Raw genomic sequence first — 66,852 nt, 5'->3', positions numbered from 1 at the left:
TTAGATTCTGTTCTCATATAGGTTATCACAGAATATTGGATAAGAATATTCCCTGTGCTATACAGTAGGCTCTTGTTAGTTGTCTTATCTTATATGTAGTTGAGTGTGGATGTTCATTCCAAGCACCTGACTTACCTCTCCCAATGTTTCTCCTTTGGTAACCATACATTGTTTCCAAAATCTGAAAGTCTGTTTCTGTTTTGTAAATGAGTTCACTTGTACCATTTTAAAAAAAAAATTAGATTCCACATATGAGAGATATTATATGATGTTTGTCTTTCTCTGTCTGATTTCACTTAGTATGACAATCTCCACATTCATATTGCTGCAAACGGCATTATTTCATTCTTTTCGATGGCTAACATTTCACTTACCACATCTTCTTTATCCATTCCTCTGTTTTTTGACATTTGTGTTGCTTCTGTGTATTGGCTATTGTAAATACTGCAAATAAGCATTTGAGTGCATGTATCCTTTCGAATTATGGTTTTTTCTGGATATGTGTCCAGGAGTGCGATTGCTGGATGACACGTTAGCTCTATTTTTAGCTTTTTAAGGAATCACCATACTGTTGTCCACAGTGGTTGTACCAACTTACATTCCCACTAACAGTGTAGGAGGGTACCCTTTACTCCACAACCTCTCCAGCATTTTTTGGTGTTTTTTCTGACGATGGCCTTTCTGACCTCTATGAGGTGATACCTCATTGTAGGCTTGATTTGCATTTCTCTGATAATTAGTGATGCTGAGCATCTTTCCATGTGCTCTTTAGCTATCTGTATGCCTTCTTTGGAGAAATGTCTATTTAGATCTTCTGCCCATTTTTTATTTATTTATTTTTAATTTTACATAGAGTATGTGAGCTGTTTATATGTTTTGGAGATTAAACCTTTGTTGGTCACTTTATTTGCAAATATTTTCTCCCATTCTGTGTTTGTCTTTTCACTTTGTTGATGGTTTCCTTTGCTGTGCCGAAGCTTTTCAGTTTAATTAGATCCCACTTGTCTATTTTTGTTTTTATTTTCATTACTCTAGGAGGTGGATCCAAAAAGATATTGCTGCAATTTAGGCCAGAGAGTGTTCTGCTATGTTTTCCGCTAAGAGCTGTATAGTGTCTGGCCTTACACTTAGATCTTTGACCCATTTTGAGTTTTCCTGTATAATGTTAGAGAATACTCTAATTTTTTTCTTTTACATGTGGTTGTTCAGTTTTCTCAGCACCACTTATTGAAGAGACTGTCTTTTCTCCATTATATATTCTTGCCTCCTTTGCGGTAAATGACTTGACCATAGGTGCGTGGGTTTGTTTCTGGATTTTCTATCCTGTCCCATTGATCTATATTTCTGTTTTTGTGCCAGTACCTTGTTGTTTTGATTACTGTAGCTTTGTAGTTAAAATTCTTACACTATTCAGTTCTGTGGTCCTAAGATACCAGAAATCTGTACTTGTCAAAGTCTTTTTCATGAATCTCCCTGCAGACGACTCGATTTTGCAGAAATACTCTTGCAAAGCATCAGAGTAAAATTACAACTCTCTGAAAGTGACATAAGATATAAAGATCTGATGAGAGTTCATTGAATAAGGGAAGAAGGAAGGCAATCTGCTTATTTCTGTGAAATTTCAAGATAATAACTAGAATTATGACTGATAGCATTATTCTAGGACATATCAGATTTTCAGGAATTTTACACAATTTTTCTGGAACACATACAATCTATATCAAATACAAGCAACATAGAGAAGGCTTAGCATTACTTTTTATTTAACAATTCTTTCCATGTAATTTAAGATGTCAAGTAAGCCTAATTAGTTTAACATCTCCCTTTTTATTAGAAGAGAAACAAGTATTTTGAGATGTTCTGGGGACCCTCTGGAAAATCTCAGTTAATTCAAAGTTGAATTCATTTAGAATTTGATTTTTGGAAAGTTTGTTAAAAAAAATGTCAAAAGTTTTTTTTAAAACACTTGGTCAAATAAGATCATAAGTCATTGTGAAATAATACTTAATTATCCATTTAACCACAGTGACAATTAAACACTTTGCCAGATAAATAGAAAAAGTTAAATAGTTGTTTTTTTAAAAAAAGATCTTAGCTTTTTTAATAGAGAAGATTGGGTGTGTTTAAGTAAGCAAAGACCTGGTAAAGACAATGCATAAAATTATTTTTGCCAAAACACAGAATCTTTGTTTCCTAGGCAGATTATTTTAAAAGATAAAGAATCTTTCACAATTTCTTACACAGAAGAAAATGTATTTTATATTTTTTAGGAACATATACGTTCTCATAGCAAATTTTTCAATGTGGCACAAAATATATTTACTACTAGACTCAAATATATTTAGTTTCTCTGTAAAATTAAAACCCAAATGGATAAACCTATGTTCAATAATTAATGTTTCAGTATTTTACCTTACTTGGAAATCATCTAGATATTTAATAACTATCTGTCATTTAATTTAACTAAGAGAAACTTTAAGGATTCAGGTTACCAAAAAGATTTGTGAACTATTTGCAAAGTTCACATAAGAACTTCTTATCCTACTTACATATATTTAATTTACTTATTCTTTTTTTTTCTTATTAATTTACTTATTCTTAACAATTATATTAGACTACCCACAAAAGAGGCCTCCCCGGTGGCTCAGTGGTAAAGAATCTGCCTGCAGTGCAGGAGACGTGGGAGACTCAGGTTCAGTCCTTGGGTAGAGAAGATCCCTTGGAGGAGGGCATGGCAACCTACTCCAGTATTCTTGCCTGGAGAATCTCATGGACAGAGGCACCTGGTGGGTTGCAGTCCATGGGGCTGCAAAGAGTCGGACATGACTGAGGCTACTGAACACAGCACACAGCACCCGAAAAGACTCCATGTGACACGAGGCAAAGTCAGCCATTATTTCAAGCCATTTTTCTGACTGACAAATTTTGCAAGTAAGGACTTTGGTTTCCTAAGGCCAGAAGATTGTAAAACTTGCAAGCCTTTTGAGATACATGAGGAAAGTTTTTGAGTTGGTAAAAATAGGTGAACTTTGATGCCTCTAGAGTTGCATTTCTAGTTTTGTGAAGATTTGTAAGATAAAACAGTTGCTCTTAATTCCTCAAAGAATTGGATTGCAGCTTAAATGACAACATAGGTTGACCCATGCATACAACAACATTATCTTTAATTTGCATTTTTTATATTACAGAAAAGATTTCTAGATAAGATGGAAATCAAAAGATTTCTATAGTCTGGATTTAGAAACTATTTGCCTTCGGAATGTTTTAGTAAACCCTTTTGTAAAGGCTTTAAAAGGTTTTTTTTTTCCTCTCTCTCTCTGGGAATGTATTTCATTTAAGCTGAAGAGAGGAAAGAAAAAAATAATTTCTATCAGGCTCTGAATATTAGCTGCCGATTTCTGACCAAATTCTGACCATGGAGCTGCTTGAAAAAAAAAAAAACAACAAAATTTTAAAATATCTCGTCAGGTTTCAGCTGGCATACATAGTAAGTATTCCTAGCAGTATTAAACGACTCCATGTGAAACAGGAGAGAATAGGATAGGGCGCAAACTTTAAAAATGAATGACATAGCCCAAGGACACAGCATAAACTGATTGAGTCAGTTCAGTCGCTCATTTGTGTCCAACTCTTTGTGACCCCATGGACTGCAGCGTACCAGGATTCCCTGTCCATCACCAACTCCCGGAGCCTACCCAAACTCATGTCCATCACATCCTTGATATCCAGACATCTCATCCTCTGTCATCCCCTTCTCTTCCCGCCTTCAATCTTTCCCAGGATCAGGGTCTTCTCTAGCGTGTCAGTTCTTCACATCAGGTGGCCAAAGTATTAGAGTTTCAGCTTCAGCATCAGTCCTTCCAATGAATATCAGGACTGATTTCCTTTAGGATTGACTGGTTGAATCTTCTTGCAGTCCAAAGGACTCTCAAAGGTTTTCTCCAACACCACAGTTCAAAAGCATCAATTCGTCAGCACTCAGCTTTCTTTAGAGTCCAACTCTCGCATCGGTACATGACTACTGGAAAAACCATAGCTTTGACTAGAAGGACCTTTGTTGGCAAAGTAATGTCTCTGCTTTTTAATATGCTGTCTAGGTTGGTCATAGCTTTTCTTCCAAGGAGCAAGCGTCTTTGAATTTCATGGCTGCAGTCACCATCTGTAGTGATTTTGGAGCCCCCCAAAACAAAGTATCTTACTGCTTCCATTGTTTCCCTTTCTATTTGTCATGAAGTGATGGGACTGGATGCCATGATCTTCGTTTTCTGAATGTTGAGCTTTAAGCCAACATTTTCACTCTCCTCTTTCACTTTCATCAAGAGGCTCTTTAGTTCTTCTTCACTTTCTGCCATAAGTGTGGTATCTTCTGCATATCTGAGGTTATTGACATTTATCCTTGCCATCTTGATTCCAGCTTGTGCTTCGTCCAGCCTGGCATTTTGCATGATGTACTCTGCATGTAAGTTAAATAAGCAGGGTGACAATATACAACCTTGACGTACTCCTTTCCCAGTTTGGAACCAGTCTGTTGTTCCATGTCCAGTTCTAACTGTTGCTTCTTGACCTACATATAGATTTCTCAGGAGGCAGGTCAGGTGGTCTGGTATTCACATCTCTTGGAGAATTTTCCAGAGTTTGTTGTGACATAGTCAAAGGCTTTGGCATAGCCAATAAAGCAGAAATAGATGTTTCTCTGGAACTCTTTTGCTTTTCTGATGATCCAACGGATGTTGGCAATTTGATCTCTGGTTCCTCTGCCTTTTCTAAATCCAGCTTGAACATCTGGAAGTTCACAGTTCACATACTGTTGAAGCCTGGCTTGGAGAATTTTGAGCATTACTTTGCTAGCATGTGAGATGAATGCACTTTTGTGGTAGTTTGAGCATTCTTTGGCATTGTCTTTCTTTGGGATTGGAATGAAAACTGACCTTTTCCAATCCTGTGGCCATTGCTGAGTTTTCCAAATTTGCTGGCATATTGAGTGCAGCACTTTCACAGCATCATCATTTAGGATCTGAAACAGCTCCACTGGAATTCCATCACCTCCACTAACTTTGTTCATAGTGATGCTTTCTAAGGCCCACTTGACTTCACATTCCAGGATGTCTGGCTCTAGGTGAGTGATCACATCATTGTGATTATCTGGGTCATGAATATCTTTTTTGTATAGTTCTTCTGTGTATTCTTGCCACTTCTTAGTATCTTCTGCTTCTATTAGGTCCATACCATTTCTGTCTTTATTGTGCCCATCTTTGCATGAAATGTTACCTTGGTATCTCTAATTTTCTTGAAGAGATCTCTAACCTTTTCCATTCTATTGTTTTCCTCTATGTCTTTGCATTGATCACTGAGGAAGGCTTTCTCATCTCTCCTTGCTATTCTTTGGAACTCTGCATTCAGATGGGTATATCTTTCCTTTTCTCCCTTGCCTTTAGCTTCTCTTCTTTTCTCAGCTTTTGTAAGGCCTTGTCAGACAAACATTTTGCCTTTTTGCATTTCTTTATCTTAGGAATGGTCTTGAACACTGCCTCCTGTACAATGTCAGGAACCTCCATCCATAGTTCTTCAGGCACTCTCTCTATCAGATCTAATCCCCTGAATCTATTTGTCACTTCTACTAATTAGAACCAGTTCAATCCAAGATGGCAAACAAGCTGAAATCCACTATACTCTGAGCCTCAATATACATTCATTGCAACACTTCAGCAAGCTACATAACACACCCACCAGTGCCATGAAAGTTCTGAGGTCAGTCCTCAAAGGGTAAACAGTGGTCAGTGGCCCAATTCCTGGAATTCTCCACTCCTTCCCTGGAATAGTTAGAATAATCCTCCCGCTCATTAACCACACCATATTTCAATGCCACTCTCTCCTTCTGAAATGGCCCACGCTCCATCTGTAGAGTGTTGCTCTCTAAATGAATCCAATTCTTACCTATCACTTTGTCTCTCAGAGAATCCTTTCTGCCATGAGACATCAGGACCCTGAGCTTCATTAAGTCCTGAAAATGAGTGTATGACCTCAGCTAAAAGACCATGGGTTCAAGAACCAAACTGGATTTTAGCTAGGTTTGAGTCCCACGTGTATGGGTTTACATCCCAGTCAGAGGTACATGGTTTCCTTTGGACTCTAGAGACATCCCCAAAGAGGATGGATGCAAAAGATATTTCATTTTCTTCTTTCTATTCGGTACTATATATTTAGGAGAGCTGACTTTAGTAATAATTCTCACTGTTAGTTTCTGCCTATTTTCCTGGGTCCACATCTACAGCTTTGGTATCTACCAGAAATTGGCAACATTTTCCTTTCATTTTAATGTTTGTTTTTTCTTGTCTCTTTAGGAGAATAACATTGAATCATAAAATTGAAAGTCTGAAATGTAAAATCCTACATTGAAATATGAAGTCAAATTGGGGGTGGGGCATCTATATGGGACCTTTCCCTTAAGAGTAGATATGGAGATGTCTCTAAGGTCATTAATTTGGTAGGCTTTTGTTTATAGTCATGCAAAGGCAATTCAGCAACTAACCACCATGACTACCAAAGGCAATTCAGACATATTACTAGAATGAATACTCAAATAAATGAGGATAGACGGAAGCAGTCGGAGTTACATCAGGCTTATTTGTTTAGGTACCTCTTATATCATTAATTTTTCATTAACCTTGGTAATGAATCTTTTAATGAAGCTCTTTTGGAATTCTGAAAACTTTTGGAGTCTTATGCATACCAATTAAAATAGGTATCCTACTCTGCTTGCTTAATCTGAGAACCTTAACTTTCAAGTGCACTTCCTAAATGATCTTATCTAATTGAAACATTCCTCATAATGGCCATGGTTATTTCCCTGAGGGCTGACAACAGTTTGGGAGGACTCTTAACTGCAAATGGAGTTTAACCCATGTCTCTGTCCAGCCATATCTAACACAAATAGGATGTAACCCCTTATTTCTATCTCAGTATTTTGGGAGGCCCCCAAACTGATTACCAAGCTGGTTACCAAGCTATGTTCTCATGACACAAAATAATGACCTTGTCTGATTCTAGGCTGTTTTTAGTAATATTTTGCCATTTTGTAGATATTTATTGCTTCTAGGGCTCTAACTCTTAGACATAAGATAAGCAAGTATTCTGGAAGGTGGCATGCTTACCTCTTTAGAATTTAAGGATTCTATCTTTTCGTTAAACCTTTGGGTCTCTTGGAGCCAAACTAACATCTGAAAGGGATGTGCCACTGGTTTGGGAATTGTGCATGATTTCACACACAGTATCTTGTACAGAAATTTTCTTGAGGTTGGCAGATGCCTTAGAGTCAATTTAATTCATTCCATAATCAACTTACTCTAACATGGTGGGGGTCTTAGAGTGAGTGGGCAAGTACTCTAACAGCTTTGAAATGCTCAACCAAGGTTCACCAGTTCTGCACCCCGCACCCCGCCCCCCCCGCTCTTTTTTCAGCTTCTGAGATTCCCATTAGCAGTGGCTCTTACTGGACCCACTTCAGCTCAAGTCAAACTTAGTCTGATCTCAGTTTAGTTCTGGACCCAAACTATTTTTTAAGATAGACCCAGTCCAGTGTTTAAATCAGATCCAGTCTGACTCTGGCCAGTTACTACCAACAGATTTCAATGTGGAATCTTGGGATTGAGATAAGAACTGAACCAGCAGACCCCAAAGGATGAGAACTGTGGGCTGATTCCAAAAAAAGGAGGGACTACAGCTGCCACTGGTAGTTCCCCCTGTGGAATCAGAGACAGAACCAAGGGCTTGGGTTCCCAAGAAATGGGGAACTGTGAAAAGCTAGTTAGACTGGGAGCTAGATGCAGACAGCTAAGCTCAGAACTGAGAGGAACTTAACACCCGGGCCTCAGAAGGCAGAACTCAGAAGGGTTCATGGCTACTATGCCAGTGTTTCTCATTGTCCCAAGGCTGGTGTAGTCTCCTTTGATCCCACTGCTGCCAGCAAATCTGTTAAAAAAGTCAACTCAGTACATTTGAAGATCTCATTGGCTTTATTCAGTGATTCAAGAATCAGGAAATATCCTATATGGATATCCTGAGGACTGCACAAAATGGAAGACTTTTATAGGCAGAAGGGGGAAAAGTATGGATTGTTTCAGATAAGGTCATCTTCCTTTACAGGATGAAAAAAGTCTATCAGGGAATTGCCTCCTTAGTGCTGACTAGGAAATTCTAGACTGGCTGATTAAGATTATACTCCTGAGGGAGGTTGAGTCTACAGTTAGGTTAGGTATTAAATGTTGATTTGGTGACATGGGTTTAGCACCTGTGACTCCATTTTGGGCCTGTTGTCTCTTTCTTAACAGAAAAAAATGCATAAAACTTGAGTGAAAGATAACATTCTAAGGTTGTTTAAAATAAGCAAGTAGATAAACTTGCCTTTGGGTGATTTAATTTAAAATTCAAAATGTTCAGAGAGGTAATGAAACAAATATAGGTAAAATGTAAAATGCAGAGAAAGTGTTAACAGTTGTGTAAAGATACATGAGAGTTGGACCATAAAGAAAGCTGAGTGCCAAAGAATTGTTGCTTTTGAACTGTGGTGTTAGAGAAGACTCTTGAGAGTCCCTTGGACTGCAAGGAGATCCAATCAGTCCATCCTAAAGGAAATCAACCTTGAATATTCATTGGAAGGACTGATGCTGAAGCTGAAGCTCCAGCATCAGCATATTTGGCCACCTGATAGGAAGAGCTGACTAACTGGAAAAGACCCTGATCCTGGGCAAGATTGAGGGCAGGAGGAGAAGGGGACGACAGAGGATGAGGAGGTTGGATGGCATCACCGACTCCATGGACATGAGTTTGAGCAAGCTCCAGGAGTTGGTGACGGACAGGGATCACCTGTTGGTGATGGTGTGCTGCAGTCCATGGGGTTGCAAAGAGTTGGACATGACTGAGTGAACTGAACTGAAGGATAGACTGAGGCATTAACCTTTTTGGGAGTTTATTTGAATAAAATTTGATTCAAATTGGGCTGCACCAGAATGGTAATGGTTGAGAGTGCTCCTCCAGTAGGAGCCAGGAGAAAGACTTTGTGTATAGAGAAGGTGTGGAAGCTTGGAAAGGGAATTATTTGGCTGCATGTGTGTGTGGTCAGTTGTGTCCAGCTCTTTGTAACCCCTTGAACTGTAGCCCACCAGGCTCCTCTGTCCATGGGATTATCCTGACAAGAATGCTAGAGTGGGTTGTCATTTCTTTCTCCAGGGGATCTTCCCAACCAGGAACCGAACTTGAGTCTCCTGCACTGGCAGGTGGATTCTCTACTGCTGGGCCACCAGGGAAACCATGGCTTAAAAATTAGTTGGCTGCTTGTGATTGGTTGTCCTTTGGTTTCAATCTCTTAACATTGAGGCACTTATAGGCTTATGTTTTAGTTTGCTTACATTGGCCACCACTTCAGTCTAATGTCCTCCTTGTGTAATTAATTTGATGTACTGAACACTACAAAACAGACCATAAAATTAAATTTAAAGAATGTTTGTAAAGATGACTCATCAAATGGCATAATTTTCAATATTTAAATGGACAAAACACAACATTTTAAAATAAATTATTCAAGAGTTTCAGGGGCTTGCCTGGTGGCTCAGTGGTAAAGATCCACCTGACAATATACAATGGGGCAAAGACAGCCTCTTCCATAAGTGGTGCTGGGAAAACTGGACAGCTACATGTAAAAGAAGGAAATTAGAACACTTCCTAACACCATACACAAAGATAAACTCAAAATGGATCAAAGACCTAAATGTAAGACCAGAAACTATAAAACTCTTAGAGGAAAACATAGGCAGAACACTCGATGACATAAATCAAAGCAGGATCCTCTATGACCCACCTCCCAGAATAATGGAAATAAAAACAAAAATAAACAAGTGGGACTGGGTTAAACTAAAAAGCTTTTGCACAGCAAAGGAAACTATAAGCAAGGTGAAAAGACAGCCCTCAGAATGGGAGAAAATAATAGCAAATGAAACAACTGACAAAGGATTAATTTCCAAAATATAGAAGCAGCTCGTTCAACTCAATACCAGAAAAACAAACAACCCAACCAAAAAGTGGGAAAAAGACCTAAACAGATATTTCTCCAAAGAAGACATACAGATGGCTAAAAAACACATGAAAAAATGCTCAATATCACTCATTATTAGAGAGATGAAAATCAAAATGGCAATGAGATTTCACCTCACACCAGTTCAGAATGGCCATCATCAAAAAGTCTACAAACAGTAAATGCTGGAGAGGGTGTGGAGAAAAGGGAATGCTCTTGCACTGTTGGTGGGAATGTAAATTGATACAGCCACTAGGGAAGATGGTAGGTGATTCCTTAAAAAACTAGCAATAAAACCACCATATGACCTAGTAATCCCAATCCTAGGTATTCACCCTGAGGAAACCAAAACTGAAAGATACACATGTACCCCAATGTTCATTTGCAATAATTAGAACCTAGATGTCCATCGACAGATGAATGGATAAAGAAATTGTGGTACATATATATAATGGAATATTACTCAGACATAAAAAGGAATGCCTTTGAGTCAGTTCTAATAAGGTGGATGAACCTAGAGCCTACTATACAGAGTGAAGTAAGCCAGAAAGAAAAAGATAAATATTGTATACTAATGCATATATACACAATCTAGAAAGATGGTACAAGAATTTATGTGCAGGACAGCAATGGAGAAACAGACATAGAGAACAGACTTATGGACATGGGGAGAGTGAGGAGAGGGTGAGAGGTATGGAAAGAGTAACATGGAAACTTACATTACCGTATGTAAAATAGATGGCCAATGGGAATTTGCTGTATGTCTCAGGGAACTCAAACAGGGGCTCTGTATCAACTTCAGTTCAGTTCAGTTCAGTCGCTCAGTCATGTCCGACTCTTTGCGACCCCATGAATCACAGCATGCCAGGCCTCCCTGTCCATCACCATCACCTGGAGTTCACTCAGACTCACGTCCATCGAGTCTGTGATGCCATCCAGCCATCTCATCCTCTGTCATCCCCTTCTCCTCCTGCCCCCAATCCCTCCCAACATCAGAGCCTTTTCCGATGAGTCAACTCTTCGCATGAGGTGGCCAAAGTACTGGAGCTTCAGCTTTAGCATCATTCCTTCCAAAGAAATCCCAGGGCTGATCTCTTTGCAGTCCAAGGGACTCTCAAGAGTCTTCTCCAACACCGCACTTCAAAAGCATCAATTCTTCGGCCCTCAGCCTTCTTCACAGTCCAACTCTCACATCCATACATGATCACAGGAAAAACCATAGCCTTGACTAGACGGACCTTAGTCAGCAAAGTAATGTCTCTGCTTTTGAATATACTATCTAGGTTGGTCATAACTTTTCTTCCAAGGAGTAACCTTAATTTCATGGCTGCAATCACCATCTGCAGTGATTTTGGAGCCCAAAAAAATAAAGTCTGACACTGTTTCCACTGTTTCCCATCTATTTCCCATGAAGTGATGGGACCGGATGCCATGATCTTCGTTTTCTGAATGTTGAGCTTTAAGCCAACTTTTTTGCTCTCCTCTTTCACTTTCATCAAGAGGCTTTTTAGCTTCTCTTCACTTTCTGCCATAAGGGTGGTGTCATCTGCATATCTGAGGTTATTGATATTTCTCCTGGCAATCTTGATTCCAGCTTGTATTTCTTACAGTCCAGCATTTCTCATGATGTACTCTGCATATAAGTTAAATAAGCAGGGTGACAATATACTGCCTTGACATACTCCTTTTCCTATTTGAAACCAGTCTGTTGTTCCAGGTCCAGTTCGAACTGTTGCTTCCTGACCTGCATACAGATTTCTCAAGAGGCAGGTCAGGTGGTCTGGTATTCCCATCTCTTTCAGAATTTTCCACAGTTTATTGTGATCCACACAGTCAAACTATCCACTATGCTTTGGCATAGTCAATAAAGCAGAAATAGATGTTTTTCTGGAACTCTTTTGCTTTTTCCATGATCCAGCAGATGTTGGCAATTTGATCTCTGGTTCCTCTGCCTTTGCTAAAACCAGCTTGAACATCAGGGAGTTCACGGTTCACGTATTGCTGAAGCCTGGTTTGGAGAATTTTGAGCATTACTTTACTAGCATGTGAGATGAGTGCAATTGTGCGATAGTTTGAGCATTCTTTGGCATTGCGTTTCTTTGGGATTGGAATGAAAACTGACCTTTTCCAGTCCTGTGGCCGCTGCTGAGTTTTCCAAATTTGCTGGCATATTGAGTGCAGGACTTTCACGGCATCATCTTTCAGGATTTGAAACAGCTCCACTGGAATTCCATCACCTCCACTAGCTTTGTTCGTAGTGATGCTTTCTAAGGCCCACTTGACTTCACATTCCAAGATGTCTGGCTCTAGATTAGTGATCACATCATCATGATTATCTGGGTCGTGAAGATTTTTTTTGTACAGTTCTTCCGTGTATTCTTGCCACCTCTTCTTAATATCTTCTGCTTCTGTTAGGTCCATACCATATCTGTCCTTTATCGAGCCCATCTTTGCATGAAATGTTCCCTTGGTATCTCTAATTTTCTTAAAGAGATCTCTAGTCTTTCCCATTCTGTTGTTTTCCTCCATTTCTTTGCATTGATTGCTGAGGAAGGCTTTCTTATCTCTTCTTGCTATTCTTTGGAACTCTGCATTCAGATGCTTATATCTTTCCTTTCCTCCTTTGCTTTTCACTTCTCTTCTTTTCATAGCTATTTGTAAGGCCTCCCCAGGCAGCCATTTTGCTTTTTTGCATTTGTTTTCCAGGGGATAGTCTTGATCCCTGTCTCCTGTACAATGTCATGAACCTCATTCCATAGTTCATCAGGCACTCTATCTATTAGATCTGGGCCTTTAAATCTGTTTCTCACTTCCACTGTATAATCATAAGGGATTTGATTTAGGTCATACCTGAATGGTCTAGCGGTTTTCCCTATTTTCTTCAATCTGAGTCTGAATTTGGTAATAAGGAGTTCATGATCTGAGCCACAGTCAGCTCCTGGTCTTGTTTTTGTTGACTGTATAGAGATTCTCCATCTTTTGCTGCAAAGAATATAATCAATCTGATTTTGGTGTTGACCATCTGGTGATGTCCACGTGTAGAGTCTTCTCTTGTGTTGTTGGAAGAGGGTGTTTGCTATGACCAGTGCATTTTCTTGGCAAAACTCTATTAGTCTTTGCCCTGCTTCATTCCGCATTCCAAGGCCAAATTTGCCTGTTACTCCAGGTGTTTCTTGACTTCCTACTTTTGCATGTATCAACTTAGAGGGGTGGAATGGAGAGGGAGATGGGAGGGAGGCTCAAGAGGGAGGGGACATATGTATACTTATGGCTGATTCATGTTGAAATTTGATAGAAAACAACAAAATTCTGTAAAGCATTTATCCTTCAATTAAAAAATTTTAAAAATTAAAAAAAATGAAAGAATCCACCTGCTAATGCAGGACATATGGGTACAATCTCTGGGTTAGGAATATTCTCTGAAGAAGAAAATGACAACCCACTCCAGTATTCTTGCCTGGGAAATCCCATGGACAGAGGAGCCTGGCAGGCTGTAGTCCATGGGTTGCAAAAGAATCAGACACGACTTAGTGACTAAACAACATATAATCAGGGATAATTATGAAAAGGGATAGAGCACTGAACTCCCTGGGAAGAGAGAATTATCACCTTGGTAGGAATTATTTTTAGAGTGAACACACCTAGTGTGGCCCACCTCTGTGCAGCTCTGAGACCTGGGAAGGCCAAATTCCCACCAGTGACAGAGGCTGTTATTACTTTGGATGATTCTTTTCATTGTTGCTGATTTAAAATGTTGGCAATCTTGTTCAAACAATGCTTGAAGAGTAATGAATTGACATGCTTTGTGTGTATTTTCTAATTCTTTCAAGCAGATCTCCAAATATTAGGATAGTAGGGGGAAATGTGTGTTACAGTGGGTAACTACGCATTGTCCATAGCACATCCTTCCAGGTTATCTGACAGTGATTTTGTGGGGAATATTTCACAATTCCAACATTTGTAGATAACGATACAACAAAAAATGATTCTTGTCTGTAGACGTACAAGCTCCATTCTGTGCTCAGTTGCTCAGTCATGTCCACCTTTTTGCAATCCCATGGGCTACATAGCCTGCCAGTCTCCTCTGTCCATTAGATTTCTCAGGTGAGCATATTGCCGTGGGTTACCATTTCCTTCTCCAAACTCTGCCCTATAGAAATTCAATTCACTTTCTTCCTTTCATTGAGGAACTAAGCTAGTTTTGCTTCTTTTTCCGCATTCATTTCAACATGCCTTATCTATAAATGTGTCTGTTCTTTGAATTCTCCTTTGAACAGATTATAGAATTTTACCCATTAATGAGTTAGGAAAAGCTTTAATATGTGCTCACTTTCAGATCTGTATGAGTTACAATTTACTGTTTTTTTTTTAATTGATCTTTAACGTTACTTAAGAAACAAGCTTCCATTTATAGCCAATTAGTTGAAATGAGTGATCAGAACTTCTATTTCAGAGGCATGCTATATCTGCCCATACCAATTAAACATATTCTCTGCTTAGTGAATATAGTAAAGAACTTTTTGCATTAATTAGCTTCTCACTAATCAATCATTTTCAGTCTGATTGGCTTCTGTGCAAGGGAAGCAGGAAAGGATGGCTTGCCCAAGTTTAATCTCTGTAACTACCAGTTCTTTCTGCATCTTTCTATATAACAGTTCTTTCAGACTGTTTTTTCTTTCTTATAAGGCTGGTACTATTGTGAAGTACAGAACTGAATTTGCTGTTGATCTCAAAACTGTGGACTGTTCAATTACACTTTATGCAGAATTATTGTTGTTTAGTTGCTAAATCCCGTCCCACTCTTTGTGACCCTATGAGCTGTAGCCTGCCAGGCTCCTCTGTGCATGTAATTCTCCAGACAAGAATACTGGAGTGGGTTGCCATTTCCATATCCAGGGGATTTTCCCAACTCAGAGATCAAACCTGAGTCTCCTGCTTGGCATATAGATGCTTTACCACTGAGCCACCTGGGCTTCCCTGTGTAGAACTGTGAAAGTCCTAAAATAAAACCTTTTGTCTTCTCTTCTCTCACAATACTTCTGACACCAAATGTGTGTGGGATTTACCCGCACCAACTCTTTCTCCAATTCTCTGAAGACACCAACTGGGTGTCCTACAGTTTAATGAATTTCTGACACCTGCTGCCTGTCCTTAGTGCAGACCCCACAGGTTAAAGACTCAGTATCATGAAACTGCCTCCCCCGACTTCAGACATCAATTCCAAGTCCAGGTTGTCACATGTGCTTCTCATTGACTCTAAATCAGAAATTCCTATGACCTTCCCCTCAGATCTGATAAATAAACGTGACTCACAGAATTCAGGGAAATAGTTTACTCACTAGATTACTGGTTTATTACAAAGGATACAACTTAGGAACAGCTGCAATGAAGAGATGTGCAGGGCAAGGTCTTGGGGAAGGTGCACAGAGCTCTCTCGGAGCATACCACCCTCTTAGCAACCTGAAACTCTGAATTTCTTTGTCTAATGTTTCTATAATGATTCCTTTACTTAAGCATAATTAATTAAATCATTGGCCATTCATGATTAAGTCAATCTCCAGACCCTGTTCCCTCCCCAGGGCTCAGGTGGTGAGGCTGAAAGTTCCAACTCTCAAATCACTAGGTTGGATTCCTGGCAACCAGTACTGCCAATTCGTAGAGGTTTTTCCAAAAGTCACTTCATTAACAAAAACTCAGGTGTGGTTGAAAGGGGACTTGTTATGAATAATAAAAGACCCTCCTTTCACCTTTCTGTGCCCATAGGACAGAAAGCCACATTCCAACAGTGGGTATCTGCTGCAAAGTAAGAGTTTATTTCGGTACACCAAGCAAGAACAGGCAGCTCGAGCTCAAAAGACCTAAACTCGCTTTCAGGTGAGGGTTTTTAAAGACAACGCTAGGGGAGAGGATTGCAGGATGGTGGTCAGCTGGTAGACTTTCTTCAGATTGGTTGGTGGTGAAGTAACAGGGTGATGTTTAGGGAATCTCAATCATCAACCTTCCGGATTCAGCCAGTCTGGGATCAGCATATGGTCACCATCCTCTACCGGAGTGGGTGTTAGTTTCTGCAGAACAGCTCAGAGATATCCATCAATTGTTTCTATATCCATTCAGGAGAAACCAGGAGTGCGTTCCTGTGTGTGTGCTGAGTCTCTTCAGTCAGGTCTGACTCTCTGCTAAGCCTGTAGCTAATGAGGTAGTGGAGTAAATGCTCAAAATGGCTCCTCTGTCCATGGCATTCTCCAGGCAAGAGTACTAGAGCGGGTTGCCGTGCCCTCCCCCAGGGGATCTTCTTGAACCAGAGATTGAACTCATATCTTGTGTCTCCTGCATTGGCAGGCGGGTTCTTTACCACTAGCACCAACTGGGAAGCCCCAGGAGTCCTGTGACTCTTGTCCTAATCATTAACTGTTTGAGCTTACTCTCTGGGACTTGGAGAAAGCCGATGGGCTTTTGTAAACCTGCAAGTCCCCCCGCCCCACCCCCCACCCGAGGTCCTGCTTGGATTCAGAGGGATAGGACAGTAAGTAATCCTGGGTAATTTATATGAATTCTTTCTCTTTTTTTCCTACATCTCTCTAGAAGGTAACATAAACATATTTCTTTTTCTGTTAGAATTTTGTATCTAATTTAAAGATACACTCAATAAGCATGGAAATCTTAACTAAGATGTAAATTTTTCTTTAAAGGGGCATAAAAAAAGTCCATTACTTAGAATTCTTTACCCAATTACTTTCTATCATAGTTTCTGAGGATGCCAGCTGTGTTTTCCTTGTGGTAAAGACAGGCAATTTGAGTAAATTAAAGAATGTTTGCAATTGATGTGTACAGAGCTGTCCTTGGAAGTGTACATGGTATTTTCAAGATGAAAGACTCTAATAAGTGTTTCGTCTTTTCAGTGTTAAGACTGGTAAGATGCTGTCCTTTTTCTTTCTCAATTATGATTATAAAACCAACATGACCCGAAATTTTATATAATAATATCTGTATGAGTTTCCTAGGGCTGCTCCTGCAAAATACCACTGCCTGGTGGCTTAAAATGGCAGCAATTTATCGTGTCATAGTTCTGAAAGTAGAGATCGGAGATAAGATGTTGGCAGGGTTAGTTCTTCTTAATAACTATGAAGAAGGATCTATTTCATGTCTTTCTCTCATCTGGTTGTCAACTGGCAATATTTGTTGTTCCTTAGCTTGTGGAATGGAGAAGGCAATGGCACCCTGCTCCAGTACTCTTGCCTGGAAAATCCCATGGACAGAGAAGCCTGGTAGGCTGCAGTCCATGGGGTCACTAAGAGTAGGACATGACTGAGCGACTTCACTTTCACTTTTCACTTTCATGCATTGGAAAAGGAAATGGCAATCCACTCCAGTGTTCTTGCCTGGAGAATCCCAGGGATGGGGGAGGCTGGTGAGCTGCTGTCTATGGGGTCACACAGAGTCGGACATGACTGAAGTGACTTAGCAGCAGCAGCAGCAACTTGTGGAAACATTACTCCAGTCTCTGCCTTTTTCTTCAAATAGTGTTCTCTGAATATGTGTGTTTGTGTCCAAATTTCTCCTTTTTATAAGGACACCAGTCATGTTGGTCCAATATGACCTTGTCCTAACTTAATTAACTACATCTATGATGACCCTATTTCCAAATAACATCACATTCTGAGGTACTAGGGGTTAGGACTTTAACACATAAACTTTGTGGAGACACAATTCAGCCCAAGAGACTATCACTCATCGGACACCTTCCATATGATTTGGTCAAAGCATAAGCACATAATGATTGGAAGGTGTTTTCAAAAAGTTTTTCACAGTATTGAGACAATTTACTCATTGTCAGCTCATTATTTAGTAAAAAAGAGCCTTACATTCTGATTGTTTACCAAATACAGATGATTTTTAGTGTCCGGTGTGGTTGCTGATAGTGTGAATTATCTGTACATATTATAAGACTATTATTCCCTGATATCACAGCTTTTGTTTTTGGTATCTACAAGGAGAGCATGTTTCTCCAAGTTTCTTGTGATAGTGATGACTATAGCACATAGATTAAGCTCATGAGAATTGTGTTGGTACCACTGGAGCAGTTTCTACATCAGGCTGGGGCTGTCAAAGTCGAGGCTTACTCTGGGGAGAAGTCAGAAGGCAAGATATCTGGTATAGTTTCTCTGTTTTTTCTTTTCTCCCTCCAACTCCCTGGTTCCCTAGGTCAAGTGGAATACAGAGAGATTGTTTGCTTGATAATAGCTGTGTTTAGAATCAGACCTGGGCAGTGATGATGCATGCAGAATATATCCAGAGTGTAATACTAAAATAGTATGTATATCTAAGTTTATAAAATAAACTTCCTTTTTACTCATTTATTCATTCATATATCCATTCAGCAGTCATTGAGAACCTCTATAGATTAAGGGTTAAGGTCAACTGCTTGGGAGTTAGATATATATGAATTATAATCTAGATTCTATTATTAATTACATGACCTTGGACATTTTCTTTATATTTCTGTTGGATATTTTTGAAACTCAGTTTCTTATCTGTATAATATTTGAAATAATAATACTGTCATGATAGATTACATTATACATTTGGGGGTAAGAGCCCCCATATCTCAGTAGCCTGAAATGACAAAAGTTTGTTTCCTTCTTAAGCTACATGTCCGTCATTGCTGGCTGAGTTCTCTATACCACATGGGCTGTCCTCCAGAAGCACAGAGCAGCCAGTATTTGGAACATTTCCCATTGCTATGGGAGAGGGAAAAAGAGATCTAGAGGAACATTTTTATCATTTTTGCTTGTAACATACTGGCCAGAATCAGTCACTGACCCACTCAACCACAAGGGACCAGGAATTGCTTTACTATCACGGAGAGTGGGAAAGACCTGGTGAACAACACACAGACTGTCACAAACCCCCTTCTGTAGGGTATAAAGAAGGATTTCATGCAATTATTTGTGTTTGTGTGTGTAAATATATAAAGTGCCTGGTATAGTGACTGGTAGGGGCATGTTAGACTCTCAATAATAATAGTAGCTATTATTATTCTTGTGCATTATCACTATTAATCACCTCTATATGCCAAGCACTGAGCTAGGTACTGGGAAGCCATAGGCTATCAGTGAAACTCCAACTGGGGGCAAGGAGTGAGACAGCTGTGACTTAGGAAGGCTATCGTCCCTTACCTTGAATGAACAAATTAATAAACCTAGTTTGTTAATTGGTCATAAGGGAAGTGGGCTAAAGCAGTGTCCAAATATTGTCTCATTTAATCTCACTCCATCCTATAGATTAAGGATATTTATGCCAGTTCACAAATGAGGTAAACACTTTTTAAAACCTTTTAAAAGGACTACCAATTTTTACTCCCATCAACAATATATAATAATAATGCATGTTTCCTTGCATCTTCGCCACAACTTCCAGTTACCAATCTTTTAAATGTTTGTTAGGAAACATTTAGGGAAATAAATAAAAATTTATGGCTACTTAAGTATATATTTCCCTAATTATTCAAGAAGCGGAGAATAATTTCTTATGTTCACTGACTATTTGTGCTTTTGTGTACTGATAATTCATATCTTTTGCCCATTTTCTTGTTGGATTGTTGATTTTTTCTTATTGATTTGCAAGAGTCCTTTAAATATTGTAATAGCAATTATTTGTTATATATGTTACAAATATTTTCTCTAAGTCTCTTGCTTCTCTTTAATATATGTATCTTTTACTAATATAGAATTTAAAATCTTATATATGTATCATGTATTGGTCAGTCTTTTCTCATGGCTTCTGGACTTTATATGTCAATTCAGAATATCTTTCCTACTGAAATAAAAATAATTCTTTATATTTTGTTCTTTTCATAGTTTACTTTTTAGACAAGATGAAATTAACTTTTGCATAAGTTCTGAGATAGGGATCTAATTTTATCTTTTCCTAGAGGAGTCATTTGTTTCAAATTCAATTGATTTGGAAATTCTTAGTCACACACACACACACACACACACACACACACACACACAATTTTCTAGACTATTTCCTCCCCATTGGCATTGCTACACTGTTTTAGAAACCATAGCTTTATCATATGTCTTAACAGCACTGAGGATTGATCCTCTCTCTGTTCTTCTTCTCTTTCCAAATATTTTTGGCAATCTTGTGCTTTGTCGCCATGAACTTTTAAATATGATTTTTAAGTCCCACAAACTATTCTATTAGGATTGCCCAGATGTATTGATTAATTGGGGAAGAATGATAGCTTTATACTATTGAAGTTTCACCTTCAGGAACATGATGTATCTTTATATTTAGATCTCCTTTCTGCCTTGCAATAAAGTTTGATAGTTTGCTTTGAGTGTTATTCTCAGGTATTAATGAGCTTAATTGCTATGATTTTGAATGGAATAAATGTTTCCATTATGTTTTCTGATTTAATATTGTTGATATATAACCTTTATTTTTGTTGTTGAGCTTGTATCACTGGCTTCCTAAATTTTAACACTGGATTCAACAGTTTTTCATTTGATTCGTTTGGATAGTCTAGAAGAAAACTGTAGAATTTACAAACACAGCTTTTTTGTATAGCCATTCTTATCGGGAAGATAGAAGCCACTTAAGTATTTACCACAAACGGAATGTGAAACAAGAAAGTGGTTACAGAGGTGAAGGGACCCTTAAAAAACGACATCAGCAGCGAGGAGATAACCCAGGGGTTAGTAACAGCAGGAAGCCACATTACTAGACTGAAAAGATAGAGAAGAGGCAGGGTTAATGGAGCCTAGGGACCAGGTCACCTGCTAGAAGCTGGAAGCTTGGTGGGCCAGTCCCGTGGGAATCATGTAGGAGAAAAGCTGCTGCCAGAGAAGTTGCACAAGGCTGAAAGGAGGTGGGAGAAATACCTGGGCTTCTCCCTTTCCCCATTCTCCAATCAGTCTCCTACTCGGCCTGCCATCTTTTGCATTTAGCTGGACACCAGCTGAAAAGGAACCAATACTGCAGAGACTGGCCCACCTATGATAGTGAATCTGAGCACAGGTAGGTCTAGAATTGGATCACTTTCAAATATTTATGCCTCTAAATTCTTTTTCTCATTTAATTGTACTGGTGAGGACCTGCAGCACAAATTTAAAGAGTGCTATGTGGATAGGACATCTCTGTGCTTATTCTTGATTTTAGAAGGGTTACTTCTAATGTTACAATCTTAAATGGGATGCTGAGGAATCGAATCCTTTGTAACATACACTGAGATGATTATATAAGAATATATTATATATATATACATTAATTTACTATATTGATGTACTGAATTGCACTGATAGACTTGCTAATGAGCAAAAGTGAATCAGCCTTCCATTGTTTGGAAAAACCTTACTTTGTAAGTGTATTGTTCTTTTTAATAAAGTGCTATATTAGATTTATTCATATCTTATTTAAGACTTTTATATCTATGTACATAGGTGTTATGAAACTAGAAAATTATGCTAGCCTTGAGAATGGGTTAAGACCCTTTCTATCTTTTCTATGCCCTATATATTTAACATAAAGTTTTCCTAATCTTTGAATGTTTGGAAGAACATCCACTTAAAACCTGATGTTTGATAGAGTGGTGGTGGTGGTTTAGTTGCTAAGTTGTGTCTGACTCTTGCGACCCCATGGACGGTAGCCTGTCAGGCTCCTCTGTTCATGGGATTCTCTGGGTAAGAATACTGGAGTGGATTGCCATTTCCTTCTCCAAGCGATAGAGTGTTCATAACCTTTTCAAGTTCTTCTATGATTATACTTTCTTTCCTTCAGCCAATTGCTAAAATTTGCTTTAGTAAACTTTCACTTAGTCAGGAAGGCATCTGGGTCTCCAACTCTTAGCCAGCTGCCTTGAAGACAGTCCCTTGTGTGGTTGAGGGAGGTTGCATAACCAGGATTCTTGTTCTAAAACTGATGACTTGCTTCTGTAGGAGAAATACGTATCTCATTAGGTGTCAATTTGGAGAATGGTATAAAGAAAGAGGACACTTATTCCATTATTTTAGGGATACATGTATCTGACTGAAACTCACTCAGAAGACAAGTGGTACCAATGTAGCCAAGGAGATGCTGTCTCAGGGATAATCTCCCAGCCGTCTTTTCATGTGTGAAGCCAGAAAATGCTATCATATAGGGATAGAAAGTGGGTGGTTCCCAGGGTGAGCAACTTCAGCTAATTAAATCCATTTTAAGACCAGAGGTTCCTTTTGTAGCCTTAGAACTAGTCCTAAATGGGTCCATTTTCTAACAAGATACTGAGTTGTTTTTCAGAGACAACAGAAAACCATCAGTCATGTAGCCGAAGCACACACAGAGGAGAGATTTTGGCCTCAAACAACGCCTGGAGCCACTGTTTCCACCCTCACAGAGCCAAAGAACTTGGAAATGATCTGAATGTCAGAATCTTCTCAGAAGTGAAGGGTCCGCTGTCCAGGAAGAGCCAGTGCTGAAGCACCTATATCATACCTTCCTCTAAAGGGCCAAGTTCTAAGCCCTCCAATGCAACCTGCTCGCCAGCACTTCCACATGACAGCCCTCCTCCTCTAATTCAGAGACGTTTGACCAAACCCAGATCCGGGACACAGATATGAACTGTGCCTTCTGTCTCCTTGCCAGCAGTAACGTTTTTCCTCAAAAGCTGATGCTGTGACATTGGCTTCTGTGTTCACTGGGCATCAAGCCCTTTGCTTAGAAACACTCTTACTTGTGTTCTTCACCAAAGCTGGGAAAAGAACTTAGTTTTCTCACACTACCCCCCTGTAAAGTGAGGAATGTTTATTTTTAAAGTGACTACAGACTATGAAATGTATTGTCTTATACAAATTTAAAGCCGATGTGGGACACTATGAGGCATCTATGGAGAGGGATAGATTTCCTCACACCTCGATCCTATTTTGATTTAGGGGAAATTATGTTAAAACTGACAACCAGGACAGCCTTACAAGAAAAAAGAAGTACATTTCTATGTCAGTCTGTGGTTGTATTCATGTAAGTATGACCATTGTCATGCTTTGCGTTCATGGGAAATGTTTTCAGTTGATTGTATGTGTGAACTCCCACCACCCTCCACCACCACAAAAGTCACTTTGTGCTTCTACCATTTTTACTGCACTGTATATTAACCTACACCTGGTTCCCCTCTACAGCCTCTCTCATTCTTTCCCCCATCCCCATGGGATGGCGGAACAATTTGGATAAACCGTATTAGGAGGAGAGAGGTAAGAAATAGCTTCCTTGTTCCAGGAATGTGCTCTGCATTTTCCAGATGTTAAATGAGGTAATTGCCCCAAACAATGATTCTCAAACCTAAAGATGGATCATGTGGGTTATTATTTTTAATCTGATTCTTGGTATGGAAATTTGAGATCTGCTGACTTAGCTACAAGAGCTCTGCTTTCTAGTTAGGTGAACTTTCACTGAATTGAATACATGTTTGCTACTTACTATGTTTGTGGCATTGACAAGTGTACTAACCATTTAAAGATTAGTCTCTTCTTTAGAAAATGAGTATATTAATAACAGTATTAAGAATCAGTTCAGTTCAGTTTGGTTGCTCAGTCATGTCTGACTGTTTACAACCTCATGAATCGCAGCACACCAGGCCTCCCTGTCTATCACCAACTCCCGGAGTTTACCCAAACTCATGTCCATCAAGTTGGTGATGCCATCCAGCCATCACATCCTCTATATGAGGTTAACTGTGTCTATTGAGGGCTTAGCAGAATGCCTGAAACACTGTCAGCAATCCATCAATGTAAGTTATCTTTACCTAAGTCAGAAGACCTGGATTATTCTTGTAAGTAGTGTGCTACTTTGGACAATTTATATAATTTCTTTGTCCCACTATTTAATCATCTGCAAAGTACATTTATGTTTTTCTTTCTATTTTAAAAAAAAATTTGTGATGTGTTTTTATATCTCTTAATCTTCAAATAACTTTATATGGTATTATTTATCATTTGGAGGAGAAACTCTTAATAATTAATAAGTGGTAGATGGGGAATTGAACATAAGATCTCTGATAGTCCCTGGTGGCTTCCCTGGTGGCGCAGATGGTAAAGTGTCTGCCTGCAATGAGGGAGACCCAGGTTCAGTCCCTGGGTAGGGAAGATCCCCTGGAGAAGGAAATGGCAACCCACTCCAGTATTCTTGCCTGAGAATCCCATAGACAGAGGAGCCTGGTGGGCCATAGTTCATAGGGTCACAAAGAGTCAGACATGACTGAGAGACTTTCATTCACTCTCTGATATTAGATTCTCATTCTTTTGTTTCCATATCACATACTCCTCAAAGGACTTGAACCCAAAGCAATCTATAGAGTCAATGCAATCCCTATCAAGCTACCAATGGTATTTTTCACAGAACTGAAACAAATAACTTCATGATTTGTATGGAAACACACACACACACACACACACACACACACACACACACACAATCACGGATAGCCAAAGCAATCTTGAGAAAGAAGAATAGAACTGGAGGAATCAACCTGTCTGACTTCAGACTATACTACAAAGCTACAGTCATCAAGACAGTATGGTACTGGCACAAAGACAGAAATATAGATCAGTGGAACAAAATAGAAATCCCAGAGGTAAATCCACACACCTATGCATACCTTATATTTGACAAAGGAGTCAAGAATATTCAATGGAGAAAAGACGATCTCTTTAACAAGTGGTGCTGGGAAAACTGGTCAACCACCTCTAAAAGACTGAAACTAGAAAGCTTTCTAACACAATACACAAAAATAAACTCAAAATCAATGAAAGATCTAAATGTAAGACAAGAAACTATAAAACTCCTAGAGGAAAACATAGGCAAAACCCTCTCTGACATAAATCACAGCATGATCCTCTATGACCCACCTCTCAGAATAATGGAAATAAAAGCAAAAATAAACAAATGGGACCTAATTAAAAGCTTTTTCACAATGAAGGAGACTGTAAGCAGGATGAAAAGACAGCCTTCAGAATGGGAGAAGATAATAGCAAATGAAGCAACTGACAAAGAATCTCAAAAATATGCAAGCAGCTCATGCAGCTCAATACCACAAAAATAAATAACCCAATCAAAAAATAGGCCCAAGAACTAAACAGACAATTATCCAAAGAAGACATACAGATGGCTAACAAACACTTGAAAAGATGCTCAACATCACTCATTATCAGAGAAATGCAACTCAAAACCACAATGAGGTACCATCTCATGCCGGTCAGAATGGCTGCTATCAAAAGGTCTACAAACAATAAGTGCTGGAGAGGGTGTGGAGAAAAGGGAACCCTCTTACACTGTTGGTGGGAATGCAAACTAGTATAGCCACTATGGAGAACAGTGTGGAGGTTCCTTAAAAAACTGGAAATAGAACTGCCATATGACCCAGCAATCCCATTTTGTTCATCGCAGCACTGTTTACAATAGCCAGGACATGGAAGCAACCTAAATGTCCATCAGCAGATGAATGGATAAGAAAGCTGTGGTACATTTTATACAATGGAATATTAGTCAGCTATTAAAAAGAACGCATTTGAATCAGTTCATATGAGGTGGATGAACCTAGAGCCTATTATACAGAATGAAGTAAGAAAGAAAAACACCCATACAATATATTAATGCATACATATGGAATTTAGAAAGATGGTAACGATGACCCCATATGCAAGACAGCTAAAGAGACACAGATGTAAAGAACAGACTTTTGGACTCTGCCGGAGAAGGTGAGGATGGGATGATTTGAGGGAATAACATTGAAACATGTATATTACCATATGTGAAACAGATCACCAGTCCAAGTTCAATGCATGAAACAGGGCACCCAAAGCCAGTGCACTGGGGCAACCCTGAGGGAGGGGATGGGGAGGGAGGCGGGAGGGGGCTTCAGGATGGGGGACACTTGTACACCCATGGCCGATTCATGTCAATGTATGGCAACAATATTGTAAAGTAATTAGCCTTCAATTAAAATAAATTAATTAAAAAACAAAGATACCATTAAAAAAATGAACCACAATGGCAAACTGTGTAAAAATGCAGGAAAATTGAGACCCATTGTGAGGGTCCAAGTGACCTTCAAATATGAACTTAAAGCCGAAATTCCAGCTGCCAATGTGACGTTGTCTCCCCACAACTTCCATATCCAGTATCATCACTCCCCCACAGCTAAGAATTCAAAGGAAGAGAGCAAAGGAACCCAGTCACACTGGTAAGACCAAGAGTGGATTCAAATCTGCTTTCTGAACAGTGTTTATGAGAGATATGACCTCTCAGTTGCTGCAGGCTGCCTCCCTCCCTGTATAGTCACCAGAAACCTGGGAATAAAATGAGCTGCATTCTACCAAGTTGAAATGTCTTCGCTTAAATTTTGGAGGCCACAGGCATGAAAGTAGAGTGAGGTTTTTCCTATTTCCTCAGATCCTTCTGCATTCAAGGTTTGTTTTTAACATTCTTGGAGGATACTGCTGGCTAAAAACTGGGATGTCCAAAGCTGATGATGAAAGATGGGAAGTGCCACATATTCCCAAAAAGTGCCAGCAATTAGGATCAGTCTCCTGCCTGCAAGACTTACCACCAGGTGACAGTGTATAACCAGCAGTTCACTATCTATCAATCTTGCCCAGGTATCCCAACTTAAACTAAGAAAAGCATGGAAGAGATACGCAGGATGCAGCATGCTTGGGGATGGTGCATGGGGATGACCCAGAAAGATGTTATGGGGAAGGAGGTGGGAGGGGGGTTCATGTTTGGGAATGCATGTAAGAATTAAAGATTTTAAAATTTAAAAACTAAAAAAAAAAAACAAACAACAAAAAAACAAACATAATTGAACACTAAAAAAAAAAAAAACAAAAACATTCCAAATTTACACTGAAGTTGATAGAAAAAATGTCAAGGATTTTACTACATTGGCTTTAAAAAAAAAAAATGTTAGGAGTGGTTTACTATTGTTTCCTTTTTAGGGGGTGATAATTTCTTCCCTCCAAAGGCAAGGAATGGGGTTCTCTAGAGCTCCTCATAACTGTTGGGGGTATCCTCCAAGCAGGATAGGCTAGCAGTTATTTAAAGAATGCTTAATGTGTGGTAAGACCTGTAGACACAACTTGAATGTCTTCAGAGTAGTATGGAGAGAGAGTTCTTGAAGGATGTACTGTGAAACAAGGAATTCCCTTGTATTATAGGGTGAGTAGTGTTTTTGCCCAACCTAAGACAATTTTGAAAGTAAAGGGGGATACTATCATTATCCCCAGACAACAGCTGTAAAATATGTCAACCAGGGTGTCTGATTATCTAAATTTACTTTAATATACTTCATCACAGAGAGTGTGATATATGCATGCTAATTAGTTTTAAACTGCCAACCCTATGGGTAATTAGTTAGTATTTGAAGACCTCTAATTGGACATGCACACTCCCAAAGTAGTTGGTTAATGTTTGAATGACTGACTAACCAGGAACCCGCTCTCAGAAGGCACATTGGTGTCACTTAACTTTGTAACTTAGCATAATGAATATTAGAAAATTTTCATTATTGGAATCAGTGGTGCTCAAGATATGTGGATAGACCAGCAATATTGTACAGACAGTTTTCTCCCTTCTATGAACAAGGTATAACTACTTATGGAATTTAAAAGCCTTCACTATTTGGAATGGCTCCCTAGGTTTAGGATTCCAAGGAAATTGAGAGACTGTTTTCAATTTCATAATGAAGATTTTGTTACTTGACCCTGACAAGAAGGTTACTGGATATCCTTGCATCTGCATGGTTGGACAGAAAGCTAGAATTTGATTAGACCTACAGTACAAGTTGTAAGACTGTTTTACTGCCTTCCATAACATTTTCCTGTATGGGTAGCAAATTTACTGTAGTATACCACGTTGTACCAAGGTTGAGGGGAAGGACCCATTCAGTCTTTACTCACCTCTAACCATAGCACACTACAGATATCCTCTATGAAGATCTAAACTGGCTTAGGCCAGTGTGTGATACTTGTCATTTTCAGCTTCCTCCCCGCTATGGAAAAGAAAGGATGCTTGACATAACTACTCTGAGATCTGGGGTATGCTTGAACTTGTGACAGATGCTCACTGGGGCCTGGAGATTTCTAACACAAGGAGGCCAATGGATTAACATATGCTTCCTGAAGTAACTGTGTTACAGTGCATCTAGGAAGTGGACGTGGGGTGGGGGAAGCAATTGCTAAGAGGTCCAGTTATCCAAGATCCTTGGATAGTGTGGAAGAGGATTCCAAATGAAGGAACCCAGAGATTACAGGAGGGACAGGAGCTCTGGGCTGTGGACCAGACAAGGGGTTGGGCACTGCATCATTAGAAAGTCCATGGGAGACACCACTGTCATTTCTAAAAGGGGCTTGCTTGACAGAGGGGGCCAGAGTGAAGTTCTACATCATTCCAAGGAAACCATGCACAATGATTATGCAGTGACCACTGCACTGTCAGAGGCTTTCAGCCTTAGCTGGCAGAACCAGAACAAGGCGTTGGGGGAATCCCTTTCTAATACTGAAAGTAGTCTCCCGGTGGGCTTCCCAGGTAGCGATAGTGGTAAAGAATGCACCTGCCAATGCAGGAGACACAAGAGATGCGGGTTCGATCCCTGGGTCAGGAAGATCTGGAGGAGGGCATGGCAACCCACTCGAGTATTCTTGCCCGGAGAATCCCATGGACAGAGAAACTTGGAGGGCTACGGTCCATAGGCAAAGAGTTGGACATGACTGAAGCAACTTGGTACCCATGTAGTCTCCCTAACAACTCTGTTTCCCACCCCTCTTCCCTGTCCTAGAAGAGAAAGAGAGAATGTAGTTCTCAGAGCCTCTTTCTTCCTCCTCACTTCAAACTCTCAGAAATAGGGAAATGGATATTTTACTAAAGATTTTGTAGGCTAACCAGTGATTTCATGATGTCCCAAGAGAAGGAATTGATGAAATTCCAACAGTTTATCTCTGTTCTTTCTCCAAATTCTTCCCTCATTTGTCCTAGAAAAACTCCCCTGATTTTCCTTTTATGCATGGTTTAAACTAGTAGCTTCAGTGAGACTGCTACCATCAATTAGGGGAAATCAGTGGAAGTGTTCTTAGACTGTTTCCATAGAGGGAGGGTACCACTGGTTTTGATGAGCTGGAGCCAGAGAAGATAAATGTCCTCCAATAAGTAGCAAAGTCCCACACAACAAAGAATTGCACCATGTCTTCCATGGTTCTTGAATGTCCTGCTGGACATACATGTAAGTGAGAAGCTCATTATCAGAGACTAGAACTTACTTTAATGTGCGTGAATATGTGTGTATGTATGCTGTATGGCATGATTTTAATATACACGAGGTCTTTCAGGAATGCAACTACTATGCAAATCAAAAGAACTTGGTGGCTTAGTTTTAAAATTTTCTAAGAGTGTTTGTCATTTCCGATAATCACGTCACTAACAGCTGTACTGCTTATGGCATTTGAGAGGCCAATGAAACCTACCAATATCAGTCTGCATTGATAGCTATTGCAATCTGGTGATTCCAACATCGTCAATAAGTATCTAACAACCTCCTTAAGTGTTATAGTGTAGTCAAGGCAAAGCAGTTACACTAAATACTATTCAGATATTATTGTCTTTTCCTAATTAGGCTTGCCACGTTTAACAAATAAAAATATAGGAACCCAAGTTAAATTTAAATTTCAGATAAGCTACAAATAAATTTATAGTGTTAAGTATGTGCTAGATATTGTCACTCTGGCAATCCTATTTATAGTATATTTAGGAAATTTTATTGAATTGTTTAAAATGTTTGTGACTAGGAAATATTATTCTAATAATTTAATTTTTGAAGGTTAAAGGGATGCTATCTAATATTAACATAAGAAGGGATCAATGGAGCTAGGTAGAACTTAAAACTACTGGTTTAGTGCAAAACAGATATAACAAAGGAGGAGCTGCCTGTCCACAATATGCTTCTGGGGCAGAGTCTCTGTCCCCAACTTGACCCACTCAAATAGTTAAATAAATGTTCTCTCTCAAAAAAAAAAAAAAAAATTCTTACAGAGAATTGTGCTGCCTCTCAGCCAGGAAAGAGGATGGCAACCAGAGGCTACTGACCAACTGCTCTGGATTTTCTCTGCTTTGTTTCCATCTTGTAAATTGTTTCTCATTAGTTATCTATGTTATACACAGTATCAACAGTGTATATGTATAGCACTAATGCTCTGTGGCTGAATGGGAAGGAAGTCAAAAAATGGGGGATATATATATATATATATATATATATATAGATACGTATGGTTGATTCATTTTGCTATACAGTAGAAGCTAACACAACATTGTAAAGTAACTATATTGCAATAAAAATTAAATAAAAAAATAATTGTGCTGCTGAGAAATAGGTTTTCTTCATTTTGATTTATATTTTTAAATCTAGATTTAATCAAAGTACCTGTTCTCATTATGGGGAGGAGGTGCTATACAGCATTGATGACCTGAAACATCTGAAACATTGTACCAATAATTTCTATCTTCAAACCTCCTACTCATTTTATAATGCTTCCCAGACACTAAGATAAATTTTCTGTGTCTTTTGAAATAGACATATAGCTTTAATTTCTGCAACTTTAATATTTAATTAAAATATTGCTACCAAAATGGGTAGAATATTTTAAGATGGTATATTCTATTGAAAAACAGAGACTGAATTATGGTTTTTTGATTAGATTCAGGGAAAATCTGAAGAACATAAGTATCAGAATGCCTCTAGCCAAGCTGTATAAGGTTCAGGAGAAATCACCAGGAAATGTACAAAGGGCAGAGATATTTTATGGTTGAGAAAACTGCAGAAGAATAAATAGGTAAAAATGAAATAATAATCATTAAGAGGAGGAAAGGCTTATCTGGTTTATCCTGATAAAATTACAGTTACTGGAGCCAGGATGATCTTCCAGCTTTGCCATCAGAACATATTATTCCCTGCTTAAAACTCCTTAGGGATTTTGCATTGAACTCAAAATAAAGTTCAGAATTTTCTACAAGCTCCTGCCTGACCCGTTTCCTGATTCTTTCTCCAGCTTAACTTCACACATCTCCAGCTTCACTGGACTCTGTTCACTCAGGTCTTTTTCCTTAAGCTCCTGCCATAAGGTCTTAAAACAGGCTGTTCCCTCTGTCTGAAACCTCTATACCATTCATCCTTCGTCTGCATCAACTGTCATTCAGGTCTCAGTCCAAATATATTTCCCTAGACTTGCTTTAGGCCCTCACTACATGCTTCATAAGGAGGGGTGTTTGGGGGAAAATGGATGCATGTAAATGAATGGCTGAGTCCCTTTGCTGTTCACTTGAAACTATCACAACATTGTCAATTGGCTATACTCCAATATAAAATGAAGTTTTAAAAAGCCCTTTTAATCCATTCAATATTATTTGATTAATGCATATCATTAGTTATAGGATTCAGCTTAAATCTGTGTATGATGTTTCTCATTTTCAGCTTCCTCCCCACTATGGGAAAGAAGAGAATGCTTGATGTAAGTCTCCTGGACTGGCTTGGACCCTAAACCCTTGAATATCTATATTCCCTGCAAGACTACAGGGGGCTTCCTTTATGGCTCAGCAGGTAAAGAATCCTCCTGCAATGCGAGAGACACAGGAGACATGGGTTTGATCTCTGGGTCAGGAAGATCCCCTGGAGGAGGAAACGGCAGTCTGCTCCAGTATTCCTGCCTGAAAAATCCCATGGAGAGAAGAGCCTGGCTGGCTACCAGTCCAGAGGATCAAAAAGAGTTGAACATGACTGATTGACTAAGCACACAGAAGACTACAAGCTCTGTTAAGTCTGGGGTCCTATCTATCCTTATAACCTTATCTACTGACTGATAAAATAGGCGCTTAATACGTGACTTTTGATTATAGTAGTAATGTTGTTAAATGTCATCTTTGAGATTAAATAAAAATATATATTCCTCATATAGTTTAGAAATACAGGAATCACGTTTCTTTAGTTTCCTTGGCATTACACTGGCAAAGTCAGGTGTATATTAAAAAAAGACTGATTCATTTACTTAATATGAGTTCGTAACATATCATGTGTGCACAGTGCTAGACAGTGGGGATATAGAGGTGGAAAAAGTTGGCAGGCATTTATCCAGCTATAAAGGAAATTTGAGCAGCAAGCAAAGAGAGATGATCACATTTCGTTATTTAACTGGAATGCTGATGAGCTTCATGTGGTAAAGATTAGGTCCTAAGGGAGACTATGAGAGATGACCTGCTGTAGATCCAATGTTTTTGTCTCCCTGTAATCCATATACTAGTCTTCCCTGGTGGCTCAGAGGTTAAAGTGTCTGCCTGCAATGTGGGAGACCTGGGTTTGATCCTGTGTTTGATCCCTGGGTTAGGAAGATCCCCAGAGAAGGAAATGGCAATCCACTCTGGTACTCTTGCCTGGAAAAAGGCTACAGTCCATGGGGTCTCAAAGATGACATTTAACAATTCATATATGTTAAAACCTAAAGCCCTAGGTTATGGTGTTGGAAGTGGGTCTTCGGGAGGTGATTAGGTCATGAAGGCAGGGGCCTCTTGAATGTGATTAGTGCTGTTACAAAAAAGAGACCTGATGGAGCTCCCTAGCCTCTTCCACCATGTGAGGCTACAGTGAAGTGGGCTCTCACCTGGCACTGAATTGGCAACTTGATCTCAGACTTCTCAGGCTCCATAACTATGAGAAGTATGTTTCTGTGGTTTATAAGCTACCTAGTCTATGGTGTTTTGTTACAGCAGCCCAAATGGAGTAAAACAGGAGTCCTTGACAAGCTGAGAGTGTCCGAAGAAGTGACATTTAACCTGAGGTTTGAAAGAATAGGCTTCCCTGGTGGCTCAGATGATAAAGACTCTACTTGCAATGTGGAAGACCCAGGTTTGATCCCTGGGTCAGGAAGATGCCCTGCAGAAGGGAATGGTAACCACTTCAGTATTCTTGCCTGGAGAATTCCAAGGACAGAGGAGGTTGGCAGGCTACAGTCCATGGGGACACTGCTGAGCACCTCACACTTTCGCTTTTACTTTGAAAGGGTGGTGTGGCAGTGTTAGGTGAAGTGCCTTAGAGGAAGAGGAAATCTGTATGAGGAAGTTTTCAGAGGAGAAAAAGGACGGCCTTGCTGGAGGTAGAACATGAGTATCAGCTGATTAACAAGCTCCCCAGGGATTCTGATGCGGACCCAGGCATGCAAATCATTGGGCTGGAGCTTTTCTATTCAAAATGTGGTCCTGGTCCCTGCCACATCAGCATCACCAGAAGTTTATTGGGCCTTTCTTAAGTCTCAATCAAAATCTATGTATCAAAATCTCCAGGTTACATACAGAGGTTACAGTTTGAGAAGCACTGCATTCAGTTCAGTTCAGTTCAGTTGCTCAGTCGTGTCCGACTCTGCGACCCCATGAATCACAGCACGCCAGGCCTCCCTGTCCATCACCAGCTCCCGGAGTTCACTCAGACTCACGTCCATCGAGTCAGTGATGCCATCCAGCCATCTCATCCTCTGTCATCCCCTTCTCCTCCTGCCCCCAATCCCTCCCAGCATCAGAGTCTTTTCCAATGAGTCAACTCTTTGCACTGCATTAGAAGAACTTAAAAAGAGAAAAAGTGAGGACACTATCAGTTTTAGTAAGGTGGAATAAGAGAAGCTAAATGTTCTATGTGAAAGGGTGTACTAAGGGTGGTGTGTGTGTGTGCACTTTTGCAACCCCATGGACTGTACCAGGCTCCTCTGTCCATGAGATTCGCCAGCAAAGAATGCCATTTCCTACTCCAGGGGATCTTCCTGGCCCAGGGATTGAATCCGCATCCCTTGCATGGGCAGGCAAGTTCTTTACCACTAAACCACCTGGGAAGCCCACTAAGGGCAGTGCTCAGACAATAAGGGCAAGAGTGATTGGATGAGGCTGTTGGAGCAAGCAGAGCTCAGATCATGTAGAGCTAACAGCAGTGTCTTCCAAGAGGAGGCGATATATATAGCTCAGTGAGTGTAAGAGGCAACTTAATGGAGTTTAGAAACAAAATGTGAGCATCTATCTATCTGTTTATATTATATCTATCTATCCATCTATCCATCCACAACTATCTATAATTGAGTATCTATTTAAAATCTATTATTTATCTTCATATATATTAACCTCGAAAGGTAAGAAAATAGTAATACCATTTTGTTTTGGCTGCACTGTGCAGCATGCAGGATCTTAAGATCCCAGACCAGAGTCTGAACCCACACCCCTACAGTGGAAGTGCAGAGTCTTAATCACGGGACCACCATGGAAATCCCTACCATGTTTTTGATGACTGTTCCATAAAGAGAGGACACTATCAGTTTTAGTAAGGTGGAATAAGAGAAGCTAAATGTTCTACGTGAAAACCTCACATGACAAAAGAATTTTCTTCGTCTTTCTTTCTCCATGGTGAATACATGTTAGTAAACATTTGTCCAAACCCATAGCAGGCATATCAAGAGTTAACTAATGTAAGCTACGGACTTTGGGGAACTGGGAGATGTCATTGTAGATTCATCAGTTGTAACAAATGCACCACCTCTGGTGGGAAAGCCTGCTACTGGGGGAGGCTATGCATGTGTCAGGCAGAAGGTATATGGGAAACCTATGTACCTTCCTCTCAGTTTTTTTTTTTTTTTGCTTGTTTATTTTTTCACATTTTTATTGGAGTATAGTTGATTTACAATGTTGTGTTAGTGTCAGGTGAACAGCAAAGCGAATCAGTTATACATATGCATATATCCACTCTTTTTTAGATTATTTTCCCATATAGGCCATTACAGAGTATTGCATTCCCTGTGCCATATAGTAGATTCTTATTAGTTATCTATTTTATATACACTAGTGTGTATATGTCAGTCCCAATCTCCCAATTTATCCCTTCCCACCTTCCTCTCAATTTTGCTGTGAACCTAAAACTGCTCCCGAAATGAAGTTTATTAAAATATAACAAAATAAAGTATTTAATATGTGAATTACACCATCCTTCCTCAGTCCATCTAAGCACCAAGTGTTCCCATGTTGTGTATTGTATGTGAGTTATTTGGATGTGAGTGCCCCCGAGGCAGAGATAACAGAAGCAATCTCATTTGTTTGTTGGCTTTTAGAAAACTTCACTTTGATGTATGCCATGTGTACTCAGATAAATGAATTTAAAGATATATCTCCTGGTTTTATTTAGACTAACTACCTCAAAACTGGATATCCACAAGGTGTGAATAAAAGGTTAGGAAACCTTTTCTCCTTCTGCACAAGAACTTGCCCTTTTGTTAGCTTTTCAGCTCCTTGCTTAGAGTCCTGTTAAAGGTAGTGAATCAAATAGGTTGCTAGGCAACATCACTTACTGGTAAAAATGACTAAGTAAAAGGCTACAACTGGACCAGGGGAACTATAAGTTCCTAATGGGGACAGCATAGCTTTTGGGTGAGAGTGGTGATCCTAGAGCTGATTATGTCCCTATAAGAACCCCAGAAGCTATGCCTATGGAGTTGCTTCAAGAGACACTGGTTACCAGGGTAGATCCTGAAACAAGCCAATATGGCTTTGATTTGATAACCTTGAACCTGAGCTGTCATAAAGGAAGGGCAGAGTTCACTCCCTGGACAATGGCAAGAAGTGTTGAAGGACTCTGGCAGAAGAGGAATGCTTAGCTCTGACTTCTGGCAGGCTGTATTCCTAGCATATATTCTTCTGAACAAATCTGAAGCCAAGTGTGACCTATAGTAGTTCAAGAATATGAATATTCAGTAGAGTCTTAAGACCCCCTAGTAGGCATTGCAATAGCCTCAAAGGATTCCTGCAAAAAACTTGCTGTTTAGAAATAATACTAATAATACAAACACAGCAAACAAGAAGAAAATGTCAGCATCAATACTTCTTTGACTCTGAGTACAAACTCTTCATCAGTCACATTGCAAGATTAAAACCAGTGATACCCTAGCCAGATCTAGTAGGTCTAGTAAGCAGTAAGTGAAAAAAATTGGAATTATCAAGAAAACTCTTTGAAATAGGAATATAAATCCACTATTACTAATGATGTATGTTTTCAGGTACATGGTGATATATCAAGTGTCCACTGTGCATTCAGCTATTCTGAGATGTAAGAGTATATATTATGCCATGAATCATAGCTAGTGCGATGAAGCTATTGCAGTTAGCAAATGTTTAAGAACTAAGGTTCTGGAATTCTATTAAAAAAATTTTTTAACTGATGGTAAAAGAATTTCAATGCCATTAGTAAATAAAAACAAAGTTTAAAATATTTTTCTTTCATATCCTTTTTAAAACTTCCATTTTTGTGTATATTTAAAATAAATAATACATCATTCAGTAAAACTTGCTTATATATACTACAGCTACATTGTGAATTTTTTTCCACTGTGGACCTGGAGAAAAGTATTTGGAGATCACTGCTGGGAAGTAATGATTCTTGATTCTGACTAGCACTGGAGTCAACTTTTCAAACCTTTCAGAATGCTTATCACACATACAGTGTTAGAATTTCTGAGAACGAAGCCCAAGGATTAATACTTCGGAAAGCTCAACAGGTAATTCTGAAGTAGAACTGTTACCTACCCTCCAGAGTCCATCCCCAACCAGGCTCCTTCCTTCAGCACGGGGTTGTGTGGGTCCATAGATTGAGCTTTTGGCTGAGAAACAAAGGAAAGCTTTGATCAGAGAATGGAGCGGTCGCAGCTGGAACTCTAGTGTCCAAGCTCTCGCGCACAAGACACAATCAGGGCCGCCTTACAGGGATCTGGTGGGCGGGGAGGGGTGGTTTTCGCAGGTAGTGCAGGCGCACCCGTGCTGCTCACTCAGTCTCCCTGCACACCTCTCGGGATCACAGCGCCCCGCAGCTTGCTCACGGCCCGTCCCCACCGCCACCTTCAACTGCTGCGCCTGCACGTGGCCCTCGTAGCCACAGTATTGGCTGAGGTCTTGCCCTTGGCAGTAGGAACTCTGGTGTGAAGGGTCGGATACAAGCCGTCAGCACGCGGTCCGGGAGCAAGCGCAGACAGACTAAGTACAAAGGAAAAAAAGCTTAGATTTTATTTTATTACCTAGATTCTATTTCTCCTTCCCAGGAACTGTTAATGAGCTTAACCCGGGACAGGGCCACGCCAGGTGGTCACAGTCTAGAGACTAGGGAAGAGTTTCTCAAAATATCTCCGTTCTCAGACTACCTGCAGCAGGATTACCCGGGAGAGGGGACTTATTGAATCAGAATCTTTGGACTATGTTGTTGTTATTTTGTTGCTAAATCGTGTCCAGACTATTTTGCGACCGCATGGGCTATAGCCTGCCAGGCTCCTTCCTCTCTCCACGGGATTTCCCACGCAAGAATACTGGAGTGGGTTGCCGTGCCCTCCTCCAGGGGATCTTCCTCACTCAGGGATTGGACCATCATCTCCTACATTGGCAGGCCAATTCTTTACCACTGAGTCCCCAGGGAAACCTGGGACTATGAAGATGCTCTATATTGGGTACTATTCTATATTAAACTCTCAAATACTTTTAATGTGGAAGTCACTCCCGTTTTATAAAAGAGAATACCAAGGGTTAGAGAGGATAAGGGACCCACAGGATAAGAGTCACAGAAGTGCGCAAAGGAAATCTGAATTGTTAATGAACTCTTTGGGCTTCCCTGGTGGCTTAGATGGTAAAGGATCTGCCTGCAGTGTGGGAGACCTGGGATCTATCCCTGGGTTGGGAAGGTCCCCTGGAGGAGGGCATGGAAACCCACTCCAGTATTCTTGTCTGGAGAGTCCCCATGGACAGAGGAGCCTGGTGAACTATTGGGGTCGCAAAGAGTCAGACATGACTGAGCAACTAACACACACACAGCAAGCTCTGCAGAGTAGTCTTATACACACCAAAGTCTGAGAAGCACCAGAACAGAGCAGAGAAAGTTCCCTCCGCGTTGGTCATCTTCATATTAAGAAATTCCAAAGCAGTCACCAGAAGCGATTATGCCAGAGAAAAATTAACTTTCTGCCCTTAAACATGCACAGCAATAATAGGAGTTCATCAGTATGAAATATATTCACATTAAAAATGCTCTGGGTTAGTGTTTATATTATTCTGATAATTCCTTTATTATAATATAGTGGTCGTTCACTGGAAAAGCTTGGAACAATAGCTGTCCTCTGTTATTTCACATTATGCATATGAGCAGAATACATATAAGTTAATTTTAAAAATTTGAGTATAATCAAGGTTGACAAAAGCTAATTAAGTAGGACATATGCAGAAAGGCTCTTAATTAGCCTTTAAAAAATTGCCACTTTTCTTATTTCTTCAACTCTCAGGAAGAAAAGAGCCAGAAAAAAAATGGCAAAGCATGTGTTTGTGGAAGAGGGCTAAGATTCAGACCAGCTGGACGCAAAGGCAGTTGTTAAAAACATAGGAGAGTGGCTAAGGCAGAATGACTCTGACCTTGTGTGTTCAAGAGTTGTTATCTTACTAAATGGAGGGGAAATTTAATAATAATTCTCCCTGCAGGGATTAGCTAAATTCATATCATCACATTGGGAAGTAATCAGTTCTAAGAGAAATAAAGTGAAGCAGGTGGTTTCTGGCCATACACCCCAAGAACCGTGTGTACTTTACAAAATGTGCATGAGTGTATGTGTGCACACAGAGATATGAAATGTTTATGTTTCATGCATGCTAAATTCAATTATCTTGCAGATGTTAGCATTTTTGGTCTTTTTGGATGAGTAAAGGTAGAAAATTTGTGGTCTACTGTGTGGCATAGGACAGCAGATAAATTTAATTGATCTCACAGTATAAGTGAATTTTTGTTGCTGTTGTTTAGTTTAGTCAAGGCTATGGTTTTTCCAGTGGTCATGTATGGATGTGAGAGTTGGACTGTGAAGAAAGCTGAGCGCCGAAGAATTGATGCTTTTGAACTGTGGTGTTGGAGAAGACTCTTGAGAGTCCCTTGGACTGCAAGGAGATCCAACCAGTCCGTTCTGAAGGAGATCAGCCCTGGGATTTCTTTGGAGGGAATGATGCTGAAACTGAAACTCCAGTCCTTTGGCCACCTTATGAGAAGAGTTGACTCATTGGAAAAGATGCTAATGCTGGGAGGGATTGGGGGCAGGAGGAGAAGGGGATGACAGAGGATGAGATGGCTGGATGGCATCACCGACTCGATGGACGTGAGTCTGAGTGAACTCCAGGAGTTGGTGATAGACAGGGAGGCCTGGCGTGCTGCGATTCATGGGGTCGCAAAGAGTCGGACACGACTGAGCGACTGAAGTGAACTGAACTGAACTGAACTGAACTGTTGTTTAGTTGCTAGGTTGTTTCTGAATCTTTTGTGACCCCATGGACTGTAGAAGAGAAAGAGATTTCCCAGGCAAGAATACTGGAGTGGGTTGCCATATCCTTCTCCAAGGGACCCTCCTTTTGCAGGGATTGAACCTGTGCCTCCTATATATGCAGGCAGATTCTTTACCACTGAGTCACCAGGAAGGCCCTTATTGGTGAATACAGTATTTTAATAATTTTGACCACACTATTAACACTAAAGGTGGAGAAATTCCACATAAAATTCCAGAGCTCTGTTTTGCTTTCATCATGGGAAGAAATGGCAACATTTAATCTCTGTTCCTATGTGGCACTCACACTGTCCGGTATGCTCAGGTCTTTTTATTCTTTTACCTGCATTTAATTTGTGATGTCTCTTCTGGAGGGATAAAATGAAGTGATATGTAGGAGGGAGGAATTTATCACATCTTTATACGATGATTGGTACTATTAGCATAGACTTTTATGTATGAAGTTAAGATTTTTATATTCTTTATTTAAACCTGTCAAACCAAGTTTGCTAGATGAAAATACTGAGATTCAGAGAGAATAAGTCCACCAAAGTCACGCAGCTTGTGACAGAGGCAGGAGGAAATCAAGATCTGATTTGGCTCTTTCTGCTATTGTATGATCATGACATAAATGTTAAAATAGTGTTCTCAGACTCCTATGTGTGCACATATTTTCCTTCCTGTTCTGACTACTATTGGTGGTGAGTTTTGTTATCAGATATCTTTCTGCTGCATCAGATCTATGAATATCTGAGGAAACATCAACAAATGTTTACTAACAGCTGTACATGAAAGTTAATGAACTAGATTACATGTCTTAGATGTGTTGCAGTTTAAAACAGAATAGAGCCATTAAGAAAAATGCACAAATAACTGCAATACTAAATTCAGTGAGTGTTGTACAAAGAAATTGCTACAGAAGATGAAAGAAGAAAGAAATCTTTTGGTATGTGTGGCATAAACTCCAGTGTGAATTGTATGATCATTGGCTATTACTGTTTATCTTGCATTCTTCCTATGTTCTCAGGTCTCTGGCTGATATATATCTCTCTATATTATATATATATATGTATGTATATTTTGTATATATATAAAATGTGTGTGTGTTAGTCACTCAGTCGTGTCACCGCATGGACTCCTCTGTCCATGGAATTCTCCAGGCAAGATTACTGGAGTGGGTTGCCATTCCCTTCTCCAGGGGATCTTCCCAATCCAGGATCTAACTCAGGTCTCCCACACTGAAGGCAGATTCCTTACCGTCTGAGCCACCAAGGAAGCCCATGTATATTATATATAGAACTATCTATATGATATATGGATACATATAGTCAAAATGTACATGTGTATATAGAAATAGATTAAGATATAATTGTTTATACATACCTGAATACATGGAATAGGAGAATAATCTAGAACTCATCATAGAATCACACAAGTCAGAATCTAGATCCTTGATTTTAGTAAATGTCAGATGCTAGTATGATAAATATCAAGAGATGGTATAGTATAGTGGTTAAGGGCCAGACTGCTGCTGCTGCTAAGTCACTTCAGTTGCGTCCGACTCTGTGTGACCCCATGGACGGAAGCCCACCAGGCTCCCCCGTCCCTGGGATTCTCCAGGCAAGAACACTGGAGTGGGTTGCCATTTCCTTCTCCAATGCATGAAAGTGAAAAGTGAAAGTGAAGTCGCTCAGTTGTATCCAACTCTTAGTGACCCCATGGACTGCAGCCTACCAGGCTTCTCTGTCCATGGGATTTTCCAGGCAAGAGTACTGGGGTGGGGTGCCATTGCCTTCTCCACTATCTGGGCTTAAATCCCAGCTATGATATTTATTAGCTGTATACACTTGAGCAAGTTATTTGATCTCTCAGTGCTTTAGTTTGCTTGTTTATAAAATGGGGATAAGAAGAGTGTACCTGCCTTCTGTGCTTCTGGTGAGAATTAACATGAGCTAATACACATAGAATAGTGTCTTTCTCAAGATAAGAATGATTTTAAAGTTAGCTATTATTATTATTACTACAATGTAATACACTGATATTTCAGTATTCAAATAAAACCATGTTTAATGTTATCCATTTTTGGCATGTCTCTTTACTTAGTAATGTAAAGAATCATCTATTCAGAAGCTGTTCTTCTTAAGTAATTGCACAGTTCCCTCTCACTTCTGGGTTTGATGTAAGCCCAGCTTGTTTCATGGTTAGCACCACAAGGAAAATTTTAAGAAAGTGGAAGAAGCAAGAAGAATAGATCTTATGTAGTATTGGTAGTGTGTGATGCATGAGCCTGAGGATAAACCAACCTGCCTGCCGTCTGCTCATTTACTCTGGGATCTAAGGTACCACAGTCAGGAGAAGACCCCAAGTGTGTTTCATGGATCAAGGCAGAAAAGTTATTCTTTCTCCCCAGATTCTTAATTAGGTCACATGCCCAAATTTTTGTAAAGGAATCAGGGACATATAAACACACAGGTAAGATTTTAAATTTCTTTGTAGATAATTATTTTCTATTTCACTTTTATGGGAAAATACAGGTCTTACACCGACAAAAAAATACCTAAGATATTTTTGAAGTTTTATTCATACATAGTAAATGCTGTTAACATTATAATAATTCATAAGATTTTAAAAGTTAAATATTAAATCCCTAAGTTTATCTTTTAAACTACTTTGATGGTATAAACAATCCAATAACTTTCTTGAGGTAAATTAAACGTAACAATAGAATGTAGCAATAGAACAATAGAGCCTCATTTTTAAGTGTATAATTATGTGCATTTAAGATAGAAAAAGCGTTCAAATTGATAAAGTTTACTCATGCCACTTTGCAGTCAATTGCCTTTGCAACTCCTGGCCTCAGGAGACAACTCATCTGTTTTCTAAAGTTATAGATTAGTTTTATCTGTTCTAGAATTTCATGTAAATGGAATAATATGATACATTTTTATATGCATGGATGCATGCACTTATCGGTCATTTGATATCTAATTTTATGTAGTGTCTGTGCAAATCTTTTGCCCATTTTTAGATTGGGTTTATTGTTTTCTTATTGGGTTGTAAAAAGTTCTCTAAATACTCTGACACCAACCCTTTATCAAATATTATGTACTGTGAATATTTTCCCAGTTTGTGGCTTGTCTTTTTATTTTATTAATGCTGGATTTTAAAGAACAGAACTTTAATATTTTGATGGAGTCAGGTTGAATCTTTATTTGCCTTTTATGACTTGCCTTCTGAAGTTACATAGAACTGCTTCTGTTTTATTCTGTTAGTAAAAGCAGTTGCAAAGATCTGCCAAGGTTCAGGATTGACTCCATCTCTTGATAGGGGACAGGAAAGTTCTGAATAGTATGTGGGTTGAGAAGTATTGTTGTACCAATTTTGCAAAATATCTTCCAATGTCTTTAAAAAATGTGTCAGTTTCATCTAAATAGTCAAATTCATTAATGCAAAGGTATTCATGCCAATCTTGGTGGTGATGGTGGTGGTTTAGTCACTAAACTGTGTCTGATTCTTGCGACCCCATGAACTGCAGCCTGCCAGGTTCCTCTATCCATGAATTCTCCAGGGAAGAATACTGGAATGGGTTGCCATTTCCTTCTCTAGGGGATCTTCCCAACCTAGGAATCAAACTGGTGTCTCCTGCACTGTAGGTGGAATCTTTACCAACTGAGCCATCAGGGAAGCCCTATTAAAGCCCTTTAGAAGCTTAGATCATTGGCTTAGGCTTTTACTCTTTTTTAATACAAGCATTTAAACTTATAAGCACTTCTAGACATGCATCTCATGAATTCTGATATGCTGTGCTTTTGTTATCACTCAGTTAAAATATTTTCTAATCTTTCTTTTAATTCTTTGACTCAGGGATATTTAGAGATGTTATGTTTAATTTCCAAACAAGTGAGGATTTTCTACCTTTCTTTCTTTTTTTTCTTTTTGATTTATTATTGAAGTAAAAGCCATACAACATAAAACCAATCAGTTTTAACTGTACAATTCACTGACATTTAGTACATTCAGAATTTTGTGGAACCATCACTGCTTCTAGTTCCAAACCATTTTGATCATCCTTAAAGGAAAGGTCTCCTTAAAGCAGTCATTCTAAATTCCCCCCTCTTCCTGGCACCTAGGATCCCCTATTCTTTCCTGTCTCTATGGATTTTCCTGTCCTGGATATTTCATATGAAAATTGACTCCTGCAACCTCTTATGTCTGGTTTCTTTCACTTAGCACAATGATTTGTCTATTCATCCATGTTGCATCATGCATCAGTACTTCATTTCTTCTTATGGCTGAATAATATTCCACTGCGAGAATATAGTTTTGTTTTTCTATTCATCAGTTGAAGGACGTATGTTTCTAACTTTTGGCTCTTTGTGGGCAAGTTTTCTTTCTTTTTTCTTTTAATACTTGTTTCAGTTCTTGTGGGCATGTACTTAGCTGTGCTGGGAGTATGAAAATTCTGTTTTACTTTTTGAGGACCCATAAAACTGTTCCACAGTGGCTGCACTTTTTTGCGTTTCTACTGAGCAGTGTATGCAATGTCTTCACATCTTGCCAACATTTATTTTCTTTCTTTCTTTTTTTTTTTTGCCTATGGCCATTATAAGATATATATAGTGGATAAGCAGGGGTATCTCATTATGATTTTAACTTGCATTTCCCTAATGGCTGATGATATTGAGCATCTTTTCATGTGCTTGTTGGCCATTTATTTATCATCTTGGTAAAAATATCTATTCAAGTATTTTGCTCATTTTTAAAATTTTTATTTATTTTATTATTATTATTTTTTAATTTTACTTTATTTTACTTTACAGTACTGTATTGGTTTTGCCATACATAAATTGAGTTTTTGTCTTTTTGTTGTTGAGCTATAAGAGTCCTTTATATATTCTTGAGGCTGGATGCTTATGAGATATATGATTTGTAATTATTTTTCCCCATTATGTGGGTTGTTTTTTTTACTTTCTTGATAGTGTCTTTGAATGTACAACAGTTTTACATTTTGTTGAAGTGTAATTCATTATTTTTTTCCTTTGGGTTTTTAGTGTCATATGTAAGAATTCATTGCCAATCTATGTTTATAAAAGATTTACCACATGTTCTTCTTGTTGAAGAAACTATTCTTTCCTCATTGTATAGTCTTGGCACTCCTGTTGAAAATTAGTTGGCCATAGGTGTATGGATTTATTTCTAGACTCTCAGTTCTACTCCATTGGTCTACATGTGTATCCTTATGCCAATGTTTTTCTCTTAATTATTGAAGCTTTGTGGTAAATTTTGAATCCATAAGTTTTAGTGCTCTAACTTTATTACTCTTTTTCAAGATTCTTTTCGGCCTTATGGGTCCCTTGAAATCACATATGAATTTTAGGATCTAATTTTCCATCTGCTTAAAAAAGGCCATTGATATTTCAACGGAGATTGCATTGACTCTTTTAGATTGCTTTGGGGAGTATTGCCATCTTAACTATATCGATTTCCATTCCTTGAATATTGACATCTTTCCATTTATTTAGGTCTTCTTCCAGATCTTTAAGCAATGTTATAAGCATTAATCTTTAAGCAATAGTTTTCAGTGTACAAGCCTTGCAACTTTTTGGTTAAATTTATTCCAAGTCATTTTAATTGTTTTGATGCTATTGTAAATTGAATTGCTTTCTTGATTATTATTATTTTTTGCTAATTATTTGTTACTATAGAAATACAACTGATTTTTACACATTTATCTATGTCCTGCAACTCCAATGAATTTGCTTATTAATTTTAATAGATTTTTCCAGATTCTTTCAGATTTTCTAAATGTAAATTCATGCCATCTATAATAGAGATAATTTTACTTATTAATTTCCAAATTGGATGCCTTTAATTTCTACTTTTGTTTTGGGGAAAATTGATCTGGTTAAAACTTCCAGTGCAATGTTGAAGAGAAATGATGAAAGTGGGAATCCTTGTCTTGTTTCTGATCTTAGTTGGGAAAACTTGCTGTCTTCCATCATTAAGTATAACATCACCTGTGTTATTTTAAAAAAATAAATTTGTAGTTTTGGGGGTGTTTTTATGCACTATTTTAAAGGTATTTAATTCTGCTATGGTCACAAAACATATTTTTTTTTTTGCCTTTTAAATTTATGGAGATCTGTTTTGTGACCTGACTATGGCCATTTGGTGAATTTCTATATGCATTCTAAGACAATATCTGTTCTGAACATTTTGGCTGTGCATGTGCTCAGTTATATCTGACTCTTTGCAACCCCATGGACTGTAGCCTGCCAGGCTCCTCTGTCCTTGGGATTATCATGGTAAGAATACTGGAGTGAGTTGCCAATTCCTGTTTCAGGGGATCTTTCCTACCCAGGGTTTGAACCCAAGTCTTCTGCAGCTCCTGCACTGGTGAGCAGATTCTTTACCACTGAGCCACCTGTTTTATAATTGTCAATGAGGAAAAGTTGATTGATAGCCTTGTTCAAGTCTTTTGTATTTTGCCAATTTTCTACTTGTTTTATCAATTATGAGACAGGAATGTTGAGGTTTTTCAACTGTAGTTAGTGATTTGTTTATTCTTATTTTCAGTTCTGTCAGTTTTAGTCTATGTATTTTAAACCTCTATAATTACACGCAGACACATTTAGGATTACTATGTCTTCTTTGACAAATCAACCCTTTAATCATTATGAAACAACCCACTTTACCATTGGTAACATTTTGTGTCCTAAAGCCTAATTTGCTGATGTTAATGAAGTCACTCTAATTTTCTCATTATTATGGTAAAATATTAAATCACTAATGATTCTTTTACTTTTAACCTGTATCTATGTATTTAAAGTGAGTTTATTATAGATAATATAAAATTGAATATTGCTTATAAGAAATCTTGCCAGACAATCTCTGCTTTAAATGAAATACTTAACCATGTACATTTATTATTTTTTATAATTTTGTTTTCTAAATTTGTAAATTTAGAAATTTGTTTTATAATTTTGTTACTTTTTTATATTTGCTCTCTCTGCTTTTCCTCATTTTCTTTTCTTAACTTCTTTTGGATTAAGTGACTTTTTTTTTAGCTTTCCATTTTATCTCAACTGTTGGCTTATTAGCTACATCTCTTCATTTTTTTTTTTTTTACAGGTTACTAAGATTTATAGTATATACCTTTAACTTATCACACTTTGTCTTCAAAGGGCTTCCCAAGTGGTTCAGTGGTAAAGAACTTGCCTGCCAGTGCAGGAGACTTAAGAGACACCGGTTTGATTCCTAGGTCAGGAAGATCCTCTGGAGGAGGGCATGGCAACCCACTCCAGTATTCTTGCTTGGAGAATCTCATGGTTAGAGGAGCCTGGTGGGATACAGTCCATAGGGTTGCAAGGAGTTGGGCATAACTGAAGTGACTTAGCATGCACTCATGCCCTTAGCCTTCAAATAATATTATATCATGTCACATATAATGTAAGAGTCTTAAAAAGATAAAATTCCATTTACACTCTCCCATCCTTTGTGTTATTGCTTTGTTACATTTCTCTTCTACATGTATTATAAATCCCCAAATACCTTTCATTTTTATTGCTACTAAAGCCAATAATCTAAATAATTAAAAAAAGAGAAAAATATATTGCAGTATGGTATACAAATATATCAAACAACATATATACCTTCAGCTTATACAGTGTGGTTTGTCAGTTATATCTCAGTTAAAAACTGAGAAAAAATTTTATTTTTAGTCACATCTTACCGTATCCGGTATGCTTTTTTGCTCTTTGTATTTCTATGTTTCTGTAGGGTATTATTTTCCCACTACCTGAATCCTTCTTGAAGTTCAGAGCTGACAGCGACTTTTTTCAGCTTTTGTTTACATGAAAATCAAGCGGAGATGAAATGAATGGAATGTTTTTATTTCTCCATTTTTGAAGAATATTCTCAGTAGATATAGAATGGTTAATGGCCCTTTTTTGTGTGTGTGTTTTCATCAGCTTAAACACTTTATTGCCTATCTTCTCTCTTGCACATTTTCTGATGAAAAGTTCTCTCTTACTCTTATGGTTGCTTCTATGTCTTGTGTGTGACCCATCTGCTGTTTTTTGTCCCATTCCCACTCTACTGAGGCTTTTGTTGCTGTTGTTTAGTTGCTAATTTATGTCCAGCTCTTTTGCAACCCCATGGACTCTAGTCCTACAGGCTCCTCTGTTCATGGGATTTTCCAGGCAAGAGTACTGGAGTGGGTTGCCATTTCTTCCTCCGGGAGATCTTTGTGACCCACGGATCAAACTAGAATCTTCTGTGTCTCCTACATTGGCAGGCAAATTCTTTTATCATTGAGCCACCAGGGAAGCCCTCATTGAGGTATAATTGTCAAATAAAAATTACATACACCATACACACAAAAAATTGTAACTATGTGATGTGATGAAAGTGCTAACTAACCTTACTGTGGTAATCATTTCTCAATATATTTATTAAATCATCACATGTATACCTTAAATTTACATTATGTTATATGTCAATTATCTCTCAATAAAGCTGAAAAAAGAGCTAAAGGAAAACAATCCAATATTATTTAAATTACTCTAAATAAATATATATAAATAAATACAAATAAATATATATATATAATAGATTTAAGATATACCTTTTTCCTTTCTGTTTGCTTTTAAAAGTCTTTTTTAATTTTTGATTTTCAGCAATTTGATTATAATGTGCCTTGATGTGATTTTCTTTGTTTTTAACCTGCTTATGGTTTATTGAGTTTCTTGGATCTGAGATTTATAGTTTTCATCAAGATTAGAAAAAGGTTTACAATTATTACATTCATTTATAAATATTTCTTCTGTTCTTCTCTTCTCTTTTTCCCCTGGGTCTCTAACTGCATTCATGTTAGATTGCTTTTTATTGTCCACAGTTCACTGAGGTTTGTTAATTAAAAAATCAATTTTTCACTTTGTGCTCCATTTTGAACAGGTTCTATTTTTAGGTCCTCAAGTTAACTGATCTTTTTTCCTGAAATATCTAATCTGCTGTTAATCACATCCAATGAACTTTTAAAAAATGAATTGTATTTTATTTTTATCTTAGGAAGTTCTATTTAGCTTTTAAAAATAATTTCCATTTCTCTTTTTATTATAGTCATGTTTTTCTTTAATTCTCTGAGAATATTTATAGTAGTTATTTTGATATCTTTGCCTGATAATTTCATCATCTCTGCCATTATTATTTACTGATTTGTTTCCTTGTTATGGGTAACACTTTCCTCTTTTTCACAGCTACAGGCACTTTTGATTGAATTTAGGACATTGCAAATGTTAATATTGAGTCCTGGATTTTGTTTTTTTTTGTTTTTTAAACCTCAAACTTCATTTTACTAGGAAGTTAAGTGACTGGTAGGTTGGCATTGTCCTTCCTAGTCTTGTTTTAAAGTGTTTTAGGGTAAGTCAGTAGTAGTCCTTACATTAGAGTTGCATTAGAGTTACATTACTTTGCTAACAAGTCATGACCTTCCACGTGCCAAATGTTCGGTAAGGTTTTGTACTCTGGCTGATTAGAACTTTACCATCTCCGATTTGTGTATAAGTTCTAGGAATGATTCAGCTGATAGCTTCTTGGTAGCTCTTTTGTTGGCCTGACGACATTTGTACAGCAGACTCAAGGGAATTTCTATGTCGATTTCTGGAGCACTTTCTTTGAAGTGCCCTCCCCCACCCCATATTTTACCTTGTCTCAAATATTTCAGCTGTGTCATTTTCCTCAAAGTCCAAACTCTGTTCTATCGATTTATAGTTTAGCATAGCTACTATGATCTGCTTGAGTTTTTCCTTTGTCATATTCAAAAAAGTACTCCCAGGCAGATGGCCAGGGTGATCCTAGGGCTCATCTCATTTGCCTTCTTTTTCTAAAAGATCTCAGTCCTGTGTTGCCTGTTTCCAAAATTTGAAAACACGTTTCTTCTTATTTCTGTCATGTTTTCTAGTTCTTTATGGGGGAAGGATAACACCAGTACCAGTTATTCCAATATAGTTGTTGGTGTTCAGTCACTCAGTCGTGTCTGACTCTTTGAGATCCCATGGACTGCAGCACGCCAGGTTTCCCTGTCTTTCACCATCTCCTGGAGCTTGCTCAAACTCACGTCCATTGAGTCGGTGATCCCATCCAACCATCTGATCCTCTGTTGTCCCCTTCTCTTCCTGCCTTCAACGTTTCCTGGTATTGGGGCTTTTCCAGTGAGTTGGCTCTTTGCATCAGGTGGCCAAAACATCAGAGCTTCAGCTTCAACATCAGTCTTTCCAATGAATATTTAGGGTTGATTTCCTTTAGGATTGGCTGGTTTGATCTCCTTGCAGTCCGAGGGACTCTCAAGAGTCTTCTCCAGCACCACAGTTCAAAAGCATCAATTCTTTGGGAATCAGCCTTCTTTATGGTACAACTCTTACATCCATACATGACTACTATAGCATTAAGCTGTCATTTCTTGGAAAATCTGTCAGTAGGTTACAAGGTCCTACCCCAGCCTGAGTTTCAAGTATTACGTGCTTTGAAGTAGAAGTGAGGCAAGACAGTCATTTTCTATCTTCTTCCGACATCTGCCATCCCCTCTCATCCCAATCATATATTGAACCCCTACTTTGTGTTCAGGGCCAATCACTTTATTTTATTCTTTAACTACTTTTTTGCCGGTTTAAAAATACAGAACTTTATAGGCCATACTTCTGATCATAATAATGAAATAAAAGTGAAAAAAAGACAAAAAATTTCAACCTTGAAAACTGAGTTAAACATACCTGTGAGTATAGCCTGTAGACCACAGGAAAAACAATGAGCCCCAGAGTTTTTGGAACCCCTGAGTCTTTCCAAACTCAGGAAAAAATGTATAGAATTTTAATCATGTTTATTATTACAGAAGATTAAAAAAAGGAATCCAGGATCTAAAGAAATTAGAAAACAACAACAATAATAATATAAGATAATATGGGAAGAGGGAATTTATTATTTATAAATTTATTTATAAATTATAAATAATTATACAATTATAATAATGTACAATATATAAATATATGATTACATAAATTATATAAATATATATACTTATGAATAAATATTTATAAATAATTTAGTATTATTATTAGCTGGCCCACACTGACTCCACTTTGTCAGCTCTGTCTTAGGTCCACAGTCCTACCCCCTGAGCATGTGCATCTGTAACAAATCCATAGATGCTGTTGAGATTCCTGATTGGGACCACACTTTGGGAACCTCTGACATCCACGCTGGAGAAGGAAAGGCCCTGATACTGAGGATCAAGTGACTGTACCTGTGAGGAGAGTGGGTTGCAGAGACTGGAAACCATGCAGGGCTTGATGACATGGTTTACCTTTCTGAGTTCACCTGACTATCAATCCATCTACCTGCCAACTTCCTCTTAAGCCACATAACCTCACCTCCTTCAAAAGAGATTACAGCATCATTAGTTGTAATGAGATTTTATACTAAATAGACTTTATTGCTACCTGTAAAATATATACTCTGATGGTATTCTACCAAGCAGTCTGTCCTAAATGAGAGGAACCCAACTTTGTCTGACAGAATAAATGGATGAAATATACTTTGTAATGCACTGTCTTTCATTTTTATGTTGTGTGTTGACATTCTCATTTTCTGAATTCAACAGCATGTCATTAGTGTGGTTTCTGAGTAATTTTCATGATGTAACAAGAGTGTAACATTTTCTGAAACCACTGGATTAATTAATCCAGATTTATCTTCTCAGCATCCTGGTAAGTAAGGAGCTGTATCAGTTCTACTGCTAGGACCCTCTGACTTAGAAGGAGAAAGAGAAGTTTGTGATTCAGCGTATGCTGGTAATTAGGGACTGGGGACTGCTGGACTGTTTCTTCTACAGTCAGTTTCCTTTGTTTATTTTTATTTTTTTGTCACTGTATTAATACTTTAACTCCAGTGTACAAATTAGTGTGATTCAATAATGCAAACATAACTGGCAGTGCATATTGCCCACCAACCTGCTACAGTTTCTTAATTCCTACTATGTTGGACATTCTCTTAAGTTATCTTAGATAATGGAGGTTTAATGTAAGGATGAGTAATGAGGAAATAAAGTTTTTTTTTCTATGTACATGAAAGGCCTATTATTGTGTGTTTTTTTATTTATTGAGGAAATAAAGTTTTTTAAACCCCAGTTTTAATCACAAGAGAAATCACAAGACACAATTTTCAATGGTATCTAGTAATAAATTTTGACTAAAGAATCTAAGTAAAGATTTACCCTTCCACCTGAAATAAATCAGATAATATATATGAAACAATGGCTTTCAAGTTTCCATTCAGGCAGTGAAGAAAAGTGATTCCTGAGAGCTGAAAGAAAATAAGGTGAGCCGTATTCTAAAGTTGAACGGTTCTATGAAGACCTACAAAACCTTTTAGAACTAACACCCAAAAAAGACGTCCTTTTCATTATAGGGGACTGGAATGCAAAAGTAGGAAGTCAAGAAACACCTGGGGTAACAGGCAAATTTACAAAACCTTTTAGAACTAACACCCCCAAAAGACGTCCCTTTCATTATAGGGGACTGGAATGCAAAAGTAGGAAGTCAAGAAACACCTGGGGTAACAGGCAAATTTGGCCTTGGAATACGGAATGAAGCAGGGCAAAGGCTAATAGAGTTTTGCCAAGAGAACACACTGGTCATAGCAAACACCCTATTCTAACAACACAAGAGAAAATTCTACACATGGACATCACCAGATGGTCAACACCGAAATCAGATTGATTATATTCTTTGCAGCAAAAGATGGAGAAGCTCTATACAATCAGCAAAAACAAGACCAGGAGTTGACTGTGACTCAGATCATGAACTCCTTATTGCCAAATTCAGACTCAGATTGAAGAAAGTAGGGAAAACCACTAGACCATTCAGGTATGACCTAAATCAAATCCCTTATGATTATGCAGTGGAAGTGAGAAATAGATTTAAAGGCCTAGATCTGATGGATAGAGTGCCTGATGAACTATGGAATGAGGTTCGTGACATTGTACAGGAGACAGGGATCAAGACCATCCTCATGGAAAACAAATGCAAAAAGCAAAATGGCTGTCTGGGGAGGCCTTACAAGTAGCTGTGAAAAGAAGAGAAGCGAAAAGCAAGGGAGGAAAGGAAAGATATAAGCATCTGAATGCAGAGTTCCAAAGAATAGCAAGGAGAGATAAGAAAGCCTTCCTCAGCGATCAGTGCAAAGAAATAGAGGAAAACAACAGAATGGGAAAGACTAGAGATCTCTTCAAGAAAATTGGAGATACCAAGGGAACATGTCATGCAATAGGACAGAAATGGTCTGGACCTAACAGAAGCAGAAGATACTAAGAAGAGGTGGCAAGAATACACAGAACTGTACAAAAAAGATCTTCAAGACCAAGATAATCACGATGGTTGATCACTCACCTAGAGCCAGACATCCTGGAATGCGAAGTCAAGTGGGCCTTAGAAAGCATCACTACAAGCAAAGCTAGTGGAGGTGATGGAATTCCAGTGGAGCTATTTCAAATCCTGAAAGATGATGCCGTGAAAGTCCTGCACTCAATATGCCAGCAAATTTGGAAAACTCAGCAGTGGCCACAGAACTGGAAAAGGTCAGTTTTCGTTCCAATCCCAAAGAAAGGCAATGCTAAAGATAGCTCAAACTACCGCACAATTGTACTCATCTCATATGCTAGTAAAGTAATGCTCAAAATTCTCCAAACCAGGTTTCAGCAGTACGTGAACTGTGAACTTCCAGATGTTCAGGCTGGTTTTAGAAAAGGCAGAGGAACCAGAGATCAAATTGTCAACATCTGCTGGATCATCAAAAAAGCAGGAGAGTTCCAGAAAAACATCTATTTCTGCTTTATTGACTATGCCAAAGCCTTTGACTGTGTGGATCACAATAAACTGTGGAAAATTCTGGAACAGATGGGAATACCAGACCACCTGACCTGCCTCTTGAGAAATCTGTATGCAGATCAGGAAGCAACAGTTAGAACTGGACATGGAACAACAGACTGCTTCCAAATAAGAAAAGGAGTATGTCAAGGCTGTGTATTGTCACCCTGCTTATTTAACTTATATGCTGAGTACATCATGAGGAACGCTGAGCTGGATGAAGCACAAGCTGGAATCAAGATTGCTGGGAGAAATATCAATAACCTCAGATATGCAGATGATACCACCCTTATGGAAGAAAGTGAAGAGGAACAAAAAGCCTCTTGATGAAATTGAAAGAGGAGAGTGCAAAAGTTGGCTTAAAGCTCAACATTCAGAAAACGAAGATCATGGCATCTGGTCCCATCACTTCATGGGAAATAGATGGGAAACAGTGGAAACAGTGTCAGACTTTATTTTTTTGGGCTCCAAAATCACTGCAGATGGTGATTGCAGCCATGAAATTAAAAGACACTTACTCCTTGGAAGAAAAGTTATGACCAACCTAGATAGCATGTTGAAAAGCAGAGACATTGCTTTGCCAACTAATGTCCATCTAGTCAAGGCTATGGTTTTTCCAGTAGTATGAATGTGAAAGTTGGACTGTGAAGAAAGCTGAGCACTGAGGAATTGATGCTTTTTAACTGTGGTGTTGGAGAAGACTCTTGAGAGTCCCTCGGACTGCAAGGAGATACAACCAGTCCATCCTAAAGGAAATCAGTCCTGAATATTTGTTGGAAAGACTGATGCTGAAGCTGAAGCTCCAGCATCAGCATCTTTGGCCACCTGATAGGTAGATTCTTTACCGAGTCACCAGGGGTCACTTAGGTGTGAGTGTGGAGTCTTTGACACTTTCGTGTTCTTACTGTTTTTTGTCAGTCTTCCCATCTCATGGCTCCTGGAGTGGAGGAGCTGTCTATCACGACTTTATCCTTTGTACTACTGCTTTTCAGTTATTTCCATCGACAGTCAAATCACATCATCTTCACCAACCATTTGGATTGTGCCTGAAAAGAAATTCTCTCTCTTGGGGACAAATGGATGACAGAGGCTCTTAAATGAAGAAGGAATGATGACAAAATCAAGGCACTGAGCCTAGTCATGTCAGTGAGCTAGTGCCACTGGGATGTCTCTAACTATGGGCTTCCCAGGTGGTGCTAGCGGTAAAGAACCCACCTGCTAATGCAGGCAGACTTAAGAGACCCAGGTTCGATCCCTGGGTTGGGGAGATCCCCTGGGGGCGGGGGGGGTCACGGAAACCCACGCTAGTTTTCTTGCCTGGAGAATCTCTGGTAGGCTACAGTCCGTAGGCTTGCACAGAGTCAGACGTGATTGAAGTGACTTAGCACTCATACATGTCCCTAACTAGGCACTGAACCTTTTGGCCCCTGCAAGCTACTTATTATTTCTTACTCATAGAGTACCTAACATTGTGGTGAACTTCATAAGGCTGTCCAAAAATGTCCCAGTGTCAGCTCAAAGATTCCTGGACTTGTAAAGCTGACATTAGCACCTTACACAAAGCAAAAAACAGGAAAAAACAAAACACAATGGTTTTGTTCACAAATAATTCAGTCTCTTCTTCTTGTGTTTTTCTACTCTGAGAGTTTTTTTTTGACTTTTGTGATTCATTCAGATTCATTCTCAACTCAGTAAGAGGATAGCTATAATATGCCATGTAACCAATTTATCTGTAAAGTCATTACCCGTATAATTTGATTTTAATTAAAAAGTACTTCTGCACTTTCCTTTACTTATCTAGTTTAATACCCACTGAAACATATTTTAAAATCAAATTGTCTTCTTGAACAGAAAAAACTTTATTTTTAATGATATTTTTGTATTGCATGGGATTCATAGAAAGTGAAAGTTGCTCAGTCAGGTCCGACTCTTTGCAACCTTGTGGACTATACAGCCCATGGAATTCTCAAGGCCAGAATGCTGGAGTGGGTAGCTGTTGTCTTCTCCAGAGGATTTTCCTGACCCAGGGATCGAACCTTGGTCTCCCACATTTCAGGCAGATTCTTACCAGCTGAGCCACCAGGGAAGCCCTTATGAGATTCATAAGTAGGCCTTTAAATCTTTACTCCTAAGTTATTGGACTGAGCCTGGCAGACTAAATGAAAATGTATGTTGTACTCATCCAGTGGTTGATTAGCCATTTATTCCAACCTGCCCCCCCCCCCCCCCCCCGACCCCCCCGCCCCACCAGTGCCGAGAGTACCTAGCTAGGTATAGGACAGGTGCAACCACAGTATAATAACGTAGGGTCTATGGCATTGTTAATGGGTGGGATCCACTAGAAAGCCAAGGATTATTTGCTATAATTATTCTTATCAATTCTCTATTGTTTATTTAGAGAGTTCTGAAGCCCTGGGATTTCTTTGGAAGGAATGATGCTAAAGCTGAAACTCCAGTCCTTTGGCCACCTCATGCGAAGAGTTGACTCATTGGAAAAGACTCTGATGCTGGCAGGGGTTGGGGGCAGGAGGAGAAGGGGACGACAGAGGATGAGATGGCTGGATGGCATCACTGACTCGATGGACGTGAGCTGAGTGAACTGTGGGAGTTGGTGATGGACAGGGAGGCCTGGCGTGCTGCAATTCATGGGGTTGCAAAGAGTCGGACATGACTGAGCGACTGAACTGAACTGAACTGAAGCCAGATTCTGAGCTCTGTTAGCTGTAAACTCATGAAGGTGCCTGTGGGGATTGTAGCCTGGAGAAGGACATTGTGAATAAAGACAAATGCTTTCATATTGAGTGTGGCAACTAGGAAGGAAGACAAATAGCAGCAGAGCAAAGATCCCTCATGTCTCTGAGGTAGAAGGATAGCTTTGATAAGAGTCTCCACATGGCGGCATCCTTCAACTCTGGAGTCTGGACTATATTGAATTATTCTTAGGTCTTGTTCACATAGATCCGAAGAAATGTGTACATGCCCTGAGAGGCACAAGCTGCTTCTGAGCTGGCTGTTAAGAACATGTCATTGCCTCCCTGAAGGATCTGGGGGAGAAGGAAGCTGAGGAAAGTTGGACTCTTAGTTGATGTCATGTGTTGGATTATTACTTAGCTAGTGTTTCAGGTTGGTTCTCTGGGAAAAGATGTTGAGATGGAATTTGGTGTGCAGGGTATTTATTAAGGATTAACACCTGTGGAAGGGAGTAGGCTTGTGGGGAAATAAGCTTGCTTGGGCAGAAGTTGATTGTGTGCTAAAGGCACCCCTAAGCAATGGCCAACACTAGGGGGTGCTCTGAAGAACAGTCTCATCAGAGTAATAGCTCATGCTGGGATGAAGTTGCTGAGCCTATATACTCAATCAGTCATAGAATACTGGTTGCCTTTTCAGGGTGTATCTTTGAGTAAGGTGACTTTCTGCAATTGAGGCAAACCCTGAGAAGGTGACAGCTGGAACACATTTCACCTCTGGAAGGGCATCTAGGGGGGCACACCTCCAATGTCTACCACAGCTAGCAAGGGATAGAGTTAAAAACTGAGCTGAGCTTGGGTGATACTGATTCCAAAGCTATTGGTATACCTTCCCACTTCATTCAATAGGTATTTATTAAAGATTTCATTAGTGCCAGGAACCTTTTTAGGTGCTGAGGATTCAACATCGAAGGAAAAGAAAAAGTAAAAAATTCTTGCCCTTAGGGAATTACCTTTCAGTTGGGTGTAAGCTGTAACAAAGGAATAATATACATAGTACATTGGATGATGATAGGTGCTGTGATGAATATAAAATAAAAAGGGTGGTGAAAACTGTGTGTATGATGGAGGTATAGTATAGAATTTATTGCTATTAAAAACAGAATAGTTAGAGAAGGACTCACAAAGAAGACATTTGAGCAATGACCCAAAGAAGAGACAGAGGAGTGTCTTATGGATGTGTGAGAAACCATCCCAAGCAGAGGAAACAGCCAGTGCAAAGGTCTGAGGTTGGAGCATGCCTTGTGTATTCTTGTCATAGCATTCTTTTGCAAGTTTTTTGCACAGTATGACATCTAGCTTTGCACAGAAGGCAGTTTTTTTCCCCCCAAACTTCCTTCATTTGTGTACCACTGTGATACTTTTTACAATATTCATATACCATCTCTATTGTCATTTAGTTGCAAAGTCATGTCTGACTCTTTTGCAACCCCAGGGACTGTAGCCTGCCAGGCACTTCTGTCCATGGCAAGAATACTGTAGTAGGTTGCCATTTCCTTCTGCAGGGGATCTTCCTGACCCAGGGACTGAACACCCATTTCCTGAATTGGCAGGTGGATTCTTTACCATTGAGCCAATAGGGAAGCCCCTCATATCATCTGTACTACTATTTAATTATATTTTTGTTTAATTTCCCTTTTCACATGTAAGTACATTAATTTTAGAAGGAGATTTTGGTTTTGTGGAAATAAATGAAGACCGCTCAAATGAGAACAAGCAAAGATTGTCTATTCAGAGCTTACTATAGCAAGGGAATCAGCCACCATCACCTATGTTTGACACGGACTCAAAGTCAGGCAGGGGAGCAGAAGAGTGGAAAAAATCAGACGTGCCTTGATTGGAAGCTGTTGGTGTGGGGAAGCTGTAGGTGGGCCAACTAGAAGTGGGGTACTCTACATGATTAATTAGGGGTACATATTTAACTCTTGTTGGTTGGAAATAGGGGCAAAAATTAGGGAAGTCCTCAGTTATTAATCGAGTCCAGCCCATTTTGTGCCCATTGTTTACAAGGGTTTTTGTTTGGCTTCTGGACTGGTTGATGGAGAAAGTCGTCTTCTTACAGTTTTGACTTGTAGATAGCAAATTGGCTTCTTAGACTGGTTACTGTAGATAATAGGTAGTCTTTTTGAGCTGGTTGGTACAGATTGTGGGTCAGAGTTTTATTTTTATATATGATCTGGCCATTATGCATTTATGTATTCAGTTTCTGAATTTTATTTCCCTAAAATAAGAAGGTAGCATCATTTAGTAGGTTAGTTCTATTTTCAACATAATTACATACAAGAACAGCAGAAACAAATACATATATACATATACACATTCACATAATTGTTAAAATGACAACGTATCCCATGTGATACCAAAAGGGATGTGTATCACACTTTGTGGTATTGTAGGTGTTCAATATATATTTTATTTTAAACTATCCCTGCAAGGCAACCAACATTTCAACAATTTTGAGTATATTTTCATTGATTTAAAATTTTTTCTGCATTAATACTACATTGTCTCCTGGGAGGATTAACTTGCCACATCATTAATTTATTCCTTGGTGAGAATTGATCTAAGAAAATTTGTTCAAGTGATTGATGTTAGTTTCCCTAAGATCATGGGGGTTTTGATGCAATAGGAAATGAAGTGGGCTAATGCTTTGGGAATCCAGAGAGATTGCTTCAATTCAGGTTATTGGTGTTGGGTATGAGGGAGAAAAGGGTGACAAGGAAAACAGAATAAGGGTAGGTGACAAAAACCAATTTTGCATAGGTTACAGGGAACTCAGAACCACATTCCCTGGGCAATGTTCTTCAAAGTGGGGGAAAAATTAGCACTTTTTCCTAGCCCCATTTTGGTTGATCTTCAGAGACACATCCTTTGTGTATGCACATCTAATGTGCTTATTCATTTAGTCATTTTGTGTTTTTCTTCCCCAATTGACTGTGAAATCCTTGAGGGTTTCTGGAATTAGGCTTCCACATGCTTGAACTCCTGCCTATTAGTCCCGAGTTTGCCAAGTAGCAGCTGCTCAATAAATGTAAATGAAATTAATTAGCGAGCAAATCTTCTAGGGCCTTTGCATATTGTGATTGTTCTCCTGAGCCCGGTGAAAGTAATGGTCAGCAGGTCTGTGTCTCGGCATGGAATTTCACAAATAAATGGGTTCCTATCAAGTGCTTGAGGTGAAAAGAGAGCTTGGAGGAAGACCAGCTCTCTGATTCTTTGGTGCCCAAGCTCATGATTTAACATTATGCTTTGCAGACATTAGGCCAAATGAAACACATTGTGTGCTCTCTGTTTGATGAATAGCCTCAGTCTTCAACTGTGGAGGTTTGCTTTTGTAAAGATAAGAAATGAGGTGTTTGATGGGAGAATTTGTGGGAAGACTGCCAGTACCCGCCATAGGATGGCTTGTCATTTCTTTGTCTATCTTATTTCACATTCAGGAACAAAAAGGACCCTTCCATATTTCTTTTCTCATATTTCTGATAGTTAAGGGTTGTCACAAACTTTGTGTTTTCAGTGTGTGTGTATACATACATACATACATACATATATATATAAAACATATTTCCCTAAGTATGTGAAATTGATCTAATTTAATAAATATATTTTCAGTGATTTACATATTCTCATGTGAAAGAGTACAAATTAAAATTTTCACAGATGTTAAAAATGATGTAAATAAAACTACCCAAATGACAACCTGAACTTGTTCAAAGGGAGAGAGTTATGTCATACTTGGTTATCTCAGCCTATTAAGATCTAGAAGTAGGAATTTTCTTCTTTTTCTGGAAATAATTAGATGTAGACAGGCTTCCCTATGCAGTTCAGTTTGCTGGTTAGTAATGACTTTCACAACCTGAAAGACACTCAAAGCAGCTCGATGTCTTAGGAAAACCTATTTTTCCTTTTAGATATTTGGTTATGGTACTTGTTATGATGTCTACAGTTTACTCCCAAAGTACTTTAGTATAGCAGTGTTGTTTGGGGTTTATGTTAGTTGAGGCTATGTTCTAGCAGTAGGGGGTGAATTGGGATTTAGTCAGAATGGCCATTCTTCATAGATGGCTACTACAAGTACAGCAACCTCTGGTTGACATTAGATATTTTGCTAATTAGCATTGCAAATGTTAGAGATCAGTGTTCATAGATGAAATCGCATTTAATTGATTAGCATAATAGATTTAATAATTAACTTCTCAGTGAAATTAGTGGTATTTAAGATTATATGGACAAATTGATGGTTTTGAACTGTGGTGTTGGAGAAGACTCTTGAGAGTCCCTTGGACTGCATGAGATCCAACCAGTCCATCGGGAAGGACTGATGCTGAAGCTGAAGTTCCAATACTTTGGCCACCTGGTGTGAAGAGCTGACTCATTTGAAAAGAGCCTGATGCTGGGAAAGATTGAGGGCAGGAGGAGAAGGGGACAATAGAGGATAAGATGGTTGGATGGCATCACTGACTCAATGGACATGAGTTTGGGTGAACTGTGGGAGTTGGTGATGGACAGGGAAGCCTGGCGTGCTGTGGTTCATGGGGTTGCAAAGAGTCAGACACGACTGAGTGACTGAACTGAACTGAAGATTATATGGCTTGGCTAAAGAGAATCACCATTATTGCATGAAGAAAGTATTAAAAAACTACAAAGCATTATAGCTTTGGGCATGGTAGCTGCTATCCATAGCAGTCTTGCTCTTATGGTTTTCAATTGATTGAATTGGGTCTACTTAGATTACCCAAGATAATACCTTTCACTTAAAATAGACTAATTATGGACTTTAATCATATCTACAAAATACTTTCCTAGCAACACCTAGACTAGTGTTTGATTGAAAACCGAGGACTGTAGCCTAGCCAAGTTGACATATCAAAAAGATCATCGTGTCCCTACTTGGTTTTATAAGTAGCCAAAGCAGGCTTGGTGCCAATCATTCCTGTCCAGGCCCCCTACATGGTCTAATTACAAAAGGTCACTCACTGTGCTCAGTCTCAAGGGTCCTGTTGGTCTCTCTCATTATTCTTCTGTTCATAATTCTGAAAATAAAAAGTAATGTTTCTAAAGAGGTTATGTTAAATAGCTTAGCTTAACTTCAGTGATTTTTCCTTGTTTAAAACATGCTTGGATTTTCAAAATGGGCTTCTTTAGCCCAATTTTCTGATAGAAAGAAGATTTATCTCCAAAAATATTTTGCTAAGCAGCTAATGTACTCTTCTGTATTCTACCCAGAGCAGTGGTGGCCTCCCAGAGTGAATGGTAGTGGGACAGACATGGGATTTAGAGTCTCATGATGTCCATGACACCCAAACTCCAGTCTTTTCTTCAAAAAAATATTTATTTGGCTGTGCTGGATGTTAGTTGTAGCATGCAAGCTCTTCGTTGTGGCTCATGAGATCTAGTTCCCTGACCAGGGATTAAACCTGGGTCCACTACGTTGGGAGTGTAGAGTCAGCCACTGGACCGCCAGGAAGTCCTTCTCCAAGTCCTTTCTAAATGAACTTTGGAACTGCATGCAAGTTACTTAATCTATTTGAATCCTTGATTCATCATCTATAACACAGAGACCCTGACCATACTTTCTGTGAATTGTAGTAAAGGTCAGAAATAGTATTGAGAATGTGACTGGAACATGGTAGATTCTTCATTGTTGTTTATTGCTCGGTTGTGTCTGGCTCGCGTGCAACACAATAGCCTGTGGCGCACCAGGCTCCTCTGTCCATGCGATTTTTCAGACAAGAATACTGGAGTGAGGTGTTGTTTCCTTCTCAGGGGATTTTCTTGACCCAGGGATCGAACCTGTGTCCCATAGGTCTCCCGCATTGGCAGGCAGATCCTTTACCACTAGTGCCACCTGGGAAGCCCTTTAGACTGTTAATAGATGACTGATCATCACTTAACCAACAACTGTACCATCTGCTATACTACATGCTCTAATCGATGCCAGGACAACAGCAATACAACAACAACAAACACACACCACCAGAGCACTAGGAGGAAGAAAGACCTGGTGCTAATTAATACTTCCAGTATAAATATCCATATGAAAATGTCAGGTATAATATTGATAAATAACAATTGATATTTATTATCCAATCTGTAGCAATAAATTCTTCATGACATTGAATGTCCTTTCCACCTTCTTTTGAATTGAGTAATGTGTATTTATGACATTTCCTAGGCTTTATTATTGGTCTAAAAAATGTCATTCTTGAACAATGTCTCAGAACCTGCATTTTGCCAGGGCAAGCTGCTTTTACCACACTGTTATAAGTTTGTTGTCTTTTACTTACTCAGTACAACCAGATTTCTGCTGTTATCCATATTTTATTTTAATATTAAATATTACAGATGGGAGATAGTAAAATAAGCCTGGCCTTTAAAAATCAGCAGAATGCAATTCATCTTTCTCTAGAACCAGAAGGTATAAGCACTTTTAATTTCTAATTTTCTTTACATCTATTTTGCGCTTTCAGTTCAGTTCAGTTCAGTTCAGTTGCTCAGTCGTGTCTGACTCTTTGCGACCCCATGAATCGCAGCATGCCAGGCCTCCCTGTCCATCACCAACTCCTGGAATTCACTCAGACTCACATCCATTGAGTCCGTGATGCCATCCAGCCATCTCATTCTCTGTTGTCCCCTTCTCCTCCTGCCCCCAATCCCTCCCAGCATCAGAGTCTTTTCCAATGAGTCAACTCTTCACATGAGGTGGCCAAAGGACTGGAGTTTCAGCTTTAGCATCATTCCTTCCAAAGAAATCCCAGGGCTGATCTCCTTCAGAATGGACTGGTTGGATCTCCTTGCAGTTCAAGGGACTCTCAAGAGTCTTCTCTAACACCACAGTTCAAAAGGATCAATTCAGAATTATGTGCTTGAATTATTGATTAGTAGCAGTAAGAAAAACCAATTGACAAGACTAATCATATTCTTTGTAACAGACATGAGTTTATATCAAAATATTTTGACTTGAAAGAATATACAAAACAAGAAATTTAATGATTTCAGAGATATTGCCATAATCTTGGATTTGGAGATAAATCTTCCAGATAGGGACAGCTTGAGATGAAGTTGTGTATAAAATTTTGTCTTGCTGCCCTTTGCCTTCCCTGATTTTCTGTCTTCTTGATCACTGTTACTATGTTTAGGGAGACATTACATAGTCCTTGAATTAATTATGTCAAGCATTGTTCCCAAGCTCACAACTTTCTTACCCACCCCTGCCTCAAAGAGCAAAGTGGAATCACAACAAAGCTATTTCCATAGGTTCTTCTTATCAACCAAATTGAGTCATTCCTCCTTTCCTTCATTTTCTCTTATTTTAGATGAATATTGATTTCTTTAGGCTCATGACACTAGTTCAGTTCAGTCACTGAGTCGTGTCTGACTCTTTGCGACCCCATGGACTGCAGCACACCAGGACTCCCTGTCCATCACCAACTCCTGGAGTTTACTCAAACTCATGTCCATTGAGTTGGTGATATTATCCAAACATCTCATCCTCTGTCGTCCCCTTCTCCTCCTGTCTTCAATCTTGCCCAGCCTCAGGGTCTTTCCCAATGAGTCAGTTCTTCACATCAGGTGGCCAAAGTATTGGAGTTTCAGCTTCAGCATCAGTCCTTCCAAAGAATATTCAGGGCTGATTTCTTTTAGGATTAGCTGGTTGGATCTCCTTGCAGTCCAAGGGACTCTCAAGAGTCTTCTCCAACACCACAGTTCAAAATCATCAATTCTTTGGCATTCGGCTTTCTTTATAGTCCAGCTCTCACACTCATACATGACTGCTGGAAAAACCATAGCCTTGACTAGACAGACCTTTGCTATACCAAGTCCTAGGGTCATAGAGAAGAAAAAGCATGATCCTATCTTTAGCAAGCTCACAGAAAAGTGAAGCAGACAATGAAAACACAATATAACATTTCTATAGTGGACATCTGGGTAAGGTGCAGAAACGCTGAATTTTCAGTAAATTGGTGAATCCCAAGGAAGTCTGCCTGCAATGCAGGAGACATAGGAGAAACGGGTTCAATCCTTAGGTCAGGAAGATCCCCTGGAGGAGAGCATGGCAACCCACTCCAGTATTCTTGTCTGGAAAATCCCATGGACAGAGGAGTCTTGTGGGCTACAGTCCATAGGGTCGCAAAGAGTTGGACATGACTGAAGCAAATGAGCATGCACGTATGCAAAGAGATATTGCTTGAGCTAATTTTCAGAGGAGTATGTCTAAGTCAGTTTGGGCTGCTATAACGAAGTAGCATAGAGTAGGTGGCTTATAAACAATAGATGTGTATTTCTCACATTTCTGGAGTCTGGGATTTTGAGATCAGAGTGCCATCAGGGTTGGGTTCGGATAAGTAACCTCATCTGGTTTGGAGACTGCCAACTTCCTGATGGAGAGCAGAAAAGAAGCAAGGCCTGTTATGACTCTTACAAGGGCACTGATCCAATTCATGAAGGCTCCATGCTCATGACCTCATCTAATCTGAATTATCTCCCAAATACCCCACCTGCTAATACCATCACATTGGGGTGGGTTGGCAGAGAGTTTCAACATAAGAATTGGGGAGGGGGCTATGTGGTCAACTTATTGGGCTTCCCTGGTGGCTCAGATGGTAAAGAATCTGCCTGTGATGCAGGAGACCCAGGTTTGATCCCTGGGTTGGGAAGATCCCCTGGAGAAGCGAATGGCAACCCACTCCAATACTTTTGCCTGGAGAATTCCATAAACTAAGGAGCCTGGCAGGTTATAGTCTATGGGGTCACAAAGAGTCAGACACAACTGAGCAACTAACACACTACACACATTTATTTCCTAAGACGGAGACAGAGGTTTTCCAGGCAAATAAGGTGAGGGAGGAGTGTATATGTGGTGATGGGGGGACTGGGATCTTCCTGGTGGAGGAAATTTTATGCACAAAAGTTCAATCTTTGAAACGGAAGCTCAAAGGTCTTTATTAGGAAGGGGGTCAATAACACAAACTTCCATAATAATCGAGCACAAGGGTGATGGTAGGTTTCATGCTATGGGACAGAGGGCAAAGATAAAATTCTTAGATGAGAAAAGAGGAGCTTACACTTTATCCTTTTGATGAGGGGACTATGGAGAAATTTTTAAATAGTGTGAAATTAATCATGTTTTGCTGTGGAATCTCAGAAGTCGGCTCAAGAAGAGACGTGAAAAGAGGTTTTGCTCATATTCAGGTCAAGAGACAGAAGAGAGGTGGGTACTAAAAAATCCACTCATCCTTTGACAAATGCCTTTGAGTATTTACAATGTGCCAGGCATGAGGGCTGCAGAGTGAATATGAATTATCTCTTTACTCACATCACTTATGAGCCAGTGGGAAATTAGATAAGCAAACATATTCTTATCATATTGTATTTCAGATTTTTTTCTTCTTTGGGGGTGCAAAAGTGAAAGTCACTCAGTAGTGTCTGACTCTTTGTGGCCCCATGGACTATATAGTCCATGGAATTCTCCAGGCCAGAATACTGGAGTGGGTAGCCTTTCCTTTCTCCAGTGGATCTTCCCAACCCAGGGATTGAACCCAGGTCTCCTGCATTGCAGGTGGATTCTTTACCTGCTGAGCCACCAGGGAAGCCCAAGAATACTGGAGTGGGTAGCCTATCCCTTCTCCAGAAGATCTTCCCAACCCAGGAATTGAACCAGGGTCTCCTGCATTGCAGGCAGATTCTTTACTACCTGGGATATGAGGGAAGCCCCAATGTGTTGTATATGAAAGAATCTTTAGATCAGACCATCTGGTATTCAAATTCTGCCTCTGTAGCTTTCTACTGAAGAAAACTTGTCCTCATCAGTAATGTGGCTGGGATTTGTGAAGATGAGAAGAGAAAAATAAACAAAGAACTAAGAACAGTGCTGGTACATCTCTCAGCTCCCAGTTTTATGAAGAAAGAGAAGACAGAGCAGGAGCCAGACAGGTGATGGACTGTAAAGGGTACAATGTAGTGTTTCTAGGACTTACAATTTGCTAGGAAGGCCAGTGCAAAAACAGTTTCCTTAAGAAAGAATCTGTCATTTCCTTCTTATTGCTTTCTAGTTCTTTAAATAGTAGCAGTCTGGTAGGAAGAGGGAGGTTCATTCGGCCTAGAAATGGCTGTAATTTGTCTGCCATGTCATGGATTGTTCCTTCTTGATTTCTCCGCTCCCAAAGTTGGTGACCTTGCACTTCAGCTATTTCCCCTGATGTATGCAGACCTGCTTGACACAGGAGCCAAAGGACTGTTTTTCAGTTCAGGTCAGGGGGTGAACTCTGGTCAGAGGTCTCTGTGAACTCACAGAGACAGGAGTCTAGTATTCAGAATATATAAATTGGAAAAAAGGAAGCAGAAAAGACCAATGGTCAGAGAAAAGGAAATGAAAAGAGAATAGTATCCACTTGAGAGAGGGTTTTGGGCTGGCCATTGTTTATCAGCATTTTACATAATAAAGGCTCCAGAACTGATAATTGTCAGAATTCATGGTTCTGAGGCAGTAGAACGGTCCCAGCATTAGCAAAAGGAGAGGCAGATGAGCATAAAATGGTCTGCTGGTGAACAGTGCCCACGTGACAAACAGCTCTGGGCTGGGGACGATTCATAACTGTCTTCCATGTAGGGTTTTCACGTTAAAGAAATAAATTCTAGATGAAACAATATTAGTTCTCCCATCAGAGGATAGAAAAGATCTGAAAGATGGTGTTTTTTGGAGACTGCAGTCCAGGAAGTCAAGAATGTTTCTTCCAGAGTTGCCAAGGCAACAT

General features: G+C 39.1%; 1 long non-coding RNA gene across 1 annotated transcript; it reads left to right on the top strand.

Moving 5' to 3' along the window:
* Nucleotides 1–16,069: 16,069 nt before the first annotated feature.
* LOC132659214 (uncharacterized) lies at nt 16,070–36,442 on the top strand. The gene is made up of 2 exons (XR_009599336.1): nt 16,070–23,065; nt 31,557–36,442. It is a non-coding gene; the product is annotated as an uncharacterized LOC132659214 (long non-coding RNA).
* Nucleotides 36,443–66,852: the final 30,410 nt, after the last annotated feature.

This window comes from Ovis aries, chromosome 2 (genome assembly GCF_016772045.2).
Source record: "Ovis aries strain OAR_USU_Benz2616 breed Rambouillet chromosome 2, ARS-UI_Ramb_v3.0, whole genome shotgun sequence".
NCBI classification, from domain to species: domain Eukaryota; kingdom Metazoa; phylum Chordata; class Mammalia; order Artiodactyla; family Bovidae; genus Ovis; species Ovis aries.
The sequence above is the reverse complement of the archived record's forward strand: the minus strand, read 5'-3'. Positions and strand labels throughout refer to the sequence as shown.